At 39.2% G+C, this 61,736-nt stretch overlaps 3 protein-coding genes and 1 long non-coding RNA gene across 4 annotated transcripts; 1 reads left to right on the top strand and 3 right to left on the bottom strand.

The window, feature by feature from the left end:
* Window positions 1-23,733: 23,733 nt before the first annotated feature.
* LOC112184667 lies at window positions 23,734-30,599 on the bottom strand. The gene is made up of 13 exons (XM_024322916.2): window positions 30,536-30,599; window positions 30,258-30,439; window positions 30,048-30,071; window positions 29,643-29,871; window positions 29,394-29,574; window positions 29,226-29,304; window positions 28,890-28,930; window positions 28,696-28,812; window positions 28,519-28,581; window positions 28,061-28,125; window positions 25,973-25,994; window positions 24,346-24,397; window positions 23,734-23,884 (listed from the first exon to the last, which is right to left on the bottom strand). The coding sequence occupies exons 1-13, from the start codon at window positions 30,597-30,599 to the stop codon at window positions 23,786-23,788; spliced, it is 1,218 nt and encodes a 405-aa protein (XP_024178684.2). The 3' UTR covers window positions 23,734-23,785.
* A 7,633-nt stretch (window positions 30,600-38,232) lies between these two features.
* On the bottom strand, window positions 38,233-39,197 carry LOC112184666 (LIN1-like protein). Its single transcript, XM_024322915.2, has 2 exons — window positions 38,923-39,197; window positions 38,233-38,875 (listed from the first exon to the last, which is right to left on the bottom strand). Exons 1-2 carry the CDS (start codon window positions 39,180-39,182, stop codon window positions 38,521-38,523), a joined length of 615 nt encoding a protein of 204 aa, XP_024178683.1. The 5' UTR covers window positions 39,183-39,197; the 3' UTR covers window positions 38,233-38,520.
* A 107-nt stretch (window positions 39,198-39,304) lies between these two features.
* Window positions 39,305-39,873, top strand: LOC112190181. Its single transcript, XR_002932293.2, has 2 exons — window positions 39,305-39,483; window positions 39,579-39,873. It is a non-coding gene; the product is annotated as an uncharacterized LOC112190181 (long non-coding RNA).
* Window positions 39,874-48,698: 8,825 nt separating this feature from the next.
* On the bottom strand, window positions 48,699-51,427 carry LOC112184665 (plasma membrane ATPase 2). The gene is made up of 10 exons (XM_040513503.1): window positions 51,314-51,427; window positions 50,775-50,894; window positions 50,495-50,617; window positions 50,300-50,404; window positions 50,074-50,218; window positions 49,686-49,878; window positions 49,463-49,556; window positions 49,316-49,395; window positions 48,913-48,968; window positions 48,699-48,793 (listed from the first exon to the last, which is right to left on the bottom strand). The coding sequence occupies exons 1-10, from the start codon at window positions 51,425-51,427 to the stop codon at window positions 48,699-48,701; spliced, it is 1,125 nt and encodes a 374-aa protein (XP_040369437.1).
* Window positions 51,428-61,736: the final 10,309 nt, after the last annotated feature.

The raw sequence follows: 61,736 nt of genomic DNA, 5'->3' as shown, positions 1-61,736 counted from the left end.
AAGGCCATATTTGAGAAACATGTGAAAAGCATAGGAATGCGAAGAGTTTCCAAGCTCCCCTGATTAATGTAAGTATCAGGGGGAGGTGTAGACGTCAGGGGGAGTCTAACACACACATGTCATACTCAAATGTAAAAGGTGCGTTGTGCTCTTTTCCTTCGACCAAGTTTTATTTTTGTCCCACATGGTTTTTATTGTTACTTGGCAAGGTTTTTAGTGAGGCAACAACTCATGCACCATTTCGTCTTTGACTTGGCACAAGGGGGAGTGTTAAAGGAAAAACATATTGTGTGTCTTCGTCAAAGCAACTGACGGAGAGGGAATCAAGGAATCCGTGATTACCATCAATCAGCACAATTATAGATCAATCAGCATTCAATGTATTTAATGTAATTAATATTTCTGTTGTAACTCTATCCCTATATATATAAAGGGACTATGAAATGAAATGAGTAGACCATTTTCCAATTATCATTTTACTTCAACATGTATATATATATATAAATAATAGTATAGATATATATATATATATATATATATATGCATGTATATATATACACATATACTATTATTAAGAGAAGAGGGTTTGTTAGCCAAAGTAGACGTGAAATTACTCCAATACCCTCACACCATAAGTTATATTAAATTAATACTAGTCTGTAATCACATGCTCTGCATGTGTAAGAAAAATTTAATTTAAAAAAAAAAAAGTTATCTCTAGAAGGAATAGATTCAATGAGTAGTTATTGCAGAGAGAAAATAGTGGGAGAGAAAAGTGGGGGTTGTGGAATTATTTCTTTTTAATTTTCTGAATAAAAATATATTTTATAATTGTCGTATTTACCCTTGTGATTTAATTTATTCTCAAAGTTTTTTAATATTTCAGGGTTAAATCTGTCAAAAATTTCAGTTTTGGCTAACAAAGCCTCTTCTCTTAATAATAGTATAGATTTAATAAATTAGGGATATAAATGTAATTAACAAAATAACAGAAAAGTAAAAAAAAAAACAAAAAACAAAAAAATTTCTTATGCAGATAACTACCCCTACCCACTATCTGCATTACCCTTACTTCCCCTACCCACTATCTGCAGATATCTAACACTATTTACAACTATTAATTTTTTAGTGAAAAAAATTATTGCACATGCAGAGCATGTGATTGCAGACTAGTATATATATATGGCCACCGATGCAACCTCGCTAGGTATATATGTGTGTGTGTGGCTACCGATGCAACCTCGCTAGGTTAGGGTTAGGGTTTTGATGGCTGGTCCAATTCTGCTGTTGGCATTGGGTATCGGCACATTGGACACGGGTGGCTGATATCTAGCCACTTAACAATGCGATCTCCATGAAAGTGGTGAAAGCAAGGCAAGCGGGTAATAGTAATCATGGTGGGTCTCTTGTTCTTCTTCTTCTTGATTCCTTTTCCTTGTCGTCATCTACGCCTTGGTTCAAGGCTCTTCATACAAATAACACACGAAGGCATCTGTCCAGTAATAGCTTCTAATTCCAAACCATCTTTAATTCTCACTTTTTGCAGACCCTCAATTGATGATTTAGTTGCCGGAATAAAATTTGGCCGGTACGTTTCCATCAACTCCCTTGAAACCATATCATGAACATCGTCGGCAGTACCCAATAAGATGCGCTCAGTCACATCCACAAAGTCCACTAGAACCGGCAGCTCCGGGCAGACGACCCCGTTCAGCACCTTGAATGCCTCATCACTTATGTTTGGGAGCTCATCTTTTGGACACCCATGCGTGAAAGGGACTCAATGGATCTCTTTCTACACCTACTCCTATAGGATACGACTTTTCTTCTTTGTTTGGTAGAGTAATAGGATAGTACCATGACCTGAGGGAAATATAACCACGAGTGTCTGGCAACTACGACAGTTACTCCATCATTAACAAACGGATCATTAATCTGACGGCGGCTCCTGATCACTTTCAAGTGCCGTAATTTGATTTGAAGCCAGTTTATTCTTTTTTAGCACGGCTCCGTTAATTGCTTCACTTCCAACGCATAATAACGCCATTCCATTTGGGTCCATCCATCTATAGTGGTCCGGGTAATAGGGTTATATATAGACGTTGATCAGCCCACTAACCCTAAGCCTCGTTTGGTTCGCGGAAAGGAAAGTAGTTCCTTTGTCTTTCCCATGGGAAGAGAAATTAACTTTCCGAAGAACTTTCCATTCCGATGTTTGGTAATGTAAGGAAAGTTATCCGGAAAGTTGTTAAAAAGTATGTAATTAATGGAATAAAATAATATATTATGAGTAATAAATGCAAGGAAATAATGGAGGAAAGTGATTCCTTTGGAGTATGGAAGGAACCATTTTCCCCCCCTATTTTCCTTTGCTTCAGAAAAGTATTTCCTTTCCTTTTGCATCCCAAACACAAGAAAGGAACAACTTTCCTTTCCTGATGCTTACTTTCCGCGAACCAAACGAGGCCTAAATCTAAATCAAACATGATCAGGAAAGTCCTTTTTGTCTCTCTCTCTCTCTGTTCTTTTTTTCTTATACAAGGATTAGGAAAAGGTGCTGGATTCTCCAAAATTCACATTGATTAATTTAAAATGACTTAACAAAGATCGTAGTCATTATGACTTAACAATTCCTACCCTACTTGGACCCTTTTTTTTTTTTAGAAGAAAAGAAAATTTCATTAATCCAAAAGATTACAACGATGGGGATGACTCCGTAAAATCTCAATTAATCTAACTACAGAAGAAGACCTACTCATACCCCTAATATTAAACCAACGGTTACAGATACCATGAACCGATACGGGCCCAACTCTAACCACATTCGCCCATTCTTCTGGGCTACAGACACTCAACTTATCCTAGGAGTCCCGATACATCCTTATAGCCAACCTCAAGAAGAGACTGTCCCCTTCCAACTCCATATACCAAAACCGCCAGTATATGAGTAGGGGCATCTCCCCATTACATTGACAACAAGAAAACATCGACATTAAAACAACAAGTCCCTGGATATGACACCATAACAATGGCACAACCAAGAAATAAAAACAACCAAACCCTCGCTCAATTGAGGAATGACTTATTACACCTAACCGAAAAACGAAAAGTTAAAACCTAATAAAGAAAAATAATAGACTGTCGGGAACCGCTTTCCTGCCCCTCAAATTTGACTCAAGCTTCCGGGGAACCGCCACAGGAAGTTGGGATCTTGCAAGGTTGCTTGTCTCGAAACCAAATCTCCGGTATCTAGCCCTAGGATAGTGCCACCACCAACCCCAGCCCAGACAAAAATCACACCATGGCTTCTGGTAGACACCAAACCCAGATCCAACCCCAAAAGAGGCCAATGTTGGCATCAACCAACACCAACACAGGCCTAAAGAATGTAGAACAGCATACCACCTAGCCAACCCGCTCCTCCCCTGCTTTCTCTCGCTACCATACTTCCATAGGTCGACAACTAGCTCTGCCAAAAACCCTCCCAAATACCGGCAAGATAATAACGCTTCCTGCAGCCTCGTCGAGAAGATCAAACCTTGCTGTTCAGTCATTGTCGTTTCAGCCCACCACCAAGCGCGGAACAACTGTGTCGTCGACTCCAAGTTATGGAACCCAGATAGACTAAGTTGTCCTCCTCCCTCGTTGAGCCACCTTATGTCTGCAACAAAACCTCGTTCCACCATTGCAACCATCTGAGAAAGAGAAAAGGACTTCCACTACAGCCTCAAACCACCCATCGAAATCCAAACACAAACCCGTCCAGCCGCACCCGTCAAACACCGACGAGGCAGGGAGCCACCGTCAGTGAGAGGGCGCCGCCGGACAGGCACCACAACCTCCTTTGTTTCTCCCAAACCCTAATTCTCTCCTATTTTTGCGGAGTTGTTACTGCCCTTAATCATATATTACCCTACTTGGACCCTAAATCACTCTACATAAAAATATACATTTCTCTAGGCTATAAGGAACTCAAAAGTCATATTACCAATATTTTTTTAAATTTATTTATGATCCCGGCTCTAAGAGTTTGTAAGTAAGAAAATGAATTAGCTAGATTATAACTAAGAGAGGTTTTCGTCTTTTGTCTTGAAGAGTTTGGGTTTATTGCTATGGAATCAAATAAACGGATTTCTAATGTTGGATTTGGTTTTGATGGTAAGGATGGTGGTGGAAAGAAAAACATGGTGTTTGGACCGATTCTCTAGACTAATACACTGATGGGTTACACTTACTGATCAGATCGACCGTTTAATTCATGAGGCTGCAAGGGGTAAACCATCGCCCGCACCATATTATGACCAAAAAACCTTTGTTTTACTTTTACTTTGGCGGTAAAAAGGGAACGAAAGCTCAGTGGTTCATGGACCAGTACAGGCTCATCAACAAGGGTAATAATCTCATCATAGTATATTTCATGACATTATGCAAACCTAATTTGGTTGTGTGTGAAAAAAACACTACTAGAATTTTGCTCTTCGACATCACAACAATTACATACATCGGTGAGAAATTCACGTGATGTAAAAGAATATCATTAACATCGATTCTCAAATTCTGATTTCTATGTATATAACTAACATCGTTTATTACTGTTGAACGATGTCTATATTTTGATTCTAAAATTTTCAAAAACGCGGAAAGAGAGTTAAAATTGAAAATTGAAAGCAAACCGGAACCCAGCTAAAAACTTAAAACAAGATTCCAAATAAAAAGAAAGATGAGAAGAGGAGATTTCAAAATGCTAGGACAGAGAGAGAGTGGGAAGAAGAAGAAAACAACAGATACAGAGAGAGAGAGCGAGCGCATTCTATTCTAGTCGTCCTTTTTCCTTCTTCGTAGTTTCACTCTCTCAATCCCCAATTCCCCTACACGGAGATCTCTTCTAGGGTTTCCGCCACCGTCAGATCCACCGCCCCCTTCCTCAGATCTCCTTTCATATACTTCAACCATGGAGGCAATCGAAGAGTCGTTGCAACTATCAGACTCGATGCGCAAAGGCAAGGCCATCCTCGCCGATGAAGACGTTGACGAAAACTTGACCCCCTCCTCTCTCACACACTCTCTCTAGAAGCCCTCTCTGTCTTTCTCTGGAATTGTCGAAGATGAAGTCTATGCAGCCAGGTACTGCTCTATTTCTTAACCGACCTAAATCTCTTCGTCGGAAACCTTTCCTTCACTGTTGACAGTGCTCAACTAGTTGAGCTCTTCGAAAGTGCTGGGAATGTTGAGATCGTTGAGGTATGGTTTTGCTTTTAATTCAAAATTTCGCATCTTTCTGTGAATTGACTGAAGATAAATTGTGGGTTTATTGTTTCTTAGGATTAATGGAAACGTTTGAATGGTTTGCAGGTTATATATGACAACACTACTGGGAGAAGCAGAGGATTTGGGTTTGTGACCATCTCTAATGATCAGGAAGTAGAAGCAGCTGCTCTCGATAGTTTAATGGCTACGTAAGTCACCGTATTATGTCTATCATTTGTTTGTAGATATGCAAAAATGTGAAACAAATTCTAGATATGAGATAGTTGGATTGGTGTAAAATTGAGTTAATATTTGAGTTAATATTTCCAGGTGGTGAAACATTTGAGTTAATATTTCTAGTCAGAGTAAAATTGCATTGAGTTTCTTTTCCAATTGCTTTGGAAGGGTAATTGGTTCATACAAGAGAAGAGCTTTTAAGATACTTGCTTTAATTTGTGCATACTCAGTAGTCAGAGGACTCTGTATGGTCATTCTTTGTTCTTCTGATGTTAAACAGCCGTGGTCGCCTTCAATGACATACTGTCCACTTCAGTCACTCTATATATAGCTGTTTCAATCCCTCACACATTGTTTCTTGTGCTGATCATGGCATCTAGTTTAAATGGACTTACTGTTGGAGATCCACTCTCTAACAATCTCATGGAATCTCCTGCAAGGTATGAAACCATGTTTTATGCAAGGTAACCTTCTGCAGTTTTCATCCTCACTTCATGTCCTAATGATGCCGCTCAGCTTAATTACTAGTCCACCTTTGACTGTATTAGCTTAAATTTGCAAGAATGTGATAATATTTCTTAGTATAATGAACTCAATCTTGGCCCTTTGTTCATGTCATCATGTGGTAAAACAGCAGGATAATTTCAGTTTGGGTCATAGATAGGTAGTGCTACACAACTCTTGAGAGAGGTGAAGTTCAATTTATAGTTGTCCCTGATCTTGCTTTAAATTAAATCTGCCTACTTTGAAGTTTTCTGGAAATGCAGATAACATAGTAGTAGCACGCACGGTCTAGTCTGCAAGTTTAGTTTCTTATTCTCTTCTCAAAATTGCTCTATTTGCATACTAGTATGGATTTGTTGTTGTTGGAAGATAGAATCTGTCAAATCGTCTATGTTTTCTGTTTAATTGCTTAGTTAGTTTACAAATGAACGGCTTGAATAAGAGTATATCAATATATACAACTGGTATGGGTCTCTCATAACAGCTTGCATTTAGCTCTTTCACCTTAATATTTTGTACAGGTAAACATGTTCTTTTTGGTGTATGTTCTGGCTTGTTTTGTGGCAGAACTGGTTTTGGCTGGTTTGCAGTACTTAAATGCTTTGTGTATTTATCAATAGCATCTGAGGTGCAATAGCATGTTTTGGCAATATATCTATTGGGATTATCTGTGGGGATTCTATGACAATATATCGCATGTTTTGGCTCATTGGCTGCAATAGCATGATTATCTATTTTTTGCTTTCTTTTCAGTTTTTATAAAACTGATATATCAACTCATTGGCACATGCTAGGTCCATTGCCAGCTACACCAAGAATTGCAAACTCAAGTTACAAGTATTTTTATCTTATAACAAACTGCCTTTTTTTTTTTTTCTTTTTTTTTTTACTGTATCTATAAACCATTTTTGTGTTCATATGGTTTATTTAGGAGACTTCAATCTTGTTCTTTTATTTTATTCTTGTATATGGAGAAGTTTAGGCCATAGTATCTGTGGAGACTTCAATCTTCTCCCTACTCTTTGTACTCTTTTTACCAATAGTATTAATGAGAATTTTCTTTTGCTTACCATTTGTATTCTCATTGTGATACTTCTCTAGCGAAGAAACTGAAATAGAAGCAAGAAGAACGAAAACTCCACAACTTGATATAACAAACTGATGTCATAAATGACCAAGAACATCAGTTCTATCTATAGAGCATATGTCTAATACTGATATATAAATCAATTTCTTATATAAAACGATGTCACAATAGCAAACGAAATCAGTTTTTTATAAACCAACCGATGTCTGGAGTTATTTTATACGTCGGCACCTTATAAGAAACTGATGTCTAGAGTTATTTTTAACATTGGCTAAAAACCGATGTCTTTTTTATTCAATCTTTAACATCACCTACTAAGACATCGGTAGATTTTTACTTATATGTGGTTGAAAATTGGCAGACATAACTTTGTTTTTTCTAGATCTTATGCAGTGGAAGAAACAGACACTTTCTACAGTCTACTATAAGCCAAGGGGGAATAATGACACAAACAAAAGCAGCAGCACTGATATGAGGTTCAAGGCCGTGGGATCTTCTTCTCAAAACTCGATTATTGGTCCGTCTTCTGAATCCAATCCCCAAATTTCCTTTGGCAACACAATAACGTCAATGTGGCTTCAAATTTTGAATCACAAGGAATTAGTTCATACCCAAAAATAGAGCTAGGGTTTCTCTCTCCCTCCATCGTTCCTCAGTATCCTCGACCTTTCTCACCATGGTTGAAGAAGTATCGCGGCTACACTAGCTATCTCAAAGAAGGGGAGGACTTCTTCGGTCCTGTTAACGCCCAGCATAGACTTAACTCATCAGTTTGCAATAGGATAACTGCTATCCGTCAGCAAAGAGGTGCGCAGATCCCAAAGTTTTTATGGGCGTGATGGCCTTTGTGTGGGGCTTCCGCAATCTCCTGACAAACCGGGAGCAGGCCGAGCAGTGGTTGAAGATGGTGGATGGAGGACAATGGTTTTGTGCTGGCCATGTCTGAGTTCGATCACTTGTGTGATGCGACGATGGTGCCTATCACTTTGATTCTAGTCTGGGATTAGATCCTTGACATCCTGTCAGTCTTGATGACAGAGGGGTTGTTGCTATGGTTAGTTCAATGCTGGGATCAGTGATGCAGCTTGACAAGCTGGCTCTGCAGCACGAGATGATGGCTAGGTCGGGTTAGGATCCGGCAAGCAATTGCCTCTCCAGTCAAACAAGCTATTTGTCGTCGACTTACGAGTTTACCTGCGGCACCTCTACAACGATCCGCTTCAGGTATAAACAACTGGTTAGTTTTTGCAGGGTGTCTGGGATGTTGGAGCACTCAGCTGCAGGTTGTTCGGCTACCATCGCGCTATCACTGAACCCTAGACCAAACGCCAGCCCCACTAGGGTTTTTAAGGCATCTAAAACGCAGGTCGTTTCTTCTGGAATTTCCAAGTTGGTTCCATGCATAATCCCAGCCATTAAACTTATTCACCTCTACCTCGAGATCATTTACCTTCTCCATTCTCGCGCCCCTGCTGAGTTATTGACTGCTCAACTAGCACAGTTTAAGTCAAAGTCGACTATGCCTATTTCGAAGGCTACTGTGTCTACTCCTGTGGCATCTCTTGTGCCCTTGACTCTTATAACAAATAAGAAGAGGGCAACAACATTTGTTACGTCCCGAACCTAAATTTACCGATTTACTTGGCATTTGGATGGTAAACGACAGCTACTTTTACTTTTTACCATGTTTCGGTTCTTTTAGTGGCCCTAAAAGTTGACTTTTAGTTTGAGTTAAAATTTGAGAAAACTTTCTTCATGAAAGTAGTAGAGGACGTTAAACTGAGAGCGTGCATATGTGGTACGTAAAAATTGGAGTTCGTATGCGAAAGTTATGGCCAAAAAGGTAGAAGTTACTGTTCACAGTAACTTTCTATATATATAGAAAGTTACTGTGGTAGCTTCCATTTTCAGAAACTACCCACTCGGTAACTCTCCCTTTCTCTCCCCGAGCTCTCTCTCCCTCAGGTTTCTTTTTTTTGGTTTTTTCGGCATATCTTCCGTTTCCGGCCACCTAGGGATGAGCCGCGACCACCCCTAGCTTCGTCTCCTCCTCCTAGACTCGCTAGTGGTGGTGGATCGCAGTGAATCGACCGGAAAATGCAGTTTCGACGCCGAGAAGAATTTGACGGCAGTTTGGGTCAATGCCGGTTTCTCCGGATTCCGGCCACCTCCGTCCAATTTTCTTGATTCTGTGGAAGCGCACGAAGACGTAGATGATGCTCCTCAAATCTCTTGCAGGGATTCGTAGCGTGGAGGATGAATTTGAGGTTTGAATTTCTTGACACTGTTCACGTTTCGGGTATAATCTTCACCTTAATTGTTGAGGTATTTCTAGGCATTTTCTGGCTTTGTTGTAGTTGAGAGAATTATTGGGCTAGATGAGTAGGTGGTGCTGCCTAAATTTGATGGCCATCGGTGGTGGTGGCAGATGGCGCGTGGGCCCCACGTGCCGCCACTGTGGGTGGCGCGTGGAGGCGCGTAAGGCAGGTTTTTGGCTTTGGTTTTTAGCCTATTAAATTCTATAATTGCTGTAGAGCTTGAAATTGTGATGTTGGTGAAGATTTGAGAAGTTTTGAATTGATTCCAAATATTCCGAAGTTTAGGATGTCGATAATTGAATTACGAGAATCCAACTGTCGGATTTCTCTCGATTCTGCCCTAGAACCTTTAAGCTAATGAGTTGGTATTAGGGGTGAAGCTGGATTAAATTGGGAAAGAAATTGAAAGTTTGATTTAGGAGGATAAGATATTAGAATCATATGTAATTGCCGAATCGTTATTCACGAATTATACTTACGTACAGGGTGACGTACCGAAATATTGCTCGATGAAGGAACTCATACACGTGGTCGCCTATATAGTACTGTGAGTGGACGTTTGTTTTAAATAATGATGCATGCGTTTATTTTCTCGAATTAATGCTTTATTTTAATTATCATATTACTTTTCGAGCATTTGAATTGATTTCGGAATTTGATTTCGGTTTATCTCGTGCTTTTTCTTTCAATAATGATTTTCAGAGATTAATTATGATTTATCTCGGTATGACTTTCAGAAATGGATTTTTGAATATATGATTATTATTTGGAAATATGATTTATGTGATTTTTCGACGATTTATTTTACCGAGATGATCTCCGGATTTCATATTATATTTAGTAGTCAATTTTTAGATACTCTGGAATATTATTGGAAATGAGATTTTTCCAAAGGAATTTGTGCTCGTACTAATTTCCGGGTTTGGTTCTGAATTTGAGAATATTTGGCGTGCGGGGTCACGTCACTTGAATATACTTATTGTTTTCTCGTGAGATATTGGGGAAGCTTTATGGATTTACTGGTTTTCGATTTTTTTTCCTCACCATACTCGGGTCATTCGATTAGGTCTCCTCCTCACTTACTTTGTGTTTGTGAGTGGCAGTTGAGGTAGCTTATTCTCCTCCTCACGTGGGTGGCAGTCGAGGTTATTAGTTCTCCTTCTCACACAATCTATGTGTGAGTGGTAGTCGAGGGTAGGTAGAGCCTAAGGGGCTCCTTTACCCGTATGGTGATATCTCTTCCTCATATCCTATTATTACTTGACTAGCGGGGACTAGTCCGATTTATCTTAACCAGCGGGGCTGGTAGGTTTTCACGAGATTTTGCGTTTAAAGAAATATATTTTATAAACATTGCATGCATCGAAGTTTTATAAATTTAAATAAGTGAGAAAGTATTCAAGTTTGCTACTTTTAAATCATCTTAATTATTTATTTTTGTCCACTCATGCTAACGTGTTTTTCAATACTTTCCCCTGGGCCCTTCGGTTTCAAATGCCCAGTTTGCAGGCTAGATTAGTTGAGGTCGGGCGTACATGGGGTTGAGGCATAGTTATCACTGCTTCCACATTGTAGGATTTGTCGATCCTTTATCCTCTTTACTTTTTATTCTATTACACCCTTCTATTTTAGAATTGCTCTGATGACCGTGGAATTAATGTTATTAAGTTGAGATTTGTGTATTGTGAATTGGAGAATGTTGTGATTTGGGGAGCAGGGTGGCTCCAGGAGAATAAGGATGGATGATTTAGAAGTGTAAATGTTTTCATACAAATTTTGGGTAGCCTACTTTTAGGGGAAGTTCCGCCAAATTTTTGGTATAATTTCTTCTAAAGTGGGCCCTGCAGGGCCACTTCTGATTTTCGGGTGAAATCCGGGTGGGTCCTGTCAACATTGGCTCTGGTCCCTACACAAAGCGTACGAAGCTAGAGTCCAAGTCGACATCTACTCCAGTGTAGCTTGAATTCAAACCATTTTGGCATTGAAGAACAAGAATCGGTTCATTCTTATTTCTATGAAGATGTTGCTTTGAGGTTACTTTAGGGTTATCTAAGAATGACTCAGTCTTGTCGTAGCTTAATTTTTGGGTGAGATATTTGTTTTATTTTATCTACATTCTACTATCAATGGATTGACACCCACTTAGTACTCCATGAGGACCTTCAAATTTTTTGAAAGAAGGCAGAGCCAATATATTGATCAAAAGCCAGAATGGCCCATACATACCCTTCCGCTGCCATCAAAGACAGACAAGAAGATGTGTTAGTACCCACAGTAGTATATAGAAACTAGGTCACTCATTTGACATTGAATACAACGTAGACATAGCGGGATCCCCCTTTAGTACTACCCCGAAGGTGCTAGAAAGACCCGACCCTCCCAACCTAACTCGGAAACAGTAAATCTAGTCGCTTAGAGACCTCAATTGGTGTACAACTAGAGACACTAAGAATTAAGTTGACAAGACCAAGACCCAATACTAAAACTAGATGCCCAAAATTGCCTAAACCGTCCCTGAAAAAATGGAACAATTATTGTAAAAAAGAGAAAACTAAATAACATAGTGGTGGGCTAAAGCCAAAACCTTAGCCCAACTGAAGGCCCAACAGTACTAGATTGATTCAAGCCCAAGCGACATCTCTCTCTCACACCAGGAGATAGCACTGCCGCTCAACCTCGCCGCCACCGTCCCACCACCGTATCGCCACATCCCTTACTGCCTCAGCCTCCGTGACTCGTACCGCCATGCTGCCATGGAACTACGCCACCATGACCCTGGCAACCTAGTCTGCACCACTACGAAACTGACGACGATGTAGCGCACCAGATTAGAGGCTCCACTATCCAAACGTCTCACGCCAGTCCTGGAAACCCACTACGAAGCACCTGCCACCACGAATCAGAGACGATACCTAGAGACCTGCGCTAAAACCAGCATACCGAAGTCGCAAGCGGAAACCTTTCTCCCATGAAAATCCTGGGCAGTAGCCATCAATATCCCGTTCGGCAGCAGACCACAGTACGTCAGCGAGGCCAGAGGCCAGTCAAGACGTCCGGGTGCCACCGGACAGGACTGATCTTCATAGACGAGGACGCTGATGGCCGTCGAGGTTTTTCTCGCTAGAGAGAAAAACCTATTACACTCTAACTATGTGTTTGTTTAGGTTAATGAAACAAAATGATGAGGACCTTCAAATTAACTATTGGATAGTGATCTAAATGTTAGTTGGAATATAATTATTCAGTATATGCAGATGTCAGCCAACTGTTAGTTTAAAGTTCTCATGAATTTCTCACTTTATTGGTATTCACTACTAGTGCAGTAGTGCCATACCCGGTAATTAAGTATATATATGCATATGTGAATAAAATTTATCTTTTTATTATTTTGTATGTCGTTTAGAGTAATTTTATCCACACATTCCTATTTGTAGAATACACAACCCTCTTTTTTGTAAATTTTAAAATTTCTATTTTATCCTCGATTTTTATTAACATGAAAACTCTCACCTCCACCTCTTCCGATCTACTCAACAACAAGGATCGCCAATAAACATACAGCCAAAGATTGGCAGGTTGCCCAGTAGGGGGTGAATGTACTTGTGGGTTGCTTCCTGGATGTGAGAGAGAGAGAGAGAGAGAGAAGAAGAATAAGGGGAAATAGCAATTAAGAGGAAAATATAAAGAAAAAAAAAATTCTTATATAGTGTATCTATACTGCTATCTCAGTGTATATGGGAAGGTCGAGATGAAGCTTTGTTCCATAATAAGTATGTCCACTCACAGATCCTTTTATCTCATGTTCAACATCAACTTCATGAGTTTAAAGTTGTGAATCTACACACTCATTGTATAGTGTCCTTTGTCATTCTAATAGAACACTGGGTGTAACTTTCTTTTCCTTTTCTTAAAATGAATGTGGATGGGGCTGTTGATTTGAGGCATAATTTATGTGGTCTTGGAGGAGTTCTGAGGAATGCTAAAAGGCTAGGTGAGATGCTATTGGCAGTTTCTGGAGTATTACAAGGAAGATTCAGTCCTAAAGCTATACAGAATTTTTTGCAGCTGCTTTGGGACTTCAACTGCATTCCAAGCAGGTTTTTAGTCCATCTCAATTATTTTGGAAATGAATGCTTTGAATGTGATTAATGATTTTTAAAGCAGGGAGGAGAATTGGTCTGTGGAGTGTGCATTGATAAAAGAAGTGATGACATTTTTTTGCTTCTTCTCAATGGATAAAGAGAAAAGGACTTCCACTACAGCCTCAAACCACCCACCGAAATCCAAACACAAACCCGTCCAGCCGCACCCGTCAAACACCGACGAGGCAGGGAGCCACCGTCAGTGAGAGGGAGCCGCCGGACAGGCACCACAACCTCCTTTGTTTCTCCCAAACCGTAATTCTCTCCTATTTTTGCGGAGTTGTTACTGCCCTTAATCATATATTACCCTACTTGGACCCTAAACCACTCTATATACAAATATACATCTCTCTAGGCTATAAGGAACTCAAAAATCATATTACAAATATTTTTTATATATTTTTTTATTTATGATTCCGGCTCTAAGAGTTTGTAAGTAAGAAAATGAATTAGCTAGATTATAACTAAGAGAGGTTTTCGTCTTTTGTCTTGAAGAGTTTGGGTTTACTGCTGTGGAATCAAATAAACGGATTTCTAATGTTGGATTTGGTTTTGATGGTAAGTATGGAGGTGGACAGAAAAATAGGTGTTTGGACTGATTCACTAACTAATACCCTGATGGGTTGCACTTACTGATCATATCGACAGTTTAATTCATGAGGCTGCAAGGGGTAAACCATCGCCCGCAACATATTATGACCAAAGAACCTTTGTTTACTTTTATTTGGCGGTAAAAAGGGAACGAAAACTCAGTGGTTCATGGACCACTACAGTTTCATCAACGAGGGTAATAATCCCATCATAGTATATTTCATCACATTATGCAAACCTAATTTGGTTGTGTGCAAAAAAAAGAACTTATGGTTGAAAATTGGCAGACATAACTTTGCTTTTTCTTGATCTTATGTAGTCAAAGAAACGGACACTTTCTACGGTCCACTATAAGCCAAGGGGGAATAATGACACAAACAAAAGCTGCAGCACTGAAACGAGGTCTAAGGTCGTGGGATCTTCTTCTCAAAACCCGATGATTGGTCCATCTTCCGAATCCAATCCCCAAATTTCCTTTGGCAACACAACAATGTCAATGTGGCTTCAAATTTCGAACCCACAACCCAAAAACGGAGCTAGGGTTTTCTCTCTGCCTCCATCGCTCCTCGGCATCCTCGATCGCTCCTCGGCATCCTCGATCTTTCTCACCATGGTCGATGAAGTATCATCCCAGCTTGGCGGTTACACTAGCTATCTTGGAGAAGGGGAGGACTTCTTCGGTCTAGTCGGCACCCAGCACAGTTGACGTCGCTTTTGGGAAGCGCGCAATTTAACCCTGAAATGTCATTAGTAGTAAAAGTAAGTAGGGATCGTTCTATCCGGGGATTGAGGGTACACCTGTCATTGTGAAACAAATAAAGAAAAGTATTATTTACAGAAATAAAATAAAGAATAAATATATACAATTGTATAAACAAATAAAGAATTAAAATAATAAAGTATTATTTACAAAAATAAAATAAAGAATAAATATATACAAGTAAACACAAATAAGGGGGAGGGGGGTTTAAGAATTATAGAATTGAAAATTAAGATAAATAAAATAAAGAAAATGTAAAAAAATATATACAAGGGTGGATCGCAAGGAACAAAGATCAAAACCACATCCATATGCAAGAAATCCAATTACAATTCCTATAGTTGATTTTAAATGTCATGAGAGAGGAGTTGATCATGTGAAACATTCGAAAGCAAATGATTTCCCATATTTTACTTTTCAATGCTAATTAACCTAAGAGAAAGCACCTAGATTAATCCTATCAAACATGCAATCAAGCCCTAGAAAGCTAGTCAATCATGACATGTTCAACGCATTAGACATAGAGAAAGGCTATCAACTCAAGTGTACAACTTAGTATGGAAAAGTCCACCTAATTGCAATCCTCTTTAATTAAATTCGGTCTTTGCACAAAACCTTTACTACTTTGATTCAAGTTTACACAAAACGAAAAGTCGATTTCATGTTCTTAAACCTAGCACCAATTATATCAAAACCCTAAGTGTTTGCAACCACATAAGATTAAAATACAAAAGTTTTCTATCATGCAAATTTAATTAAACAAACCCACATAAGCAACATAAAAATCAACATATAGAAATCACAACTTTATCTCAAAACATATAAACGGGCTTTAAACTTTGCCCTTAACATTATTTGTTAACTAGAAACAAGTTCATATGAATTCAAACAAGGAAAACAAAAGATCATTACAAGGAAAAAGAATGAATTACACCGTGAGGGGAGATGGAGATGGAGAGCTTGAACGTTGGAATCTTGAATCTTGGAAGCAAGTCTTCAAGGTGGATGATGGAGGCTATGTCCTCACGGCTTCTTCTTCTTCTCTATACTTGAAAATGCAAAACTAAGAACTAGAGAATGGAAAAGGAAAATGGAAAGGAAATGGAGAGACAAAGAAGATGAGATGGATGAAGGAATGTGTGTGGGAAAATGGAAAGGAAATGGTGAGACAAGGAGATGAAATGGATGAAGGAATGTGTTTTAGAGTGAGAGGAGAAGGTGTTTATATAGGGAAGAGAAAGAAGAGTGAAATTGGAAAAGATGGAGTAAATTAGTGTGAGTAATGATGGAGAAAACATGATGATTACACCCTAAAACATGGAATGTTTTTGGGTGATGATGATGGTGGATTAGTGTGAGAAATGATGGAGAAAACATGATGATTACACCCTAAAACATGGAATGTTTTTGGGTGATGATGATGGTGGATTAGTGTGAGAAATGATGGAGAAAACATGATGATTACACCCTAAAACATGGAATGTTTTTGGGTGATGATGATGATGGATTTCCTACTCATTTACTTCAATTTTATCTCCACCATTTGTAGGTAAGTGTGGACATAATGCTCATTTCACCATCATTTACTCCAATGTACCTAAGAAAATAGAAATTGAGTTAAAAATCGATTCGTTAAGGAATTAACTATTAAAATACCACATAAAAATGCTTCTATCAACAGTCTAAACTCATAAGTTTACAGTCGGATAACTGCTATCCGTAACAGCAAAGAGGCGCGCCGATCTCGAAGTTTTTATGGGTGTGTTGGCCTTCGTCTAGGGCTTCCGCAATCGCCTAACGAACCAGGAGTAGGACGAGCAGCGGTTGAAGATGGTGGATAGAGGATAGTGGTTCTATGTTGGCCATGTCTGAGTTCGGTCACCTATGTGATGGTGCCTATCACTTCGATTCTTGTCTGGGATTAGATCTTTGGCCTCCCGCCGGTCTTGATGACGGAGGGCTATTTATTTGGTTAGTTCAACGCTGGGATCGGTGGTGCAGCTTGATAAGATGGGTCTATAGAGCGGGAGGATGGCTAAGGTTAGGATCCGGCAAGCAATTGGCTCTCCAGTCAAACAGGCTGTTTGTCGTCGTCCTATGAGTTTAACTCTGGCACCTCCACAACGATCCGCTTCAGGTATAAACAATTGGTTGGATTTTGCAGGGTGTATGGGATGCTGGAGCACTCAGCTGCAAGTTGTTCAACTACCATCGTGCTGTCACTGAACCCTAGACCAAACCCCAGCCCGGCTAGGGTTTTTGAGGCGTCTAAAACGCAGGTTGTTTCTGCTAGAATTTCCAAGTTGGTTGCATGCGTAATTCCAAGCACCAAACATATTCACCTCCACCTCAAGATCATTTACCTTCTCAATTCTCGCGTCCCTACTGAGTAATTGACTGCTCAACTAGCACAGTTTAAGTCAAAGTAGACTATGCCTATTTCGAAGGCTATTACGCCTACTCTTGTGGCATCTCTTTTGCCCTTGGCTCTTATAACAAATAAGAAGAGGGTAGCATCATTAGCTCTGGTCCCTACACAAAGCGTATGAAGCTAGAGTCCAAGTCGGCATCTATCCAGTGTAGCTTGACGTACTTCGAACCATTTCTGCCATTGAAGAACAAGAATAGGTTCATTCTTGTTTTTCCTGCAAAAAAGTCCAAAGTTGGGCGTCCCCTGGCTGGAATAATAATCCCAATTCTAAAAGATTAAAGCTCAAGAAACTCAAGTTATTGGCTGAAGCAAAGTCGAGGAAGAAGCGTGCCTTTAAGTAGGCAGTTGAGGTGCCTCCAGAAGTTGTGGAGGGCGTGGATGTGAGCAAAAGTCAGCTTGTGGTTATCAGCACCACTGAGGGTGCCCTTTAGTAGGGTACTTTGCTGGAACATAAATAAATTAAAGTTAGTTCTTGAGTTTCTTTGGATCTTTCCCTAACAGAGGCAAAAACCTTTTTTTTTTTTTGTGTGACTTATTTCCATGGAGATGTTGCTTTTAGGGTTATTATCACAAATGGTACCTGAATTTATCCTCTATTTTATCGATGGTACCTGAATTTCAATTTTGATCATAACCAGTACCCGAACTTTTCGATTTCATTTTAAATGGTACCTAGAGCCACTTTCGGTCACTATTCCGGTCAAAAAAGCCAAATCCAAAAAAATAAAAAATTCAAGGAAAGCCTATTACCAAAAAAATCATTGCTATGATCACAACCCTTGAAATCACCAAAGATCATTATTATGACCACAACCCTTGAAATCACGAAAGATCATTATTATGATAGCCTCACATACCCTTTTTAGTCGGAATAGTGACCGAAGGTGGCTCTAGGTACCATTTAAAATGAAATCGAAAAGTTCGGGTACTAGTTGTGATCAAAATTGAAGTTCAGGTACCATCGATAAAATTGAGGTATAGTTCAGGTACTATTTGTGATTTTTACCCTTGCTTTTATGTTACTTTAGGGTTATCTAAGAATGACTCAATCTTGTCGTAGCTTAATTTTTGGGTGAGATATTTGTTTGATTTTATCTATATTCTACTATTAATGGATTGACACCTACCTTTATATATATATATATATATATATATATATATATATATATATATAGCTCCTATCCAGAGTGGAGCTCCGCTTTGAAATTAACTTGTAAAGTTTGAGTTTTTGGTCACTTTTCGGTTGCATATCCACATCTCGACCGTTCAGTTTTTAGGCACTAGTGTATAGATCATCTCTGCAAAGTTTCAACCAAAATGATGATCGTTAAGGCATTGAAAACTGCCTTAAAGCTAGTACGGTTCAGGTTGACAGATTCAGTCTGTCCATTGGTTTAAGCGAGTTAGATACCTTAACGATCATTAATTTGGCTGAAAATTTGCAAAGATGATCTATACACTAGTACCTAAAAACTGAACGGCCAAGATGTGAATATGCGACCGAAAAGTGACCCAAAACTCGAACTTCACACGTTAATTTTAAAGCGGAGCTTCGCTCTGGATAGGATCTGTGTGTGTGTGTGTGTGTGTGTGTGTGTCTGTGTGTGTGTGTGTGTGTGTGTAGAGAGAGAGAGAGAGAGAGTACTCCATAAGAACCTTCAAATTAACTGTTGGATAGTGATCGAAATGTTAGTTGGAATATAATTATTCAATATATGCAGATGTCAGCCAATCGTTAGTTTAAAGTTCTCATGAATTTCTCATTTTATTAGTATTCACTAGTGCAGTAGTGCCTTACCCGTTAATTAAGTATATATATGCATGTGTGAATAAAATTTATCTTTTTATTGTTTTGTATGTCGTTTTGAGTTATTTTATCCACACATTCCTATTTGTAGAATACACTACTTGTTCAAGTAAATCCAGAATATGTGTCTAGCCTAAACTTGAGGTTACTTGCTCTAGTTGAAATAGGATTTATATTAGAGATATTCTCGGAAAATCTGAGGAGATATTCAATCAATGTATGATTATGTTTCCATGTACTACTCTATCTCTATGTTTGTAATCCTCTATATAAAGAAGGCCCTATTATCTATGAAAATACGATTCAATTCTCTCCCAATTTCAGTTTTTCCTTAAACACATTATTAGCACGAAGTTCTAACCCTGAAACCCTAAAATCCCAAACCCTTGAAAAAAACAAGGGTGCGCGTTAGCCTCGATTCACTGTTGGTTAACCTCGTCCATAAAGCTTCTGCAAGTTATAACCGGTTAGCCCTTGCCAGCCAAAAAAAAAAAACAGAAGAAGATGACGCTCTCAATCAAAGGCAGAGGAGAAAGAAAAAAAAAGGCTCCCTTGATCAAAGGCATAAGAGAAAAAAAAAATGTGGGGAGCGGCCCATGTTTTCAACCTTTTCAGTCACAGTTTGCAAGGAAACAAAAAGAAAAAAAAAAGGAAGAAGCTCGCCAGCAGAAGAATAGTGGAAGAAAAGAAAGATAAAAAAAAAAAAACAGAGAGAAAAAGAGAAGGAGCGGGCCCACAATCAGAAAAGAAAGAAGAAGAAAGAGAGAAGAAAGGAAGGCCCAGCCCAGAAGAAGAAAGGAACAGGCCCATAAGCCCACTGACCCAAGGCTAGAAGCCTGCTGTCAGTCCTAGGACCCGCTGCCACGTCAACACAACGACCCACTGCCACGTCAGCCCTCCGGCCAACGACTTTCCAGCGACTTTTTCAGACCACATTCTCCGGCGACCTATTTCGAGAGACTTGCAACATCCCTTCTTCTACCCCCCTTTCTTCATCATAGAGGAGACCTAAATAAGCCGAACTGTGGGGGTTCGTGCTCACTCCAAGCTTGGAGCTTGTTGAGATCTCAAAACTTAGAGTTTGTAGAGAATTTATGATCGACCACTTACGTCATTGTTTCGATCTAATCCAATACCTCTTGGAATTGAATTTCTTGGAAGCGATTACGCTCAGAAATTCATAATTTCTTGGAAGCGATTATGCTAAGAAAATCATAATTTTTTTGGAGCTACTACGCTCAGAAATTTTATATGTTTTCGTGGTAGCCTTTTACGCTCCGAAACAAACCATAATTTCTTGTTCTCTTTCAGGATGAGTAACCTAAACAAATTGGACTTTGCTCCATTGGGAACAACTGGCTCTAGATATCACAGGTGGGTTCGTGATGTCAGCCAACATCTCAAGGCCGATGGAATCCTGGATATGATTCTCGAGCCTAGCCAGGATGTGCTAACTGTTGAGCAAGCTCAAGCTTTGGAAGCAAATAGAGCAGCCTTAGAGGCAAATAAGGCAATAGTCATAATCCTAATGACTCATCATATGGATGATTCGCTCTAGTATGAGTGTATGAATGAAGAAGACCCCAAAAGGCTATGGGCCTCACTGGAAGAAAGATTTGGCAAGTCCGTGACTCCCTACTTTCGGACTTAGAAGTGAGATGGCATAGCCTCCGCTTCTGTGATTTCAAGTCAGTTCTTGACTACAACTCGGAAGTACTTCGCATTAAATCCTTAATGGAATTCTGTGGTAAAGAGATCACAGATTCGATGTTGATTGAGAAGACTCTCTCTACCTTCCCCATCTCTGCATTGATGGTTGCTAAGAACTATCAAATCGATGTTACTGCAGGACGGATCACAAGGTTTCATGAGCTCATTGGAGCTATGAATGTCACTGAAAAGCATGACAACATCCTTGTGAAGAACTATAATTCGAGATCCGTGGAAACAAATCCAATTATAGTCGCGCCCCTATGAGAGGGCACCAAGAGCGAAACCCTAATCTTAGGGATACTTCTGGACGTTCTGGTCCATATAATCGCTATACTTGGGAAGGTAACCGCCAAAATAGGCGAACATGGAACCGAAGAGGTAAACGTGGAAAGAGAGAGGGAGGCAACGCCTTTGGCCATGTTGGTGGCGCCACCAACACTAAGATCCTTCTAAATAACGCTTTCAAAGCGCCTCAATCAATGGAGTTTGAGCAAAGAGATGTATGTTCTCGATGTGGAGTGTCTGATCATTGGGCACACATTTGTAGAGCTCGTGAAGAAATTGTCACCGCCTACAAAGCATATTATGAAGCAAGAGATGCTCACTATGTGGAACAAGAAGATCAAGAAGATGATCTAGAGTGAAGGGTTGAAGACTACAAATCTGGCTGGGATCAATAGATCGCCAATTCTATTTAAGTCTTTTTATTTTCCAAGAGATGTAATAGGAAATTGCCATATATTTTTGTAGTAAATGCCAATGGTTTAGTCTTTCTTCAAAGTAGGCTCACCCAAAGTAAGTGTGATGTCTAGGAAGGTTATGAGATTAGTGGAACTTAAGCGAGCCTTGCTCCACCGAGATCTCTCTACTCACCTGGTCACATTTATTTTAGAATTACCGAAAGAAGTTAGACAACTACCATTGTTTTGCATTAACTAGCATTTTGGATCATATTTTCGTTGGTCAAAGAGACAATGATGTAACTCCGTTGGCTTATGAATAAAATTTCGAGTTCTTTTCATTATGACTCCATCTTGATTATGAGCATATTACTTTGTGACTACGATGGCTGGGCCATCGGTATTAATTTGAGGACATAGAATAGCCCAAGTTCCACTTGCTAATGGCACCTTGATTACTGTCACAGAAACCCTCTACGCTCTTAGGGGAAATCATACCCTATGAATAGGCAACAGATTCCATGCTAAAACGCATGTAGAGAACGGAAATGAGTTCCTTTGCAATACCTCTAACGATTGCGAACAAAAGCACATTTTAGAGAAGTTTATGTGTTTCTCTAGCACTACACCAAAAATCACATCAGACAACGGCAGAAAACCGATGTGGGATTTGGAGTCCCACCTTTGTAGAGTGAGCCGTTGTCAGATGAAAAATCAGACAACGGTGGAACACAGTTGTGTGATAAACATTCAGACAACAGGTATGTGTTATAACTGTTGTGTGATAGCTCGGCAGATGCGAAGCGCAGCTACGCAGCAGTTGAGGCGCTGTCTTCAGACAACAGTGCCAGTTTTAAGCTGTTGTATGTTAAGCGTGTCAGACAACATATTTTTATTCTGTCTGTTGTCTGATTTATCTTCAAACTTCAGTTCTTGGACTATATCTGTTGTGTGATTAACTTTAGGACAACAGAGTTCAATTGATTCTATTGTGTGATTAACTTTTAGGACAACAGAGTTCAATTAATTCTGTTGTCTGAGTATAAATTAGAAGACACTGATTTGTTAAAAACCGATGTGTGATTTGATTGATTACAATGTGTTTTTGTCCTATTTTTGTTACCTAGATCATTGTGTGATCAGAATTAGGCAAAATTAATGCTCCATTATTACCTAAATAATGGTACGTCTAGATCGTTGATCAATTGAAAAGAAAACACATTGCAAATGCTCAAATGAGTAATCAAACCTATTTCATATATCTCTTAATGTTAAAAGCATTTCCCAAAATCTGATACAACTACGTAAAACATGCCACATATATAGTTTGTGCAGGAACTTGGTTTCAATAGCCAACATATTGATACAAACTCGTCTTCCCACTATTCCAGGAACGTAGTCTGTGCAGCCATGGTGTCAAACCTTTAAAGTTGAAGCGAGTGGTTTGCAATTTCTGTCCAAATGTCCAACCAAAGACACCTCAGCCAAAAAAGCTAGTCCAGAACCTATATACAAACAAATAAGCTTTAGAAAGTTGAAATTCCTTTCTATCCATCAGAACACAACCTTCTGCCTGCCATCCAAAAGTGCATATATCCAATTGTTATGCTTATGATTTAAATATTGAAAGTTATTTTAATAATTGGACCACATACTGATATTATACAGCGTATCTCATTATCAATTGTCTGAACTCAAAGATAATATACATTCAAGAACTACTAAAGTACTATCAAACATAGGGGTTTGGGTAATGTCTAAAGGTCCTTCACAAGACGAATAACATATATCATTCATAATGTTATATCAGAAGTAAATATTATCTCAGAAAATAACTAAAAGGCATCTGTTCAAAACCGGGTGATCCTGTCAGAATAAAGAGATGAATAAAAAGATAATCTTCACAAGGATATCATTATACAACTACGTAGCCAAATTTCCTGGAGAATCTGAAAAGCGAGCACTTTTTTGCTATATTCAACCTCATAGTACTCAGAATGGCAACCTTGGGTCGAACAATGACCAGAAAGTGAATATTCCAACCCAACATCCTCACACAATCTTCATACAGTTTAAAATTTGCCATTTCATCAATAACTTTTATTGGACTCATTACCAATCTCATTCCAAACAAACAAGGCATACAAGAAAATAGCACGAGTTACACAACGGAGAACTACAAGAAATGAAGAAGGCCAGAGCATTCACATCACAGATGAAAGAATACTTCAACAGGCTATGAAAGAAGAAGACACATTCACCGAGTAATTAAATGAAATTTAGGAACGATACCAAGTTTATCTTCCCTTGCACAAGCGAAAAATCCCAAGCAATATACAAATTTATCGAGTCCACAAACAGAGAAACCTAAAAGAGTGAAGAAATTACAAAATGCCATAAGTTTGGAGCAGTATTGCAATAATATTTGACAGAGAAACTGAATAGGATAATTGCAGGATTGTTTCTATACCACAAACCAGCTAATTAAGAAGGTTGTTTCTGAACCTATATTACTTACTAAGTTTCTTCACTACCTACTATACTCAGCTTGAGTAAATCTTATAACACATCACTCAGATTAGATGGACAAGTTTTCAGATTTTCCTTATTGTCAATGTACTAGAATTGAAAACTTGTAGTTTTTTTTTTTTACAAACACCAACAAATCATAAATCAAATAACACATTACCCAGTTACTTGGGGTTTCAGTCACACATTCAAACTGATCCCTCAATCACATCTGGACTAGATAAAGGGTGATGCTGATCCGAATGAATATAAGTAGCATCCACCCAAAATTAAAGGAGTCCAATAGATATGAAACATACCCCATGTGTTTTACCGGCAGGAACATTTGTCTCTTTGTAATCATCATTATTCCTGTACAGGAAGAGAATAAATATTATATATTATATATGTATATACATATTTTGAATGTAGAGAAGTGAAGCATGACAAGGAGAAAAAGAAAAGGAAAGAAAGAAAAAGAACAGAATCTAACCCTCCATCAAATGCACCAGCTAGGCCTGGGCACGGTCCCAGACCGGCACCGGTTTTACAGGGACTGGGACCGGGACCGGCGGGCTTATTTCGGGCCGGTCTTGCAATTGCACAAAATAGGGACCGGGTTAAACCCGGACCGGCAATGGTATTATAGGGACCGGGACCGGAACCGGGACCGGAAATCTTACGTCGGGCCGGGACCGCAGTTGCAACTAATAGGGACCGTTATAAAACCGGACCGAGATAAAAACCGGACCGGAATAAACCCGGACCGGGACAAAACAGGCCCGTTTTCGGGTTTCCGGTTCCAATCAATCTTTGCAGCACTACTGCATTTTGCTGCTTGACCTGCTTCTGTTTAGAGAGTATAAAGAGTAATGCAATATGAACTAGCAACAAGGCTACAATGCTGAAAATAAAACCAATAAACCATTCTGTAATCTGCACAGCTGCACTAGCAACAAGGCTGCAAATAAAAGTATAAAACCATCTTGCAAATAACAATCATTCAATCAACCATTCCATAATCATTCAATCAACCATTCAATCAACACAGTTCCACGGAAAGTTCACCAACACATACACATATTGTCTTAACAACATAACAAATTAAAAACCAAAACAATGTTCGACAAGACAACAAGTGAACAACCAAACTTCCATGCTGCCATGCTCAATGCCATGCAGCTGCCATGCTCAATGCCATGCAGCTGCCCCTCCAGTCCTCCCTCTTCAAATTTTTTTCCCTACACATTTTAGTTTAAAAAGACATTGTATTACACATTTATACATTATATATCAATGAAAGAGTAAAACTATAAAAACAAATCCATACACATTTCACTGATTTCAGTCCAGAACAGAATAGAATAAAAGAGTGGAAAAATGATGTTGATAATGGGATTAGAAAATTTAAAATTAAAAAGATAGAACAGAACTTTTGGTACATACAAGTTCTATGAAAATGCAGTAAAGGGTCAGAGTTGTAAAGGGAAGAAGAAGAAAAAAAACAGATATAATTAAGAGAGGAAGGAAACCCTCAGATTTTGGTACATACAAGTTCTCTCAAAATGCAGTTCTCCTGAAGCAAACATTGCAAACCTGCAGGGAAAAAATAAAATGTGATTGACATGCTCAGTGATAACTAGAGAACTTTCTGATTGGAAGAGACTACCATCCATATGGTGATTTATACACACACACACACACACACATATCCAGTTTATCTAGTGCAGAACATAGATGTGGACATTGGTTTCTAAAAATGTTCCTGATTCGAAAGCTGAGTATGAATCATGGTTACAGTCTTACAGATGATAAAACATAAGGTAAAATCAGTAATAGGTATCTTAAATTTAGTTCTTGAATGATTCTACTCTTTATTACAATAATATACTTCTATAAAACCACAGACCAGCCACAGAAAAATTTAGTGTTAATTCGAGAACTTACCTGGAGAAATTGACAATGAGGCCTCTGCATCAGCACTCATAATGTCCTCAACATTTAGGTCATATACAGAATCTATTTTTATGTAGCTCATTTAACCAGGAATATACAGTCTACAGTCTACTCTGGCCTCATGGAGTGTTCATGGGATTTGAGTCAAGAGGGGACCCAATTGTAATGGTTACAATAGCATAAAAGGTACTGTTAAAGTAGAAATCATGATGTCGATTAATTTTGGGGTCTAACTCATCACCACAAACAAAGGTGGTTTTAATATGCACAATGAGTCAGAGTATCAGAGTATCTTCTTTGATTGATCCTCATTCTTCTAATGTTAAGAACATCACAAAGGTCACCACAGTCGGCATTATTTACTAATTATTAGTTGGAACATTACTCAGAAAGTGAGAAAACTTAGAAGGAAAGCATTAAATGGGAGATGGCTGCAGGAAAATGCCAAATGACAAAATTCAACATTGAAATATGGATACAATTGAATAGTGAGAATTGTTAGCTGTGGCTGCACATGATGGCATTACAACTTGGGGTTCAAGCTTCTTGAAGTTTCCCTACTACTCATTCCTTCATTGCATACACCAACTTGAACAACCACAAAGCAGTCTAAATACTTGTTCTTGTTGTTTTGTATAGAGACATTTTGCCATTTTATATGGTACTTGCCACTTCTTCGTGAAGAGAGTCAAGAGACAACTACTTGTAATTTGGGGTTCGGTTTAGGACAAGAAAGATGAATCACATGGTTTGCTTCCCAACTAATAAAAATTGACAATTTTCATACTGCTTAGTTTCTGTCCTAGGTAGATCCTGGCCTACCATTAGAGCTATTTCCTATGTATCATCACTTTCTGACTAAACACATAACCCACAGAAAACACAAACAGGTGGAACAAACCATGTCTGATGATGAGAACTTGGGCTTGTAACTAAGATCTCAGTTGAATGGTTTTGAAAAGATGCGTTGTATCAAAATTCAATTATAGAAGATTGAGACAAACAATAATTTCGAAACAAAATGAGCATACCAGGTGCAAGTTGGGAGTCAGAATTAATTAGTTGATGGAAACAGGTAAACAATTTTGAATCGAAAATAGAAACTTGTTCGAGACTTCCCAGCCTTGAGTGAATGGAGATGTTGATCTGGACTTCAATTTGCTAGCCTCACCCAGTCACCCTTTCTACTTTTCCTCAAAGAGCTCAAAGATCCTTCAACTGCACAAAATGAGAGTCAGCAAGAGAGAGTTGATTGCACAGAAGACAGAACTGATATTAGTGTCCGGACCCAGACCGATATGTTTTGCAATTACAAGAATTTGAGCAATTATAACTATATAAATCAAAGACGCAGACTTTACAAGAATGAGGAACGGGAAAAAGCTTACTCTGGGCTCGGCGTTGGCGATCTAGGGGTCCTGAAGCGAAGAGGAGCTAGCGAGCAGTAAGGAGAAGATCGTCAAGGCTAGGAGCAAGCTGAGAGGCCGTAAGTGAGGAAGAGTCTTCTTGAAGACCGATTTCTGGGAGATCGATTGTGAGGAACTGACTATGAAGTGCAAATTCTGGGAGAGACCGAGGGCTGAGGGCTGAGGGCTGAATGGGTCTGAGGGCTGAAGAAGTGAAGATCGATTTCTGATTTTCTGGGAGAGACCGAGAGAGACAGAGAGTTGGTCAGTTGGAGGCTTGGAGGCGGAATCGATCTCTATTCTCTAGCTGAGGAAGCTCGGGTTTAGATTTTAGGTCTACTGAGTAATCACATGTGGTCGTGTCCATACTAACACAATATACTTCGGAAAACAAACGTATAATTGGACGACACATACACAAGCTCGGGTTTTTCGGTCTAGAAAACACTTTATATTCAAGAACCGGGACCGGACCGCCAAGTGAGTATAGGGACCGAACCGGCCCGAAAACACTAATATTCAAGAATCGGGACCGGACCGCCACGCTGAGTATAGGGACCGAACCGGCCCGAAAACACTTATTTTCAGTCTAAAACCCGGACCGAACCGGCCGGTCCGGACCGGTCCCTTCCGGTCTTTCGGTTTTTCGGTCATTTATGCCCACCCCTAGCACCAGCAACCTCTGCTGAAATAAAGAAGGGTGAATTCGCAAAAACCTCACTGAAAAAAATGCATATTACATTAATTGATATAGAAATAAGCAGCTGAAAGTCTAGCGGCAGTGGGCAGTACATTTGAAGTCAGATTTGCGGCCCAAGAAGACAACACAACTTCATTTTGGCATTTAGCTATCTCAGTTCATGCAAACTTAAATGATGCATGATTAGAAGCAGCATACCATGAAATCTATTTGTCAATTTTCACTTTTTCGCATTTTTGGGATGAAAGGGTGTAAAGAAATAATCAAAAACTAGCTAAAAGGAAAGGGTAGATAAATTGAAACTTTGAAAGTAATATGCTTTTTTTAAGAAGAGATGGTGAAAAGAATCATTACCATAAATAATAACATCAACGTCTAATGTTACCAAGTCAACAGAGGAAATAGCATTAATACCTGATAAACCTAATAAACTTTCAAACTCAGTGGTGTAGACGTCAACAGATTGTTCCAAGACAGCTACCTCTTGCTTGTTTCTGCTCATTATATGAAACAAAAAGTCAATGCAAACAAAAGTGCAACAAGAAAGATAAATAGGAATATGGTTTGGATAGAAAAAATAGAGATAAAAATTATGCAAAGGGTCTCACAATTTTCTAGTTTCAAACCGCCCCTGAGATAGCAAAATAGCCAGACGTATAAGAAGCACCAAAGTTGTAAGGCTGTACAAAGGTGGTCCATAACGCTGTCGTTGCTTTTCCATGGGCCTATTAATAAAGGATGCAGTAAGCCATTATGTTCCTATCGAAGATGCTATAAACTCTACTCCCCCAAAAGAACTTACCCATCATCATCATTTATTTGGCGAACAAAATCTAGTAAAACCTGCACCGAAAAGCAAGTGTGCCAGAACAGTTACAAATTATCATAGAATAATGTACACTCTGAAACTGCATCAAAAATCACCCTCTCACTAGATAAATACACAGACAACATGAGAGAACCACAAAGGGAACCCTAATAGTTGGCACACCAAATCGTGAAGTGCTAATCAGACATTAAGAATAGGTAACTGTTGCAATGGACAAAATAAGAACTAAAAATAAAGGTCCAAACAAGGATAGAGTAATGACCAAACCAGCCAAAATAAAAGTGGCAGGCAAATGCCACAAGAGCATACCTGCGGAACCCCAACCAAGTACTTGACAAGGGTTTTGTAGACACTAGTAGCAGAAACAAGCTGTGCCAACAGTCTCCTCCTGGAAAGGCCATGAACAACTAGTATGTAAGGTGGATCACAAGCACCAACCTGACTCGGTAAACAAAAATAAAAAGCGAGGAGTCTCACCTCTCCATTTGTTGTTTCCACAGGAGAGCATAACGATCACGTATACTTGCCCCATAACTAATCATAGAATCAATCTCCGCTAGCTTGCTTATTCCTCTCAAATTACTCCCATTCCTCTTGGATCGCTCCCTCTGCAGTCTAATAAGCCTCCCCCGAAAATCTTGAGGAATGTAAGTCATAACTGCAAACATATTCACAATCCCATTCCAACTCCAAAACCTCAACATTAACAACAGGGATCAAACAAACCTGTATTGAACACACGCTCAGAGTTCTTAGCTTGAAACGATTCCAATGACTTCAAGGTCGTATTGAACTTATGATGCGGGTGAGTGAAAACAGTAGCAAGCTGAGCATCCTCAGGACTCGATCGAGAGGGAATGACATTTCTTTTAGCTTTAGCTGCTGAATCCCTTTGGTAGCATTTTCTTAGTTTTCCTTGATCTAGTTGATAAGTTTCCCTCTTGAAGCTCTGATGCTTCACAATAATTCTAGTTTATTTTTCTTAACAAGTCAACTGTCTTCCTAAATTTTAATAACTTCCTACAAGACCCTTAGCATATCCTAGTGAGTGCAATGTCTCAAAAGTATACTAAATCAAAAATGGGGTGTGTATTCACTAAATATAACTCTAGCACAAGTTCAAGTACTTACAGGAGCTCCTGAGCTGGATGCTCCCTGCAAGTCAAACAATTTGGCTTTGCTGATCATACACAAAGCAATAAAAGGTTCAAATCTAGAACAAAGTAAGCACCAAGTCATCACTAACCTTCCAAACAAGCATGGCATCTTGATTGGTTCCCTTCTTGCCCTACTAAGTATACAAGTAAGCAACTTTGCTGCCGCCATTGCTAATCAACCTACCAGGAATCTCAACTGATGACCTACATCTCCTCTATCACCCACCTTTTCACCTCTGGTTTTCTTCCTTGTAATCCATCTCTTTGAGCTCTTTGGAGGAGAAGAAGTACCAACATCCTTCATAATGCTCAACTCCAGAGTACCAATCCTCTTCCATAAATCAACAATTACAAATTCTGGGTAACCTGGAAATAGCCAAGAACTTAAATCAAACCTTCAAAATCAATAATTTGAATCGATTCAATAAATTTCAAACAAAACCCCAAATTTTCTAATCTAACCCATCGACCTGGTATTGCATTTATCCCCAAATTTCAACATTTTCCGTTTCAATCCCAAATCCATAGCTCCATATCTAACTCCGATACTCAAAACCACAAAAAATCCAAATCCCAACCCCAATAGCTGATTTCAGCAATCAAAATTACTTACCAGAATGTTATCCCGTCCTGAATCGCTATCGAAATCGGGAAGCCTTGTAAAAACTGAAGCGAATCCCAAACCCTAATTTTATCCGACTCCGATTACAGACCCCAGGCAATCGATTGAGAGCAATTTCAACGGAGGAAAATGAATACGAAACAATGACAATCGAGTGGAGAGTCGAGTTTGCCAGCCTTAACCGTAAAAACTCAGTTGGGGGTTTCCATAGAGCTCTTTTGATTTAGGGATCCTTCGCGTTAACGCGTTCCAACGGAGAATCCCGACCCAATCACCAGACCAACAAATTGAAATGGAGTTTCTAGAGAAAAACTATAAAACTGGGAGAGTGAGAAGATGGTGATGGCCGAGTGTTTTGAGTTTTGAGAAGAGGGTGTTTTCAGAATGATAGTGTTTTGCTAGAAGAAAAGGCCGAGTGTTTTGTTCTAGTGCTTGGAAATAAATCAAGTGGGAGACAAAAGTCACAAAACTCTCTAAGCCTAGCCTAGATAAGTTGTCAAAGGCGCGAGCAGCTGACTCCTTTTATTTTGTATTCATGAATCAGACAACACATAAATAAAGTTATGTTGTCTGATTCTGAAGACATTTAATTTGAGCTGAGGCAGTAAGGAGGGAACATTGCCGCCTGTGTGCAATCAAAAAATCAATTTTGGCGCTAGTGATAAACATTTTTCATTCAGACAACACAAATAAGTAATTACGTTGTAAGAGTACATATATGTAACTTACATTTCAATCAAAATTTGCTCGTTTTGGAGGGAAATGAATGACAATTTAGATGCACCTTCCTCACTTGGACAACAGAAAGAAAAAAACTGTTGTGTGACATTTTATAATCTACATTCATACAACATATATAACTATTATGTTGTACTATGCAGCAAAAAATCAGTGCATGTGAGGTAGAATTTGAAGCTGAATTTGAGTGAAGGTAGGAGGGAAATGTGCCGCTCATTTTTCTTTTCATTCACACAACGAACCATCCTTATAAGTGTTGTACAATGTTCTTCTATCTAAAAAATTATGAATTGTAACATCTTCGCACAACGGAAGCTCCTTAAACATGTTGTATGAAGCAATTTCCATCAACACACAACATAAATTTTTTTTTCGTTGTGTGAAAAACGTAGTCTGTTAAGGTTTTTGGCGTAGTGTAGTGAACTCTATGTCACTATTCGAGCTATTAAATTCAATAAAGTTATGAGAGAAGATCTCTTAGATTTAGACACATATTGGCTTTGTCACGACAGGATAGGTCGTCCTAGTTATGATATGATGATCCGTCTACTAAAGACTTCACACGGAAATCTATTTTCTCTAGCGAAATGAAGCATGAATCAACAGTTGATTCCTGGACAAAGTGTGACCATCGTCACTGCTGTCCACCACCAGCCTAGGGCTGGCATAGTCCTGATACCATGGATAGCGTACATCATGGTGATGACACCTCAGGTGATGTTGCAATCACCAACTTTGCTTCAAATAGCGTTTCAGACGCTTAGGCCTACCAAAATCCTCATTGGTTGCTTCTAAAGCCTCTCACTCGTTTTACAAAGCCTGTTCCTTAGGGAAATTAGGACTAAGGCCGTCCTATGCAAAGGATATGAAAATACTCATTCAGTTCCTACATAGAATCCATGAGGATTCTGTGGACTGATTCAACCAACCTGCGGACGTTTAAATATCTCATGATGTTGGTTGACACGCAAACACGCTGGTCACGTGTTGTGCCATTGTCCACTTGTAATGCTGCTTATGTTACACTCCTAGCACATATCATACAACAACGGGCTCACTCCCCGAATAATCCTATTCAGTCAATTAGATTTGACTATGCGAGAGAGTTTACATCGAAGACTTTCAATGGTTATTGCAATAGGGAATGATGTTGGACATCATATCCTTATATACACACCCAAATGGTCTCGCAGAAACGACTACGATGGTAGTCTGGACATTGGTAATGCGTACCAATCTCCTTATATCCGCTTGGGGTGATGCAATATCGCATGAAGCTATGCTAATTCATCTACGACCCACTGCCACTCAATCTACCTTTGCGTTACAGCTAGTGACTAGGTACAAATATCATACTTACTCATATTTGAGTGTGCCATCTATGTGCCAATTGCACAACCACAGCGCTCTATGATGGGTTCTTACAGACAAATAGGCAACTACGTTGGTTTTAAGACTCCAACAATCGTCTGCCACTTAATGTCCTTGCAAGGCGATCCCCTTACCACCAGATTTGCGAATGTCACTTTGATGAGACAGTCTTCCCCTCGTTAAGGGAGATAAGAACACAGATGTTCAGCAGGAATGACAGGAATTTTCGTAGTCTGTCCCCACTATGTCTCATCTCAATCCCTACTAAAGTGACGAGATCACACAAATATGCTGCAAACATACCTGCAAGGAAGGAGTCCTTACCAGAGGACGTAGCGCCACCCTACACAGAGGTAGGCATGGCGCCAACGCCAAAGAGAGTGGAACTCTGGCGTTACAGGTCATGGCCCCAGCTAGGATGCATGGGAGGCCCGTGAGTTCGAATGATACTTTGGCACTCTCCAATCCTTTGATCATCGACACTCAAAATCCGTCTCATGAGTATCTTCCGGGTTATGGTTATCGTTGGGGGACGCCTCAACGTCAGAACCTATTCCTGACAATATAGAGCTCTATGAAAATTACACTAGTATACATGAGACGTGGGATAGAAACTCCATCATAATTGATGATGTAGTTGCGCATGAGTTTGTTAAGTCAGATGATATCGAATCACGCTCCGTTGATGAATGAATGCCAATGTAGAGAAATTTGGCCTAAATGGAATGTTGGGATCTATGTTAAGTTGGATTCTCTAATGAAGAGGAAGGTTTTTGAGCCAATGATGTCAATACCTCCTAACACAAAACCTGTTGACTAATGGGTATTCGTTAGAAAGCGTGATGAGAAAAAGATATGGCAATCTCGCCTTATAGAGCAAGACTTCTCACAAAATGCCCTGGAATCGACTACGATGAGACATATTCTCTTGTAATAGATGTCACTACACTCCACTACCTTGTCAGTTTAGTAGTTTTCGAATAACTGATAATGCAGCTTACGAATGTGGTCACTAAGTATCTCTCTGGGGATCTAGATACGGAATATACATGAAGGTTCATGGTGAACTTCATTTACCCAAGTCAAGTGACTCTAGACCACGGAGCGCCTTTTACAAAGATATTGAAACGCTCACTAAAGTGACTACTTGATTGGGAAGGGATATGCCAGTGCGTTTCCATAACAATTTTCGGATTCTATCGCGGTTCATGTTGGACATGATCTTCATTGGAAGCCCTTAAAGAGTTAAAGGAAACCGCTTAACACTTGAAATCCGAGTTTGAGATGAAAGATTTTGGGAGAACACGATTAAGTCTCAGTTTGGAACTTAAGCATTGTGTTGATAGATGCTTAGGCATTTTGACAAGGTCAAACCTTCAAGCACCCCTATGATCGTCTGTAGTTTTGATCCTGAAAAGGATCCTCTTCGTTTGAAGGATGATGGCGAAGATGTGCTAGAGGCGGAAGTGCCCTACATAAGTACAATAAGCGCATTATTGTACTTATCTAAATGCACAAGACCGGACATCTCATTTACAATGAACTTGTTAGCTAGATATAGCTTTGCGCCAATGTGACGCCATTGGATTGGTGTAAAAGATATCTTTCAGTACTTGAGATGTATGATTGATATGAGATCGTTCTATCCCTACAGAGAGATGATGGATTCGGACCCATATCACACCAAGATTGCCGCCAACACTGGCCTGCGTCCACTATCCCCATCCCAAAATAACATGTGTTTTGGAAGGTTTTGGTGATATTGGGTATCTCTTTGACCCACACAAAGGTCATTCCCAAAATAGTTAAGTGTTCACCATGAGTAAAGACCGTGATATCTTGGAGGTCTACAGACCAGACCCTAGTCGCTATATCTTCGAACAATGCAGAGATTATTGCTCTTCACGAAGTGGTTCGTGAATGTATATGGATTGGATCTATAATTACGCATGTTCGAACAATTGTGGTTTGAAGTCTACCACAGATGAGCCTACCAACATTTTGGATAATGCTGCTTGTTTTGAACAAATGAAGCAAGGCTACATCAAAAGCGACAACACCAAGGATAATCAGCAACAACAGACTCTCCTCAGGATCAAAGTGAATTAGGTTTGATCTGAGGACAGTGTGGCAAACTTGCTCACTAATTCATTGCCTAAATTCCACTTTCGAGAAACATGTTGGTAGCATCGTTTGCGGAAGTTATCTGAACTCCCATGACCGTTATCATCAGGGGGAGATGTCTACATGTATGGTCTCGAAACATGAAGGGTGTGTTGTGCTCTTTTTCCCCTTCGACCGAGGTTTTTTTTGTCCCACAGGGTTTTTGTTACTCGGCAAGGTTTTTAATGAGGCAACGAGAGAAGCACCACTTTTGGGCGACACAAGGGGGAGTGTTCAAGTAAATCCAAAATATGTGTCTGGCCCAAACTCGAGGTTACTTGCTTTTGTTGAAATAGGGTTTATATTAGAGATATTCTCGGATAATCGTAGGAAATATCCAATTAATGTACGATTATGTTTCCATGTACAACTCTATCTCTATGCTTGTAATCCTCTATATAAAGAGGGCCCTATTATTAATGAAAGTACGACTCAATTCTCTCCCATTTTCAGTTTTTCCTTAAACACTACCCTCTTTTTTGTAAATTTTAAAATTCATATTTTACCCCCGATTTCTAACAGCCATGAAAACTCTCACCGCCACCTCTTCCCATCTACTCAACAACAAGGATCGCCTGTAAACATACAACTAAAGATTGGCAGAGAGAGAGAGAGAGAGAGAGAGAGAGAGGAGGAGGAGGAGGAGGAGAAGGTTGGATGAAAGAAGAAGAATAAGGGGAAATAGCAATTAAGAGGAAAATAGAAAGAAAAAACAAATCTTATTGGCTCCACTTATATCTACTAGCCTCATACCCATGTGATGCACTTGTTATTGTTGGAAATATGAGAACGTTTTTCTTCTCATCTAGTTCCTCCATTTTAGGTTTTTTTTTTTTTAATAACTAAAATGATCTGTTTAGATAATGTCACTATGAGCTTGTACTTTTATTCTAAAGGATATTCTAGGTATTTTAAAATTTGGTGAAACTTTTGACACCAAATTTTGGCTTCGATCCCTTTATATAATAGTAGAGATTAAGAGTGATTACTGACTATACTGCTGTCTCAGTATATCTATACTGCTATCTTAGTGTATATGGAAAAGTCAAAATGAAGCTTTGTTCCATAACAAGTATGTCCACTCACAGATCCTTTTATCTCATGTTCAACATCAGCTTTATGAGTTTAACGTTGTCATTCCAATAGAACATTGGGTGGAACTTTCTTTTCCTTTTTTAAAAAATGAATGTGGATGGGCCTGTTGATTCGAGGCATAATTTAGGTGGTCTTGGAGCAATTATGAGGAATGCTAAAGGGTGAGATGCTATTGGCGGTTTCTAAAGGATTGCAAGGAAGATTCAGTCCTAAAGCTGCGGAACTTTTTGTAGTTTTTTATTTTTTATTTTTTTTTGAGGAGAACTTTTTGTAGTTGCTTTGGGACTTCAACTGCATCCCAAGCAGGTTTTTAGTCCTTCTCAATTATTTTGGAAATGAATGCTTTGAATGTGATCAATGATTTGTAAAGTGGGGAGGAGAATTGGTTTGTGGAGGGTGCATAGATAAAAGAAGTGATGACATTTTTTCGTTTCTTCTCAACGGTTATTTGTACATATATTATAAGAAACGTAATTAGATTATGCATATTTTAGCTAAATAAGCGTTTTTATTTAGGGGCCGTGACCACTTACCCGATTTTAGGCTAAAAATTGCCCACTTACTCCACTAAGAGTTTTTTAACCCCATTTACCCAATCTAAAATCTACTGACAGTTTTGCCCCTATTAATTAACTCTCAGACTCTCTCTCTCTCTCTCTCTCTCTCTCTCTCTCTCTCTCTCTCTCTCTCTCTCCATGTCTGCAGATCCGACGCCTGGTTCGGGTTTGAAAATGGGTTTGGTTTGCCGAAATCGAGGGAGAGCCAGGCAGATCGGTTGTTTAGTCTAGTTCCGTACGGCCACATCGATGACGCCGGTGGAGGAGATCCAGGTAAGTCGGTTCCTCGGTCTGGCTCCATACGGCCACATTGACGACGACGACAGTGGAACATATCCAGGCAGGTCGGTCGCTAAGCCTGGTTCCGTACGGCTACATCGACGACGACGACGACAGTGGAGGAGATCCAAGCAGGTCTGTTGCTTGGTCTGGCTCCATACGGCCACATCTACGACGACAACGGTGGAGGAGATCCAGGCAGGTCGATTGCTCGGTCTAGTTGCGTACGGCCACATCGACTACGACGGTGGAAGAGATCAGGTCGCTGACGGCGGAGGGTCTGCTGACGCGATTGGCGAGGATGGCTGCAAACTACGTGTGGCAGTGGGCGGCTAGGATTTGGTGCCCTGTTTTGGGTGCCCAAAGTAATCTGGGTTACCCAGATGGCTGGTGTTGGGCTGATTTCATGAAGATATTTCTGGGCTGTTTATTGGGGGGCAGTAGACACATTATTGGCCCCCAGTAGACTTTAATACGAGGGACAGGGATCACTATAGTGTGGTGTTTTGATAAGTTACATGTTGTTTTCTGTGTATTAAAGTCAAATTATCTGTGAATCCTACAAAAAGGTGCATTTTTTGTGGTCTAATGGGAGGCAGTAGAGACATTGGACTTTGTATTGGGGGGCAATAATATGATTATTGGGAGCCAATAATATGATTATAAATTGATCAATTGTGCCTGTAGTGTATTCATTTTGGTTTTGAGAGTTCATACAATTCACTGGACGGCAATAATATGATTTTTGGGAGACAATAATATGATTACTGGGGGGCAATAATATGATTACTGGGGGGCAATAATAAGGTTACTGGAAATTATTAGGGACCGGTCGCCGGATTTCGGTAACGTTCTCCGGATTCCTGTCACCGGTCGCCGGCGATCTGCCACTGGTCACCGGAGGCCGGCAAGGTGGAGGATGACTTCTCCATCTAAGTGAAAAAGAAGGAGAGGGCAAAAAAGTCTCAAAAAAAATAAAAAATAATTAATTGGGTAAAGGGGAAATAATCCCTTAGAGTGTTTTGGGTAAATGGGGTTAAAAACAGTTGGTGGAGCAAGTGGGCAATTTTTAGCCTAAAATCGGATAAATGATCATTTCTCCTTTTATTTATTGTACTTCAAACTTTAGTATAGTAACAATCACAATTGTTTTTTTTTTTTTTTGAAAGGATCGCAATTGCTTATTATCCTAATGCAATTTCTTTCTTACTCAAAAAAAAATATTAATAATAATAATAATAATAATAATAATAATATGTATTAGGGGTACTTTTGTCCTACATGACAATAGATATTTATATATAAACCCAATATACTTGATGTTCCCTCTTTTTCTCTGTTGTTCAATTTTTCAAGCAAGCATGTTCTTCCCATACCCATCTTCCTTGATAGTTTCACTTTTGTATGACCCTTTCAAGATGGGTTTGATAAGTGATGCTTATCTACAATCTAGAAATGTAAGTTAGGGCTAATATTTTTATCTTATCTAGGCATCTAGCGCATTTTGTTAAATTTGAAAAATAATCTGTGTTATTGATGAGGGAGCATTTGGTCGATTGTTAGTGCGATAACCTCACATTTCTAAAGTTTGCCCCCAAATTCCTCATTCGTACGGACAAACCCTAAATCTCAAGACTCAAGCAATGGAGAGTGATTTGATTTCGGAGATGAAAAACGAGATTGAGAATCGACTGGCTCAGACTCAATACCAGTAAGCTGTTTCTTCTCCACCTCGATACAATGCCTCGGTGTCGTCGGAACCTCATTCTCAGGGGACTGCTCGGATTGTCAATTTCTTCTGAATCACCATCATTCTGCTCAAAATCTTGAGCTGCCGCCATCTCCACGTGATCCTCCACCTCCTCAGGTAGCCTTCTCCGAATCATGTAACGGTGAGCATCGTCCTCCGAACAAGAATCTTCCACCTCCTCAGGTAGCCTTCTCCGAATCATGTAACGGTGAGCATCGTCCTCCGAACTAGAATCATCCACTTCCTTAGGTAGCTTCTCCGAATCATGTCCGAACTAGAATCTTCCACCTTAGGTAGTCTTCTGCGGACCACAAATCGGTCAGCATTGTCCTCTGAATCTGAATCCGAAACCGAATCCTCATGATCTTTCAGCTCAGGTTCTCTCCTGCGAAGCATGTAGCGATCAGAATCCTCTTCCCAATCAGAATCTTGATAACCATCCTCTCTTCCAGAAGAATCAGAATCTGAATGGGAGTCGTGAATCTTGATCTCAGCCTCTCTTCTCTTATACTCATAACCTTCGATGCTCACCATTACATGATTCGGAGAAGGCTACCTGAGGAAGTGGATGATTCTAGTTCGGAGGACGATGCTCACCGTTACATGATTCGGAGAAGGCTACCTGAGGAGGTGGAGGATCACGTGGAGATGGTGGCAGCTCAAGATTTTGAGCAGAATGATGGTGATTCAGAAGAAATTGATAATCCGAGCAGTCCCTGAGAAGGAGGTTCCGACGACACTGAGGCATTGTATCGAGGTGGAGAAGAAACAGCTTACTGGTATTGAGTCTGAGCCTTCGTCGCCGGCTCCAGTTTTTGTTTGCAAGGAGAAACAGGTATATTTCAAGCATGCATTTGCAAGATTCACATTTTGAATCCATGTTCTGTTAATTAAAGCTGAATCTAAAATGTCTTGCTGTTTCTATTTCAGGAGGAATCAAGTGTAAGATCTGCAATTTTCTGAGCAGGAGTAATGCACAAACTAGTATACTTTCTTGAGTCTTCAAATCGTAGGTCTGCTTTTCTGAATCTGAGTGGAGTAATACCTTATCCACTTTTCGTATGAACTAGGTTTCACAATGTCCAGTTGGAGAAATACCTATCCACTTTTGTATATACAAAGTGGGCTTCTCATTGTCCTGAATATTCTTGCTTCTACTTCTTGTATAAAATAGGGTGTACTTCTCAATATCTTTAGAATGAAGAAACAGTGTGCAGTTACGTCTTTTGTGCTATGTTTTGAATGGTTTGTGACTATTATTTTGAGTCTGCCTATGCCAGCTAGTGCTTCGAGCTAGCTGACTTTTGAGAGGGCTGCTTCTAGCACCCAGATTAAAGCTATTTTTCCAGCAGGTTGCCTGCTACCATGTTTACTAAAACTCATATCTTCCCGCCTTGTTCATGATCACAGCATGAAAAACCTGGATATGACAGTTGGTACAGTTTGGATTCTGACTTAACATTTTCTGCGCATTTTTTCTGAAATTTGTGGTCGGAATGTTAGATACGTGATTGTATCATCATTCTGTGATTCTTGGTAATTGGTAAAGTTTAGATTCTGAGTCAACATTTTCTGCACTTATTTTCTGAAATATGTGGTCGGAATGCTGGATACCTGGTTGTATCATCATTCTGTGATTCTTGGTAGTTGAAGAAAGGAAATTGATGATGAACCTTATGAAGTGCCACAGGTACTAAAACTCTGTTGTCTTTTCATTGTATATGTATATTTGTAATTGTTAAGTTACTTTACTATTTCAATTGAATTTGTAATACTGTTGTATGGGAGAACAAATTGTGGAAACATATTTTCCTTACCATTGGCTAGCTGCCATAGTAACTGTGCCTCAGATAGTTCCAGAGGAAATTTCCTTTATTACCTATGGAAATGCTTGCCTAGATCACAATTTCTGTACCATAATACATACATCTGGGATAGTTCACAGGCAATGCCCTCTATTATGTTATTACCGATTTCTGCGTTGATTTTAATATCTCTGCTTACTAGCTTGGATTCGGTACATTTTATAAAGCCTCTCCTAGAGAAATCTAATCACTAGCTTTGCTTAGTTCTTTCTGTCTGTTGAAAACAGTTGTATAACTTTCTCCTATTTGAGGTAAGGTGTTGTGCTGCCATTGAACTACTCAAGTAAACATTTTTTCCTATAATCATTGCAATTGTTATCTTTCAATTGATGAATGAGCAGCTTTTGAAAAATAATTGTTGCTTTAAATGTAATTACGATGTGCATAAGGGTTGAATCATTCCTTTTTTAATATCGTATTGGGCATTCATTCCCAGTGCATATTATGGACATCGAACACTGGTTGAATACTAATATTTTTCGTTTCTTTGATTCAATTAAAGGTTTACTACTGTGATTCACTTTGTCTGTATCAGCTTGTCATTATTGCATTTTTTTTTATGCCCTTACTCTGTTTCTGTGTCTAATGCTATTCTGTTTTATATCATGGTGGAGAATCAAAAAGAAAATGTTAGTGGCATTATACTCTCTGTGTTTGGATATGCCCTGAAAGGCTGAAATATAGTTTTGTTTTGCCAACAGTTAGTATGCTAATCTTTCTTAGCACTTGAATTTTAGACTTATTTTTGTTTTTCCTTGAGATTCACTGTTTTCAAGTACCTATTCCTTTTATATATGTTTTCTGTTCTCAAGGTTTCCTTTCCACTCTTCCATAGCACACACTTTGATAACCAGAATACCAGGAAAGTTGGTCACTACAGTTTATCGTTTGATGATGTTGTTGATATATTATTCTTATGCAACACCATTACAGCCGGCCAGGTGTAAAGAAAAATTATAAAGCTTGTAATAATATTTCCATGATGATCTAAATCTCTGTAAATTAACTTCATTGATTGTGAAGACTTCTCTTATTTACATGACGTATGTCATATCTTTTCTTACTTATAACTCTTTGTATGTTCTCAATGGTTTATTCTACAATAGGATGCTTACCCTTTGAGTTACTTATGACTGAATGCATGTATATTCTCTTCTTCTTTTTTCCTTCTTTTTTTCTTTTTTGTATGTTCGACTGTACAGAGTATCATATGCAGCTGTAGATTAGTTTTGTAAGTTTGGGCACTTAGCTTAAATGTCTGGTACAGTTTTGTTATATATATATATTTCTAAATTTATTTACTCAGTCATTGCTTAACTGCTCTGGTAATGCATTATACAACATTATATGGTCTGAATCTCTTCTATTTTATATGATTTTCGGTGTAATTGACAGAAAAGTAGTGAGGAAGTGCACATTGTACTTGATGTACATGATGCAAAATAACAATGTTAGGTATGTCCACTTTCAAAAGTTAGACAATATGTTTTGAAGTTACTTTATTTGGTGGTACATTGTACTGTATGAAAAATGAACCAGTTGTATTTATTTTTGAAAGCATCTAAACTTCTTCTCAGCGGGCTCTTCTTTGATTTCCTATTGATTAGCGATTGCATCGCTGCTTATGCCCATATCTTTGTTTGTAGTTTCACATTGGCTTCAGTACAGACCTTCGGTTATCTTTTATATGTTTTTTTTTTTTTTTTTGACAAGAAGAAATGCATTAAAACAAAGCCAAGGAACTGGCATCAAATTACAGGGCAAAGAACTTGCTAAAAGAAAACCAACTGAAATGAAACTACAGACTGACTAAACAACGTTAGAAAGGAGGAGATGAAATAAGGAGGAAGGAGGATGATTGATCCAATCATCCGGACACATCCCCCTGCGAGCTAAATAGGCCAGATGACGAGCGGCCTGATTTGCCGATCTGCTGGTTGATAACCAACTGGATGAGGGTAAAGCAACTGTCCAATCTCGAACTTGATATATCAGAGGGGACACTGACCAATCTGAAGATAGAGTGAAGTCGTTTAAGAGTTGGGCAAGATGGAGTGAATCCAATTCAAGTAGAAAGGAAACACCAGTAGGATAAAGAGATACTAATTTATGAGCCACATAGACACACAAGCTAGCAGCCATAGCTTCAGCATAGATCAAAGACGGAGCAGAAACAGAAAGATGTGAACACCCGATCACAATTCACAACCCCATTTCCATTTCGAGCTACTGAAGCCAGACCTACTACTGACTCAGACTAGGATGTAGCACAATAATCTTCACTGTATGGTAAGGCGGTGGAGACCATTTGGGCTTAGGTGGTGGTCTCACATTAGGCGTCAAACAGTCTGGAAGGTGAGGAGGAGTCGCTGCAAAAATAATGAACTCCACAGCAGCATCAAAAGACAAAGAGACAACCAGAATGGGATTTGGGCTAGTATGTTCAAAAACACTACTACGCCGATGTTTCCATATACGCCATAAGAGAAAGCTGAGATGAGTCATAACCTCGCTTCGATGGGATTTCCCAGAGGAAGAAGGAAATGTCAGATACTGAAGCCAACTATCCAACGTTGAAAGATGTTGGAGGTTAGGACGATAGCCAAGTTGATGAATGTGCCAAACCCTTTGAACCCATGGATAAGCAAAAAGAATATGCTCTATTGTCTCAGGACAAATGAGACAGAAGGAACACATTGGATCCGGAGCTAACCTTCTTAAGAATAGGCTTGCCTGAGTAACCAAAGCATTTGACATCGCTCTCCAAAGGAAATTTTTAATTTTAGGAAGAGTATGTAAGTTCCACAAACGGCCCCAGACACTTGAATCCGGAATGTGAGAATTGTGAGGATGGGGCTCCACTCCTCCAGAAGAAACCAAATGAGCTGCATGGTAACCTGATTTAACTGTGTATATCCCAGTCTTTGTCAATGGCCAAACCAGCTTGTCTGAGATAGCCGAGTTGATAAGAGGGATCTCCCGGATGGCTTGTACCTGATTCAGAGACAAAGCTTCTTGCATAGGATCAAGGTGCCATGAAAGAGAAGACCAATCTATTAGAGATGATACTGTGAGAGAGAGGTTCGATATCACCGTTGGGAGTGGAGTAGACGGTTGCATCCGTGGGATCCAATTAGAATTCCAAACTGAAATCTGTTGACCATTTCCTACCCTCCAAAACAAGTGGGATTTAAGGAACTGCTGACCATGGATTAGACTCGCCCATAACAAAGAGGTAGAAGAACCAACGGTAGCTTCTAAGAACGAAGAAGAGGGGAAATAACGATCTTTTAGTAGCCGTACCCATAGTGCCGAGGGATTCGAAAGAATCTGCCACCCTTGCTTTGCCAAAAGAGCGCGGTTAAAATCCTCCAACTTCCGGAAACCCGTTCCTCCTTGAGATTTAGGAAGGGACAACTTTTGCCAGGATTTCCAATAAATACCATTCGCAGAATTATTTCCCCACCAAAAGTGAGCCATATCCGAAGTAATTTTATCACAGAGGGATTTGGGAAACCGGAAACAGTTCATCGATAAGCTGGGATTGTTGTTGCTACTGATTTGATTAACACTTCCTTTCCCGCCTGAGTTAGAATCTGCTGTTTCCATCCATGAAGCTTCTGGGCTACCGAGTTACGAACATAAGCCAAAGCTGCATTTTTTGATCTGCCCCAGACAGTCGGAATCCCCAAATATTTTCCTGGGTTCGAAACTGGTTTAATACCAAGCTGAGTGGACAGAAAAACCAACAATGCCAGTGGAGTATTTGGACTGAAGAACAAGGACGACTTCAGATAACTTAATTGTTGGCCAGAGGCATCACTATAACTTTGTAGCAGATAATTGAGATTGAACACATTTGCAATCGCCGCTTCAAAGAAAAAGAGCGAATGATCTGCAAACAAAAGGTGACTGATGGCAGGGCCATTTGGAGAAATGCACACCAGAGATAACCAGCGGAGCAGACAAGGCTTTTGGTCTAAAGATGAGAGAACATCACTTACAAACAAAAAGAGGTAAGGGGAAAGGGGATCCCTCTGCCTCAGACCACGAGTTGGATTAAAGAACTCAGAAGGTTTTCCATTAACCAAAATCGATAGCGAAACCGATCTCACACAATTCATTATTAACCTGACCCAATGAGTATGAAAGCCAAGCTTTAGAAGTACTGCTTCCAAGAAATCCCATTCCACCGAATCATAAGCTTTATTAACATCAAGCTTCAATCCAAAAGCCAGCCCTCCGACAGTACGAAGTAGCTTGAGATGGTGGAACATTTCATGAGCTATAATAATATTATCCTTGATTTGTCTACCTGTGACAAAAGTTGATTGGTTCTCTGATATGATGACCGGCATTAGAGGTTTAAGCCGGTTAACCAGCACCTTAGAGAAAACCTTATATGAGAAATTACACAACCCAATTGATCTGAATTGAGAAGCATTTTCAGGGTGCTCAACTTTAGGAAGCAAGGCTATGTGAGTCTGATTCAATTTGGGGAGAACCTTAGCAGTGGAAAAGAAGGATGAAGTAGCTTGGAAGATGAGAGAGTTGACTATATGCCAATATTTCTGATAGAAAACTCCGGGGAAGCCATTTGGACTCGGAGATTTTAAAGCCCCCAACTGAAAGATTGCAGCTCGAATTTCGTCCAGACTTACTTCAGAAAGAAGACCAGCATTCATTTCTTCAGTGATGACAGGATAAACCAATCGAATAACATCCGACCAATCTCTGGAACTAGAGGAAGAGAATAACTGCTTGAAATAAGATAAGAATACCTTGGCGATTTCAATATCAGATTCCATCCAAATCCCAAATGCATTTTGGAGTCGAAGGATTCTGTTACGTTGATGACTTTGAGTTGCACTCTGATGGAAGAATTTGGAGTTACAGTCTCCCAATTTGAGCCACGACACACGAGAGCGCTGGTGCCAAAACTTTTCTTCCAATAACCAAAGCTGTTCAATTTCCAAAGTCACGTTCCTAATTTGAGAGGCAGAGTTACGATCCGTGGCGTTGTGGAGATGATTCAAAGTAATCAGCAGATCTTCAACTTTCTTATGTGAATTAGGAAAAATCTTCTTGCTCCAGACTAATAGAGATTGTTTGCAGGACCAATCCAGGTTGGCAGAGCTATGTTTGGGGAAGCATGCAACCAAGCTTTTGCAATAACCTGCTCACAAGAATCTGCAGTTGTCTAAATATGCTTAGAGCGAAACAACTTGGGAGAGTAGGATTCCTGGGGCCTAGAGTCCAGTAGTAGAGGACGGTGATCGGACCCAATTATGGGAAGATTGAAAACCTGTGAGTGAGGAAAAGCAAAGCAACACTCTGCATTGGCCAAACAGCGATCCAAACGTTCCTTAAGAACCACAGTGTTGTTCCGATACCGATACCAAGTATAAAATGTGTTGGGGTTGAGCTATTACTCACCTCTTTTGATCCAAGCTTGCTGCCTTGTTATGCAACTGCTCTTCACAACTCCAATCAGGTACGTTCACTACTAAAAAGAATTGCTTTTGCGACGCCTATTTTGCGACGGCAATTTGGGCTTTTGCTACGGAAAAAACTTTTCGCGACAGAAAATTGAGCCTTTTGCGACGGAAATATTGGCGTTGCAATAGGTGGCGTCACAAAATCCATTTGCGACGGTAAAATGCCGTCGCAAATGTATTTTTGCAACGGTAGTCTTTTGCCGTCGCAAATTTATTGTTTTGCGACGGCCCATTTGCTACGGTGACTTCCGTCGCAATGTCTATTTCAGGATAATCCATGTGGAGGTATTTGCAACGGCAAGGATGCCGTCGCAAAAAAAGAAATTTGTTTTAAAAAAAAAAATACAGTGCTAATTGCACCATATTTTCATTTCAAGAACATGCAAAAATGAAAACTATTATACGTGCATCTGAAGTTAAACTACAATATCAAATCCATTATAATTAAACCAACCAACAATCAAAACCTTGTATCAACAATTACAATTTGTGGCACGTACATTGATTAAAATTTCCTCATACATAAAGATTGCATCACCTATGTACTAGTTCAGGAGGATAAAGAATTGCAGCACCAAAGTAATTGTATGCCAGCTTATACCTAGGAAACTCCAGCTTTTTTTTTGGCTTCTTTGAGCTGCTGTCTCGATGCTTTGGCAGACTCAATATCTGAATAAAAGCACATGAAGTAGGTGAAATACGTATGTAGTGAAGAAGTAACAAGATCAGAATCGTAAAACCAAGAACTAATGCAAGCAAGAAAGATATTACTATACATAATATATACTTGGTTGATCATTACATAATGTAAAGACAAAACTAGTAGGGCTTTTTTGGACAGAAAATATGACCTCGATCATGGCACTTCATTTAATAGAACTAACAGGGTGTAAGAAGAATATGTGCAAATGCAATGGCACATATATATTTTCTCAACAAACATATAGACAAACAAGATTGACATACATGATTTCTTAGTAAGTGAATGCTAGCGCTGTAGCAAAGTTTCTTTTTGCTATACAATGACAAAACCATTCCAGAAGCTTATTTCCAGTGGACCTACAGATAAATAACGGGAGCATATGTCAGCAAACTTAGTTCTAAATTCCAAAGCATATGTATAAGCATTTAAAGAAATAACAAGAATAGCAAGTTAAGTCATTTGAATGTTGCATTACAGAAACAAAACATAGTCCACCTCTCCACCATGTCACCAAAGTTATTAATAAAATGCATCGCATATCCAAATTTTCTGTGAGATCTTATTTACAGATGCTTATTGAAACCATGCAGTTATTAATACCCAAATGAACTTCCCTCCATGATTGCAACTGCAATACTAAAATTTTGTTACACAAGTAAAAGCACAACTACCAGAAAACCAAATCAATGAACCCATCCAAATAACACTGGTTTGACAATAGCTAAGGTCCTCAACATAATATCACTGAAAGCAAATTGTCTTGCCAAGACAGTTAAAGAATGATTAAAGCAGACGTAAACTATCCAAGCAGGCCAATACTCATGCCTGAGTATGAACATGAAATACACCAAACCTGTGGCTAAAGGGGGGCCAGTTGGAAAGAATCAACTTAACTCTTAATTTCAAAAGGTTTCCACATCAATGATGCCTCAAAATGTTACAAATGGCTTATGTTGTTTCATTCTAGCCTAATCTTTAAGTTTCGACAGACAATAATGAAATAACTGGATAAAAACACTAGATGACAATATGCATAAAGTAGACAAGGATGACAAAGACAATATAAATGTCATTACCATGGGAACAACAGCATCTTCCTTTCCTGTGCTCCTCAAAAATGTGTAAGACAGCAATCCAATGCTATGCGTAGCACTATAAGCAATTGCAAAAGGTCTCTATTAGTTTCAGAAGTAAAGAGGGAGAGAGAGAGGGTGAGAAAGAGTGAGAGAGTAAACATGCACCAAAACTCGGGAAAACAGTTCACACCTTTTTCTTTTCTTTTTTTCCTTTCTTTTTTCTTTTTTTTTAAGGTTACTGATTTAACCAAGACTAACTTAATGACTATTAACAAACAAATGTGCCTCACTCCACATTATAAATCAACTACTGACTGCGGAAAAAAAAAAACAATTGACACTTTTTTTTTTTTTTAAGTTACTGATTTAACCAAGACCAACTTAATGACTAATAAAACACAAATGTGCCCTCTTTCCCCATTATAAATCAACTACTGATTGCGAAAAAAAAAAAAACAAATATAAAATCCAACTATATAAACAATGCAGAAGCCTGTGCACATGCACACCAAAATCTGAGCAAAAGTGATCTACAATTCTAGATCATTCTCATTTGTGGAAAAGCCTACAAGCACGCATGGTTTCTCAATCTTACACCTAACCAATTTGACACTTTTTCCCTCTCTTATTTTTCTTTGTTGATAGGCTGAAGAAAATAACCACTACCAACCTTACAAAAAAAAAAAAGCAAAACAACTATGAACAAAAAAAGAAAGAAAAAAAAGAACCTTTTTCCATCTTTTCCACAACAACGAGTGAACACAATCACGTCTGCCCCAAGCCTCATGGTACTTGTTTTAAAACCATTTCCATCTGCATGAACAAACAACTAACATGATTGTTTGGAGAAGGGTTTTAAACGAAAAGTACTTTGTTGATCAATCAAAACTGTATCAATGTTACGTAGATCAATCAAATTCAAATCTACCTCCAAGAGCCCACTTATGACTGGTTGCATTGGAATGCAGAAACTTGGGATGAATCCTCACATGGTCCATCCCGACTGCACATTAAGAAAACTCATTGAACATCATTGCCATGCTCAATCCATATAAAAGCACAAGCTAAATCTTCAACTAAGATAACTACAAGACTCTTCAATTTGACCAATACAACCCATACCCTTGGATCGCCTAGTGTTCCAATCAGTAATAACAACGGCCAAACCCTTGCATTTGCTGCAAGAGGAAACAAAAATTGTCAATAAGCGGTATAGGCTCGACAATTAGAATTATGCCAACAGGAAATCAAAGAAACACATATAACCCCAAAATCAAATAGCATAAACTAGCAAGCTTACAGTCAACAAATTATACCCCAAACCAAAACCTCTACAATCTGAAAATTGTTTGAAGCTGGAACCCATTATAATTCTTAATAGAATCACAGTTCAAAACTAAAGTTTGACAAAAATTAAGCTCAAATTCCCTGAAAATCCACTACAAATGTAAATCAAAATGCAGAAAAATACCAAAACTAGTATAAGAAATCGAACAGAAACTAACATGCTCAAAAATAAAAGTACCTTTCCAAGAGGAGGCATACCATTGTGCCGAAAATGAAATGATAAGAGTCGTGCTCAGATTGGGGATTTGCAAACCATCCCTAAATCCAATACATAACAGTCAGTATTATGGCTTACAGTGTAAAAAGAACAGATGCTATATCAAACCACATTGCAGTCAAACCCAAACTCACCATCATCTGTGTTAGTCTCCTGAACTGACTGGTGGACCTGCAAAATCTCATAGGCATTGCAAATGGGTCTATTTAATGAAAAACAAAAACACCAGAAATGCAAAATAAACTTGAGAGCAAAAATGTTATGCAAAATGTTATAGAAGATTTGTGAAGCATCTAGTCAAATAGAAGCAATGCAAAGTACGTTAGCAAACTGTAACGCAAGTTCATAACCAACATTACCTGGAAAGATACCAGCAAAACCATCAGCATTCTCAATGAGTTCATCAATTTGTAGACTTGCATCTAACCCATTCTTATTTTCACCAAGCAATGAAGATGATGGATACATGTTTGATCCCATCCCAAGTCGTCTCCCTGTCTCTTTAGCAATTGCTAGTTGATCGCCTTGGGAAAGTAAAGCAAATAGAGTAGTCAAAAAAAAGTACTGAAAACTAATTAGAGTTAGATTTTGATGCGGCTGGAGTGGAATCAGTAAGAATCTAAAAAGTTGCATCAAAAGTCTAGTCAAGTGAATTAGTTTATTACACTGAGCAGTCTCCATTGAATTGAAAACAGAAAATTAAGGTCACTTTTTAATACCTGTAATCATCTTAACACTCACACCAAGATCTAGAGCTCTTCTAATAGTTTCAGCACTGTCGTGACATGGTGGATCAAACAAAGGTAGAAGACCAGCAAACTCCCAAGGTCCACCAGGACTGTCTTTGGTTCCAGCAGGTACTTCAGGTAAATTACAGAAATCATTATCCATTAGCATCAGAGGAAGAGAAATCTATTATCAGGGACATGATTAAATCTTGGTTACCTGCCGTGCAACAGCAAGGGATCGAAGACCACGTTCTGCAAATTTTTCAATTACTGTGTGTGCCCTCTTTTCAATATCTGATTTGTTCCATGCCAAATTGAGTATCTACAAAATTAAAAATAGAAGGGTTTGGAAGGTTAGATCATTTTCCATGTGAGATATGATTTCAATATTTTGAATTGATATATTAAGTACCTGCTCTGGTGCACCTTTGCTCACTCTGTGCATTTTACCAGCTTTGTCTAGGTATGTAAGTGCTGTCCCCTTATCAGTTGGATTGAAAGGAAGGAAGTGAACTTCTGTAATTCCGGCTCGTGCCTTACAATTGAGCAAGAAGAAAAACTCAGCTCAATGAAACCTTTAATAAAGAAATCACTACATTGAATCACATATTCTTGTCCAGTTTCTCTAAAAAAATCATTTTTTACAAGCCTGTAAGAATTGCATTAACATTTTCAGTTATAAGGTCTACTACCTCCTTAGAATCAGCCAGCATTGCAACAATTGCTGCATCAATGGCATCTTGATTTTCCAACCTTGAAGCTCTTGCAGCCATCAATACAACCGAGTCTTTTTCAACATCTTTAGCAAACACCTGCAAATGGAAGCGGAAGTTAAATGTCAAATAAATCCGATATGAAATTTACATATGAAGAAAATACAATAAGGTTATATTGTAGCTGAAAATTAGAGGCTCAAATCAGAGATATCACTGGTTCAACATTACTATCTGTGGCGGCACTCTGCTCGGATATATCAAACTAATACTACCTTTTACGAATAAAAGAGCTTAACAGAAATACTACCTTCTGAGGTCTGAGGCCTTCTCCTCATGAATCATGAATCATACAGAGTTACAAACTGCAATTGAAGAAGAAATCAACATTAAACGGAAACCAAGTTATCAAACCCATTTCTAACAACCCAATCACTCAATCAGTACCATTACCTTTATTAAAATCCAGTAATCAACATCAATACACCATGTCACCATCAGTTAATCAGTATCCATACTCCATACTCCATAGGCCAAGCAATTATATCATTTCTGCAAATCAGCAATTTAGCAATTATACCATCAACATCAGTAGGACAGTAGCACCAACCGAAATCGAAACCATTGGCCATTACCCATTTCAATTTTCAAGTTTTCAAGTATAAAACTTAAAAACCAACAAGAACTCAGAACTGATATAGACATATAGTGATATAGATTAAATGGAAGACAAAAATCACAACTTCACAAGATCAATCATCAAATGGAAATCAGGAAATCGATTATTTACTAATAAAAACTCAGAACTTCAGAAATCAGAACTAGGGAGAGAGAGATGGTGAGATACCACGGAGACAGCCAGACGGCCCAGATGGGTTGCTGGTGGGCTGGTGGCGGTGGGGAGCTCGGAGACCGGACTACTCGAGATGGGTGCTGGTTCTAGGCTTCCAGCCTTGCACTTTTGCAGATAGCCGGGTCGCTGAGTCGGACTGCTCTGCGCTTCTGTGCTCCAAGACTCCAAGTCGCGGTACAAAAAGCCCAGTAGGGCTTGAGCCCTACCAAGCCCGTGGTTGGATCCGCCCCGCCGTTGCAAGCGGTCCCGCCGGAGAAGAAGAGGAGGAAGGCTGGGCGGCGGGGATAGGGCTGCGAGTGGAGAAGGAGTAGTGGCAATGGTTAGGGTTTTGGGAGCAGAGGGGATTTTGAGAGAGAGAGAGGCGGGGGGGGGGGGGGGGGGGGAAGAGCGAGCAGAATTTGACCGGCCTTCAATCTCTTTCTTTTTCATTCGAGAGGGAAGTTTAACATTTGGCCAAAAATTTTGGCGCTTTTAGCATAATCACAGCATAGAAGGAGAGCAAGCCTTTAATCGAAAATAATATTGCAAGTTTTTGGTCTAGCGTCAAGACTACCGTCGACCAATTTGATCCGATTCAAAAATACGGTAAAATTGATTACATTTTTTCCCACAGTCATAATTTATTATAATAATCTCATCCAACAGTCGGTTTTCCTATTTTATTTGAATTGATAGATGTTGCCATTTGGAGTGTATGATATATAAATATAGGTTTATAAAAATAACTAAGTTTGACCTAGTTGATCGAGTTAGAAACGATAACCAAATTGGCTGGATTTTTTACAACCACCATAAAACATTACAATCTCTCCATTAAGCGGTTGATTTTTGCAAATTCATTTTCCACTTCATAGTTCCTTTAGAATGAGCCTCAACAATTTAAATGCAATGTTTAGGTCATACAACTTTAGGTGGCAAATTGGTATAGGCCAATGTCTTTATAATTAAAATCGAAAATTTTATCTTATGTCCATGCACATCTATTGATAGAATATTTACAAACGTGAAGTGAAAAAATAAGCATGTTTCGCGATCGTCACCCCATCGGTCAACTAAGAAGACATTCAAGTGACTACAGTTGACCAATTCGATCGGATTCGAAAATATGGTGAAATTTGCTACATTTTTTACCACACTCATAATTTATTGTAATAATCTCATCCAACGGTTGGTTTTCCTATTTTCATTTAATTGATAGATGTTGCCCTTTGGAGTGTATGATATATAAATATAGGTTTATAAAAATAATTAAGTTTGACCTAGTTGATCGAGTTCGAAACGAGAACCAAATTGGTTGGATTTTTTACAATCACCATAAAACATTACAATCTCTCCATCAAGCGGTTGATTTCTCCAAATTTATTTTCTACTTCATGGTTGCTTTAGAATGAACACCAACAATTTAAATGCAATGTATAAGTCAAACAACTTTAGGAGGCAAATTGGTATAGGTCAATGTCTTTATAATTAAAATCGAAAATTTTATTTTATGTCCATGCACACTAATACCAATATTAAAAAAGAGTAATATAGTGACATTATTGTGTTGCCCTTTCCATTGTTCTTTTTTTTTTTTTTTGTAAAATACATATACATATAAGTTTTGCGACGGCAACGGGTGAAAGCGTCGCAATTGAGCACAAAATTACTACGGCAAAGATTTTCCGTCGCAAATGATAAGACTTAATCGCGACGGAACAATTTCCGTGGCAATAAGGTATCAATTGCGACGGCAACTATTGCCGAAGTAAAAAAGCGAAGCAATTGCAATTTTTTTTAGTAGTGGTTGCCTTGATTAGCTTCTTAGATCAGTTGATCTTTATCTCCTGCACTCAATCACACACATACACCAATATATATTTGATATAGAAGTGATGGTATAGACACAGATGCAAGAAGATGATTTTTATTGAAAGAAAAAGCTGCAGCACACTTTGTTGCTCACTGCTACGTTCTGATATTTTCTTGATCAGATTCCCTCTCTAGTTTCTAGAGATGCAGCTGCCATATTAGACACCACACTTTGGACACAAAAGTCAAAGTAATTATGGTTTTACAACAACTACTTGAGTTTTACTTGAGTTAAAGCATAAAGAGAAAAACATAAGGAATAAAGCATTAACTTTAACACTCCCCCTTAATGCTTTGTTTCTTGACTCCCAGTAGCTCTCTGAAATACTGAAACTTTTCTTTTGACAATGCCTTGGTGAAAATGTCAGCTACTTGATCTTCCGTCCTGCAATATACCACATCAATTTCATTGTCTTCAACAGCATCTCTGATGAAGTGATGTTTGCGAGCTATGTGCTTGGTTCGGTTGTGAAACACCGGATTCTTAGCCATCGCAATTGCAGATTTGTTGTCACAAAGTATTGGAGTAGGTTCTCCTTGCTTTTCACCAACATCTTCCATGATACTTCTCAGCCATATTGCTTGAGAAGTTGCCAATGATGCTGATACATACTCAGCTTCAGCAGTAGACAAAGCAACTGTCTTTTGCTTCTTGGACTGCCATGAGAACACACCTGTTCCAAGAGTGAAAGCATAGCCAGAAGTACTCTTTGAATCATCAACACTGCCTCCCCAATCACTATCACAAAATCCATATAGTTTTGGCACCACATTTCTTTCAAACATAATACCAAAATCTATTGAACCTTGAATGTACCTTAGTACCCTCTTTGCTGTCCCAAAATGAATTTGAGTAGGCTTGTGCATGAATCTTGATAGTAAACTTGCAGCATACATAATATCTGGCCTTGTTGCAGTCAAGTATAATAAGCTCCCAACTAAGCTTCTATAAATTGACTCATCCACTTCTTTGCTTCCATCTTCTTTTTGAAGTTTTTCATTAACCACCAATGGTGTAGGAACAGAATTGCATCCTTCCATCCCAAACTTTTTTAGGATAGTTTTTGCATACTTCTTTTGAGATATGAATATGCCATCTTCATTCTGACAAATCTCAATTCCAAGAAAATAATGTAGCAGACCCAAATCACTCATTTCATATTTTTTCATCATCTCTTCTTTGAACTTCTTAATCAAACTCTCATCACTTCCAGTAAAAACTAAATCATCAACATATAATGAAACAATGAGGATGTTAGTTTTACCTTCAATCTTGATGTAGAGAGTAGGTTCATTGTGGCTTCTTTGAAAGCCTTTCCCAATGAAATAAGAATCAATCTCTCCATACCATGCTCTAGGTGCTTGTTTCAACCCATAAAGAGCTTTCTTCAACTTGCACACCTTTATCTCTTCTCCTTTAACAACAAAGCCCTCCGGTTGATCAACATAGACCTCTTCCTTTAGGACTCCATTTAGGAATGCAGATTTCACATCAAGTTGGTGTAGAGACCAACCTTTTTGAGCTGCTAAGGAGATCACACTCCTTATTGTATCAAGCCTTGCTACCGGTGCAAATGGTTCATTGTAATCAATTCCGGGTTGTTGTGCATACCCTTTTGCAACCTGTCTTGGTTTGTTCCTTTGAATGGAACCATCTGGATTCAACTTTGATTTGTAAATCCACTTCACTCCAATGACTTCTTTGTCACTTGGTCTGTTCACAAGCTCCCATGTGTTGTTCTTCTCAATCACATTTATCTCTTCAACCATTGCTTTCTTCCAAGCTTCATCTTGCATTGCTTCTTCAAAGTTTTCTGGTTCTGTGACACAGAAATTGCAGCTTGCATAGACATCATTCAAATCCCTCATTCTTATAGGAGTTGAACTTGGTGATGAAGATCCGGATGATTGTGATTGTGGACTGCCCATTGGAGTCACTTGTTGTGGAGTTCCTCCAACAACTTCAACTTCATTTTCTTGACTCTCTACCTCTTCTTCCATTTCAATGTTGGGACTTTGGACTGCATTTTGCTTCCAATCCCAAGAGGCTTTTTCATTGAAGATAACATCTCTACAGATTATCACCTTCTTTTTCTTCAAATTGTAGAGTCTATAGCCTTTGCTTTGTGTGCTATAACCCACAAAAATGCACTTCTCACTTGTATCATCAAGTTTCTGCCTTGTTTCTTTTGGAACATAAGCAAAACAAACAGAACCAAACACCTTGAAATGATTCACTGATGGTTTTCTACCACTCCATGCTTCAAATGGTGTTTTATCTTCCACTGCTTTAGTAGGACACCTATTCATTAGGTAGACAACACTGTATACCGCTTCACCCCAAAATTCATGTGTCATCCCCTTCTCATGCAGCATAGACTTAGCCATTTCAACTATGGTTCTATTCTTCCTTTCTGCTACTCCATTTTGTTGTGGAGTGTAGGCCATTGTGAGTTGCCTTTGGAGCCCAATGTCTCCACAAAATTTATCAAACTCCTTTGAGTTATATTCACCACCTCTATCACTTCTCAAGACCTTGATAAGATGCCCACTTTGCCTTTCCACCATCACTTGGAACTTTTTAAACACAGTGAACACTTCTGATTTTTGTCTCAAGAAATACACCCAAGTCATTCTAGAGAAATCATCAATAAAGGTTATGAAGTACCTGTTGCCACCATGAGTTTTTGTCTTCATTGGACCACACACATCAGTATGGACAAGCTCTAATGATGTAGATGCTCTCCAAGCTTTCCCTTTAGGAAATGATTCTCGATGATGCTTCCCAATGGCACAACCTTCACACACTTCATTGGCTTCTTGAATTGTTGGTAAACCATGCACCATATTCCTCTGTTGTAGTTGCTTCAAACTCTGAAAATTTAGATGCCCAAACCTCCTATGCCAAAGCCAAGAGTCATCTAGAACATCAACCTTCAAAGCCATGTTGCTTGGATATTTGAAAGAGATAGGAAAACTTCTGTTCTTCTCCATCTTGATGGTTGCCACAATCTGCATTTTCTTTTTCTTTTCATAGATTGTGCACAAATTATCATCAAAAAGTACCGGGTAACCATTCTCTTGAAGTTGCCCAACACTTAGAAGGTTTTGATCCAATTCTGGAACCAACAACACTTCTCTTATGAATCTTCTTCCTTTCTTTGTTTCAACAACAAGTGTTCCTCTTCCTCTTGCTTGTACTAGATCACCATTGCCCATCTTCACTCTTTTGATCACAGATTTATCAATATCCACAAGAATGGACTGATTTGCTGTCATGTGATTGCTGCAGCCACTATCAACAAACCAAACATTTTCATTTTCCGGTATAGTTGCTGCTTGACAAGCAAAGAACATGTTGCCATCATTGTCTTGCTCTTCGGTGAAGTTTGCTTGATGCTTGTTCAGATCGCAATCCTTTTGCACATGTCCAAACCTGTTACAGTTTTGACATTTTGGCTTTCCTTTAAACCAACAAACACCAATGTGAAACTTTTCACAAGTTTTGCATTTCACCATAGCACTATAACTTGAACTACCCTTTTCTTCATTGCTGCTCTTCTTTTCCCACTTCTTGTTTTTGCCTTTCCAATTCTTCTTAGGCACATTGCTTTTGCCTTGAGAAGAACTAGGTTGATCAGAATTCTTTGAACTAAGGCTAAGTGTTTGAAAGGCACTCTCCATTGCACTTTCAGCACGCTTATTCAACCTTTGATCATAGGCTTTTAGAGAACCAATGACTTTTTGAACCCCTAAAGTTTCAATATCTTTTGTCATATCAATAACAGAAACTATGGAATCAAACTTCTCCGATAAGCTAATAAGTATTTTCTGAACTACTCTCTTATCATCTAGAGTTTCTCCATAAGCTTTCATTTGGTTCACTATATCTGTTAGCCTAGTGAGATAATCTTCAAGAGATTCACCATCTCTCATTCTAGTATATTCAAAATCTCTACGTAAAGATTGAAGTTTCACAGCTTTAACCTCAGTAGTACCTCTGTATTCTTCATCTAGAACATCCCACGCAGATTTTGAAGTCTCCTCATTTGAGATTCTGGGGAAGATTTCTTCTGAGACTGCTCCATGGATTATTGCAAGAGCCTTAGCATCCTTCTTCATGTTTGATTTCAGCTCCATCTTCTGAGCTTCTGTCAAACCTTCCATATTTGCCGGATTATCAAAACCATCTTCAACTAGATACCAAATATCATAGGATTTAAGGATTATCCTCATCTTGATTCTCCAGAAATCAAACTTTTCTCCAACAAATATTGGAGTTCGAAGATCACCACTTGAGCTTGAACTTGCCATGGTTGATTCTTCAAGAAACTTGATTAATTGCTCCTTCTTCTTTTTTTAGAAATCACAACACCCAGCTTAGCCTTGATCAGACTAAGCTCTGATACCAGATGTTGGGGTTGAGCTATTACTCACCTCCTTTGATCCAAGCTTGCTACCTTGTTATGCAACTGCTCTTCACAACTCCAATCAGGTACGTTGCCTTGATTAGCTTCTTAGATCAGTTGATCTTTATCTCCTGCACTCAATCACACACATACACCAATATATATTTGATATAGAAGTGATGGTATAGACACAGATGCAAGAAGATGATTTTTATTGAAAGAAAAAGCTGCAACACACTTTGTTGCTCACTGCTACGTTCTGATATTTTCTTGATCAGATTCCCTCTCTAGTTTCTAGAGATGCAGCTGCCATATTAGACACCACACTTTAGACACAAAAGTCAAAGTAATTATGGTTTTATAACAACTACTTGAGTTTTACTTGAGTTAAAGCATAAAGAGAAAAACATAAGGAATAAAGCATTAACTTTAACAAAATGGACCCTGAGATTGTAGATCCCTCAAAGCACATTGATGGACAAAAGTGCGAAACAGGTTCATTCGCCATAGAGGAAAAGAAGACCACCCCCCCCCCCCCCACTTATCAGTTATATGCAACACATCATTAAAATCACCTAAGCAAAGCCAAGGAATTGACTGGGCAGTGAAATAACGAGACATATAACTCCAAAAAGTCTTCTTATTTTTTTCTTCTGGGGTACCATACACCCATGATATCTTACAAGTGAAATCTTCATGAGCAAAATACACTAGGGTGTCCACAACATTGAGATTATATTCTACGACAGACACCTATACTGAAGATTTCCACAAAATAGCTAACCCCCCAGAATTAGTATTTACAGGATTAACTACATTCAAGTGATCAAACTTAAGTTGACATTGCCAAGAAGAAACCGTCTTCTCCTTTTGATGTGTTTCCATGAGGAAGACAATTTACGGATCGTATTTCCTCCAAAGTCGACGAAGTGACTTTGCTGTCAAGGTCGACCCTAGTCCCTGACAGTTCCAAGAGAGGATCCTCATTCGGAACTCGTAGCTGCACCTGGCCAGCTACCAATGCCATTACCCTTACCATCAGAAGGGGCAGAAGACGGAATGGGATCACCAACTGAACAAACATCTGGATCAATTGAAACCAAGGAAGCAGGAGAATGATCCATAACAGAAAGATTCATTGCAGAGGAAGAAACTAAGGCAAAGGATGTACCCTCCGGAGTTAATAATTGAGGTGTAGCCTCATGAGTGGGAGGGAGCTGGGAGACAAGAACATTCTTAGGACGACCCCGGCGGCCAGTTCCTTTAGAGTTTCTAGTAGCCGAAGTACCAGGAGGTCTACCTCGCCTTGGTTTAGATGCAATCTGAGATCTTTGAACTAGAACCATGGGAACATCAATATCTGGAATCAAAGTCTCGTGCCTCTTGAGTTGCCTAGTATTTTCCTGCATAGCCTCCTATAACCTCTTCCGCACTTGTAAATGTTGGAATTGATTTGCCAGAAGAGCCAAAGAACCCATGGGTAGGATTGGGGGAGGCACGGACAAAGGTAAACTAGAGAGGACATCTGGTAGGAGAGGAAGAAAAGGTTGAGGCGGATCAATTGTGGGGATATGAGTTGGATAAGGATGGAATAGATGTGAGTGAGTAAGAAAATGGTCTAGATAAGGATGGGGTGAAGGATCAGGGATTGGGTCAGATGGGTTTGAAGTTAAGATTGTAGGATCAAGTAGGATTTCATGATGGGCCAAAAAGGTTTGGAGACCCACCGGGTCATGGTGAAGACCCAACAAAGGAAAGTGGTCCAAACCTATAGATGCAATGGGCTGTATGGGTAGTGTATCAAAAGTGCAGTCATGTTGGCCACAAGGTGGCCCTGCCATATCAGCCAAGGATAGATATATAGCCATCTGCATGTCATCCACATTAGGGGAACCCAACAGAGATGGTGACACTGATGGTGACGTGGAAGTCCAATCATCCACCTTTGCCTTACCCTTATCGATAGATTTGGTGTTGGAGGGGCCCTCCCTTGATGACGTGGCGGCAGGAGGTGGAGCAGGTGGACGCCATAAGCCTTGCCTTGGATGAGCCAGAACTAGGGTTCTAGGCACCTGTAAGGGATTGCCTGAAGGATGACTTGGTCCAGCAGCATGAACCGATTGAGAGGCCCACGGCGTAGAACAATATGTTCCATTTCGTTGGTAGCGCCGCTCAACATCTCGAAACTGATCTGGGGCTGGGGAGGGAGTTGGATGAAGAGTTCTCCCTCAGGGATCTCTTCAACAGGAAGGAGGGCTGGATGCAGGGGTATATAAGTTGAGGTAGTAGAGGGGGAGGAGGAAGGAGGGGATAGAACAGAGGTAGGAGAGTGGGGTGGTGAGGTAACCATGTTACGACTATTGTGAATAAACCGCTTGGCATGGAAGCATCCTGCATGAGGAGGCTTTATAAAAGCCATGCAATCCGACAAAGGAAGCCACGCGTAAGGAAGAAACAGAGGAAATTAATAAGGGTTTACGGCAGGGAAAGCAAGGAGTAACAGGTGTGGACATTACAGATGGTAGAAGGTAAGGGGATTATGCATGTTAACCAGCTGTGGCTTTGATTGAACGGGGGTATTTTCAAAATGAAACGGTTGGAAGCCAAGTAATCAACAAATGATTACTAAGTTGAAGAGGGAATTACGAGGGAAAAGAGAGTTCTAGAGAAAACAAGGGAGAAGACCAACAGAGGATTGTAAAACTGGTATCAAAAGATAACAGATTGAAAGGATTAGGAAAAAAAAGAAAAACAGGTGACACTAGGCCACTAGCTATAGTGCAGAAGCTCTATCTAAGAGTAAGCAGCTCCCAAAAAAGAGAGAGAATTTTTTATGTATGTTGACACTTATCTTTTATATGTTAACCAAGGGTGCTTTCCGACTAGCAGGCCCTCTTGAATTTATTTATCTACTTCATCCCTATTATTTCATTATTATGTTTCATTCTCCGTCAAACCAAAACTTTTGGATTGTCAAATGCTATGATTTTGTTGGTGATATCTCAGGGTTATTTCTGCTCATGGTTAAATTTTTGTTCCCAAATACTTGAGTTTTAAGGTTAGAAACAATTTGGGTACGACTTTTATCAGAGAATTGATACATCCATCTAAATTATATGTTTTCTTTCATATGATATTAAATTTTATGGTATCTGGGTACCGAGACAGATATTATGCCTGTGGTATCTGTAATCGCCTCCCCTCATTTATGAGATGATTTTGGACAACTAATTCTCGGTTTCAACTTGGAATACATTGTATATCATTTGGTCAAGTATCAACATGAATATGAGAACACCCTTAGTATGAAATGCCATTTGCAGTATTTTTTTATTTGGTCTAATTGTAATTTTTAAATCATATCTTTTTTTCAATTAATGATTAAAAACCACCAACTTGTTCAAGTAAATCCAGAATATGTGTCTGGGCCCAAACTCTAGGTTACTTGACCTAGAGTTAATAAGGTTAGAATTAGAGATAATATCGGAGAATCTTGGAGATATCCAATCAATTGTAATATTACGTTTCCTTGTAGAACTTTGATTTTATGCCTTGTAATCCTCTATATAAAGAGGCCCATATTATCAATGAAAGTACGACTCAATTCTCTCATAATTTCAGTTTTCCTTAAATACATTATCACCACGAAGCCCTAACCCTGAAACCCTAGAATTGTAGCCTTCAAACCCTAGCCACCACCGCAGCATATATTGAAGCCCTCAATCCAAGGATTCCAGAAATGGCCGGAAAACCACCGAACCGGCCACCGGAAGTATCGAACCAGCCCTCCAAGAAGAAAAAAAGGGATCCTTGCACCGGTTCACCACC

This window comes from Rosa chinensis, chromosome 2 (genome assembly GCF_002994745.2).
Source record: "Rosa chinensis cultivar Old Blush chromosome 2, RchiOBHm-V2, whole genome shotgun sequence".
Classification (NCBI taxonomy): Eukaryota; Viridiplantae; Streptophyta; class Magnoliopsida; order Rosales; family Rosaceae; genus Rosa; species Rosa chinensis.
This window is presented reverse-complemented; position numbering and strand designations above follow the sequence as displayed.

What these genes read in the sequence shown, in the direction of transcription:
- LOC112184667 (XM_024322916.2), bottom strand. Translation starts at nt 30,599, where the DNA reads ATGGATTTGGGATTGAAACGGAAAATGTTGAAATTTGGGGATAAATGC. An exon ending in TACACCACTGAGTTTGAAAG is followed by an intron (nt 28,126 to 28,518) that starts TTTATTAGGTTT and finishes ATCAATTAATGT; the next exon opens with AATATGCATTTTTTTCAGTG. An exon ending in TATTTCAGCAGAGGTTGCTG is followed by an intron (nt 25,995 to 28,060) that starts GTGCTAGGGGTG and finishes GCTGATGCAGAG; the next exon opens with GCCTCATTGTCAATTTCTCC.
- LOC112184666 (XM_024322915.2), bottom strand. Translation starts at nt 39,182, where the DNA reads ATGGTGAGCATCGAAGGTTATGAGTATAAGAGAAGAGAGGCTGAGATC. An exon ending in CCTAAGGTGGAAGATTCTAG is followed by an intron (nt 38,876 to 38,922) that starts TTCGGACATGAT and finishes GGATGATTCTAG; the next exon opens with TTCGGAGGACGATGCTCACC.
- LOC112184665 (XM_040513503.1), bottom strand. Translation starts at nt 51,427, where the DNA reads ATGGCCAATGGTTTCGATTTCGGTTGGTGCTACTGTCCTACTGATGTT. An exon ending in CTTGGCCTATGGAGTATGGA is followed by an intron (nt 50,895 to 51,313) that starts GTATGGATACTG and finishes TTCCATTTGCAG; the next exon opens with GTGTTTGCTAAAGATGTTGA. An exon ending in GAACACTAGGCGATCCAAGG is followed by an intron (nt 48,794 to 48,912) that starts GTATGGGTTGTA and finishes CTTAATGTGCAG; the next exon opens with TCGGGATGGACCATGTGAGG.